The sequence below is a fragment of the Neofelis nebulosa genome, chromosome 12, assembly GCF_028018385.1.
Source record: "Neofelis nebulosa isolate mNeoNeb1 chromosome 12, mNeoNeb1.pri, whole genome shotgun sequence".
In the NCBI taxonomy this organism is placed as follows: Eukaryota; Metazoa; Chordata; class Mammalia; order Carnivora; family Felidae; genus Neofelis; species Neofelis nebulosa.
Window position 1 is genome coordinate 6,832,297 of NC_080793.1, and position 67,278 is coordinate 6,899,574.

General features: G+C 60.2%; 4 protein-coding genes and 1 long non-coding RNA gene across 9 annotated transcripts; 2 read left to right on the forward strand and 3 right to left on the reverse strand.

Annotated features, from left to right (window-relative positions):
- Positions 1–4,036: 4,036 nt before the first annotated feature.
- Positions 4,037–7,378, reverse strand: LOC131491219 (uncharacterized). Its single transcript, XR_009251362.1, has 2 exons — positions 5,664–7,378; positions 4,037–5,222 (listed from the first exon to the last, which is right to left on the reverse strand). It is a non-coding gene; the product is annotated as an uncharacterized LOC131491219 (long non-coding RNA).
- A 116-nt stretch (positions 7,379–7,494) lies between these two features.
- Positions 7,495–13,471, forward strand: ASB6 (ankyrin repeat and SOCS box containing 6). Of its 2 annotated transcripts, XM_058693844.1 has the most exons (6): positions 7,495–7,750; positions 9,187–9,368; positions 10,430–10,536; positions 10,643–10,751; positions 11,784–11,870; positions 11,978–13,471. In XM_058693844.1, exons 1-6 carry the CDS (start codon positions 7,638–7,640, stop codon positions 12,643–12,645), a joined length of 1,266 nt encoding a protein of 421 aa, XP_058549827.1. In that variant the 5' UTR covers positions 7,495–7,637; the 3' UTR covers positions 12,646–13,471. The 2 variants fall into 2 exon arrangements, with proteins under 2 accessions (XP_058549827.1, XP_058549828.1); XM_058693845.1 differs by lacking the exon at positions 10,643–10,751 and having other exon boundaries at positions 11,978–12,082.
- Positions 13,472–14,175: 704 nt separating this feature from the next.
- On the reverse strand, positions 14,176–25,109 carry NTMT1 (N-terminal Xaa-Pro-Lys N-methyltransferase 1). Of its 4 annotated transcripts, none has more exons than XM_058693848.1 (4): positions 25,007–25,109; positions 16,706–16,917; positions 15,612–15,864; positions 14,176–14,568 (listed from the first exon to the last, which is right to left on the reverse strand). In XM_058693848.1, the coding sequence occupies exons 2-4, from the start codon at positions 16,865–16,867 to the stop codon at positions 14,312–14,314; spliced, it is 672 nt and encodes a 223-aa protein (XP_058549831.1). In that variant the 5' UTR covers positions 16,868–16,917; positions 25,007–25,109; the 3' UTR covers positions 14,176–14,311. The 4 variants fall into 4 exon arrangements, with proteins under 4 accessions (XP_058549831.1, XP_058549829.1, XP_058549830.1 ...); XM_058693846.1 differs by lacking the exon at positions 25,007–25,109 and adding an exon at positions 22,669–22,836; XM_058693847.1 differs by lacking the exon at positions 25,007–25,109 and adding an exon at positions 22,194–22,496.
- An 888-nt stretch (positions 25,110–25,997) lies between these two features.
- On the forward strand, positions 25,998–32,253 carry C12H9orf50 (chromosome 12 C9orf50 homolog). The gene is given in 9 exon segments (XM_058693843.1): positions 25,998–26,678; positions 26,680–26,710; positions 26,952–26,981; positions 26,984–27,041; positions 27,143–27,259; positions 29,554–29,717; positions 31,233–31,398; positions 31,584–31,758; positions 32,039–32,253. Coding segments are annotated over 9 exon segments (1,314 nt in total). The 5' UTR covers positions 25,998–26,174; the 3' UTR covers positions 32,108–32,253.
- Positions 32,254–50,153: 17,900 nt separating this feature from the next.
- On the reverse strand, positions 50,154–60,561 carry LOC131490942 (small ribosomal subunit protein uS5-like). The gene is given in 5 exon segments (XM_058693342.1): positions 50,154–50,221; positions 50,355–50,426; positions 50,752–50,846; positions 59,854–60,258; positions 60,260–60,561. Coding segments are annotated over 5 exon segments (927 nt in total). The 5' UTR covers positions 60,547–60,561.
- Between the last annotated feature and the right edge of the window lie 6,717 nt (positions 60,562–67,278).

Sequence of the window (67,278 nt, forward strand, 5' to 3'; positions counted from 1 at the left end):
ATCGGAGCTGGCTCCCACCCTCCCGGCTCCCGGCCTGCAGAAGGAAAGGACGTGGGTGCTGGATATGAGCTGGACTTCGGCATCCCAGGGGCAGGGCGTGGTCAAGGGAGGCTATGCGGGCTGCAGGGCGGGAGCTGAGTTTTAGGGGAGGAAGGGAATTAACCCCAGAGTCTGTCTGCCTAGAGCAAAGACCATGTTCTCCCCCTACAGCCCTGGCTGGCAGGAGCGACTGGAGCCTTGTTTGGGCCCAAGGGCTCTGGGACCCGGGGGGGAAGAGGGGGGAAGCTTGGAGACCAGGGGCAGGATTGCTAATGTGCTAAGGTGGCCAAAAGAGGGGACTAGGCCGGTGGCGATGGCTCAGCCATGGGGTCAAGGCTGAGAAGCTGTCCACTCGTCCCCATTCCCACGAGCACCTACTTGACCCAGCTCAGGGCAAGACCCTGGGGCCCGGAGGGTCCTGCTCCTGCAACAGAGAGACCCCGATGCCTCCGTCCCCCCCACCTCCTCTCTTAGGCAGCAGGTCCCGCCCAGGCATAGGACCCACGTTAACCGCTGCCGACTGCCCAGGCGAGGTCCGCTTGCCCTGGCTCCTGCCCGCCGGACCCGCTGAGTTTCACGCTGCGGCCTCCCCAGAGCCTCGCCCGGTGCCTGGCACTGGGGAGCGCGACACGAATAGCCACCAAGTAATTACCAACACGGTGACCCACGCAGCATGTCTAGACAGCATCCAGACGGGCCTGAGATCGGACACCAGCGCTGCCCCGCGTGTGTTCTGTGACCTTAGCTGAGTCACCTCCTTCTCATCTGTAAATGGGAGGAGCCACACCCCGCGGTGTCTCAAGCGGGGCCGGGGCTTGATAAACGCTGGCTACCCGAGGGGACCCTGGCCAGGCATGTGGTGCTCTCTCGGGCTACACGGGGGCCCTCCACCTCTTCTCACTTTTGACACCTCTGCGGCCAAACCCCGAGGCGCAGCCCTGACCCCACAGCCCTTCCTGCCGCACCCCCCCCCCCGGACCCTCCCCCTACATCTTTGTCTCAGCCTGTTCTGTCCCTTTTGTCTTGGTCTCCGCCGGTTTCACTGCCTGTGGTTTCTCTCCGCGTCTGCCAGGAATCCTATCCCAGAGGAACCCATACTCTGGGGCTGTACTGGGTTCCTTTCACGCAGTGAGATGGGAAGAGAGAAGAGAGAGAGAGAGAGAGAGAGAGAGAGAGAGAGAGAGAGAGAGAAGAAGGAGGAGGAAAAAAATCAAAGCCCACATATTGGTTCCAGATGTGGCCTGCTCCCCCAGCCCTTCTCCAACTATTTAATTAAATTCCCCCAGACAGCCAGGAGGGTTTCTTAATGATCAAATTTCCCGGCTCCCCTCCACTCTGTCTCCCTGACGGATGGCCGGCCAGATTCTTCCTGCGTTCGCTTTGCCAAGCAGGGCCGGTGGGGGTGGCGTGGAGGGCTTTCTGGGGAGCACAAAGAACCCTGTGCCCGCCTCTTGCCCTCCCTCCTTCCCCAAGGGATCTGAGCCATCCCTTGGTGGAGCCTGATGGGGCCTGGCAACAGTGGCTGGAGGGGGGCCCCGCGGTCCCGTCCTTCGAGCTCTGCCTCTGGGCAGGCCTGCCAGGAACTGAGGCCGACTGGGCACCAGCAGGTTTCAGATGGGGGAGTCTCTGGGATCAGGACTCTGGGCTCACGGACCAGCCAGAGATGGGGCTCAGACCTCCCGGGGGCCCTCCCCACGCCCATTTGGCTCAGAGAGGGCAAAGCCTGTGCCAAGACCACGCGGACCTGCTTGCCAGGAGAGGCGGAGGCAGGGTGACCAGCATTTAGGAGGTGAGCATCTGCCAGGGAGAGGCCTGGGCACTATTTCTCAGGATGGTTCCCCCACGTGAAGCTAAGAGTGTCTCTCAGTAAGCCCCCCGACTTCTGGAGCGGGAGGACACGTGGGCAAGCCTCGAGACCACCAGCTCTTTCTTCTTGTTTTTTTTTGTTTTTTTTTTTTTAATGTTTATTCATTTTTGAGAGAAAGAGAGGGAGAGAGACAGAGTGTGAGCGGGGACCGGGCAGAGAGAGAGGGAGACGCAGAATCCAAACCAGGCTCCAGGCTACGAACTGTCAGCACAGAGCCTGACGCAGGGCCCGAACTCACAGAACTTTGAGATCACAACCTGAGCCGTAGTCGGACGCTCAACCGACTGACCGCCCCCAGGCGCCCCGAAACCACCGTCGTCTTGTGTAGACGGGGCAGTGAGGCTGGGAAAGGGCCAGGCCCGAGCCTGGGCCCCAGAAGCCTTCCTGTCTTGGGGCGAGGGGGCCTGAAGGGCTCTGTATGGACTGAACGTTTGTGCCCCCCAAGTTCATATGTTGAAGCCCTGACCTCCGAGCTGATGGTATTAGGAGGTGGGGCCGTTGGAAGGTAATTACCTAATTAGGTTGGATGAGGTCATGAGGGTGGAACCCCAGGATGGGAGTAGCGCCCTTACCGGGAGGACAAGAGTCGCCAGAATGCGTTCTTTGCACGCGCAGGAAGAAGTGAGCACAGAGTGAGAGTGGCCGCCCATGAGCCAAGAGGTGAGGCCTCAACATGAAGCCCACCTTACTGACACCTTGATCTTAGACTCCCCAGCCTCCGGAACCGGGAGGAATGAATGCTGTTTAAGCCCCCCAGTCTACGGTATTTTGCTACGGCAGCTTGAACAGCTAAGACAGGCTCGGAGCACCTTCACAGCCTGTCCGCCTGGGCTTATAAGGCCCTGAGGACCCACCTCATCTGGAAAAGCCAGACACCAGGACCTCCTGGTAGTGTCTGGGGGCGGGGGGGAGGGACCATGTCAGGGAGGAGGCTGCCCCCTTGGTCAGCAGGGGTGGGTTCCCCTCGGTGCTTCTTAGGAGAACAGAGGGAGGGAGGGGACAGGAAAGTCTTCCCCAGCCTGGCCAAGATCCCACCACCTGCTCCTCCTGGCTTCCTGGTCCCTCAGTTTCCCCCTGCGCCCACAGAGGATTGGGCCTCTGGGAGAGGAGAATCCAGGCCTTGTCCTTCCAAAGAGGGCCAAGCAGGTTCTGGTCTTGAGGGTCCGGCGTCAGGGTGGGGTCAGGGTGTGGGGGCGGGGAAGGAGGACAGGGGAGGGGGCGAGCCGGGGGGGGGCGGGCCAGGGGAGGAGAGCAGACTGGAGGAAGCCTGGTGTGTGTGCGGCGGGGAGGGGGGCGGTGAGGCGGGCCCATGACCGAGCTTCGGAAATATGCCCAGCCCTGGAGCTCTGTGCCTCGGTGCCCCTGTGCGTGTGTGTGTGTGTGTTGTGGACAACGATGTGTCTGAGAAAGTATGTGTGAGAGAGGGTGGGTGTGTGAGGCTATGTTGGGGAGAGTGTGACAGGGTGTGAGCACGTCTTGTGAGTGTGACTGGTGACGTGCACACACGTGTAAGCGTTTCTGAGAACGGGTGGGCACGTGAGGGCTGGGACAGGTTAAGAGCCAGGGTCTTAAGAGCCCCGGCTGGGCCCGCTGGCTGTGAGTCGCCCTGTCTCTCAGCCTCAGGCTACGACGAGGTAGGAACCCTGCCACCACTTCCTTTCGGGGGTGTCACGACTGGTCAATGAGCTCACACACGCGTCAGGCTTCTAATTCAATTCACAGGACACAGCGACGCACTCAACCAAAGTCTGCCGTTGTTAACAATTTATCCCTCACTGTCCCGCTGGGCCCTGTGATGCCCCAGAGGACGGGGGGGGGGGGGGGGGGGGGCGGGGGGGCGGGGAAGGAAACGAATCAGGTGCTAATTCCAGGCTGGGAGGGCCCAGAAGAAGGGGGCTCGGGGGGGTCTCCGGGGCAGGTGACCTGTGTGCTGGGCGGATGTCACTTGACAGCGTTGGGAGGAGAAAGATTTTGTGGACAGCGCGGGGCCCGGCCCTGGTGTTCATGGATAGATACCCGAGATACGGGAGGAGTGTGCAGGGCCTGATTCGCTGCCTGTGGCTGATTCGGCGTCCCGAGTCTCAGGCAAGAAAGACACTCATTGGTACAAAGGCAGGAAATACACAGAAACACAAAGAAGAAAAAACTTCCCGAGATCCCAGCGCCCGGAAGCCATCACCGCTGACATCTTGCCGTGGGGCCATGGCAATGACCCCTGCCTCCGTACACATGCATACGTGGGCACACATATACATGGCACTTTTTCCCAAGGGGGAATCGTACAGTACCTACTATTCTCGGACTCACTTTGTTGAAGCGCTCTGGGGCAGAGTCTCATATGAGGTAAATCCCATAGGGCAGCTCTTATCACTGTTGGCGTTGGATACCTGGAGAGGCTAGACTTCTCCCTTCATGCCTGTTAACAGTTTCTCATCCTTTGTGACTCACCGGGGTGTGTCCTCGGCCCATTTTTCTGTTAGAGCTTTTGCCTGCTTGTTGTTGATTTTCAACAGTTCTTTGTATATTAAGGCTATCCCTCTCTACACATTGCGCAGTCAGAGGGACTCCCAAGCTCCCTGGGGCAGGGACAGATCAGCCAGAGTCCGAGCACTCAGTGCCTGGCTCCAGGACACCCAGGCTGCCCAGGAATCCTGGAATTGGGTGGCCGGAGGTGGCTAGGCTGGCAGGGCAGCGAGGGGCAGTGGCAAGGAAAGAAGAGAGAAGGTTCAGCACTTGAAAATCAGAGGCTCTGAGTGACAGGGCCTTAATGGGAGGCAGATGGAGAAAACAAGGTTGCCCTTGCTGACAGGAGGGAGGGCAAGGGTCAAGGAACTTTCTAAAGATAGGGGCCTGGGCGACAGGCAGGCGGCAGGGCGGCTCCACAGTGTGATGCCCAGGGGCTGTGACAGAGCAGGGGTCAGCTCCTTACTCCTGCTTGTGCAGACCCTCTGAGGCCCACACCCAGAGGAGCCGCAAGGCAGAAGGCCAGATATTTGGAAGAGCACCCCCGCCCCCAGACCTGGGTTGGAGTCTCAACCCAGCTGTGCAACATTGGGCGAGCCTCTAAACCTCTCTGAACCTGTCTCCTCGTTTGAAAAATAGGCAGATACCATCATTCACTTAATGGGACTTGTTGAGATTGGCGAGTCAAGCATTTAGCACAGAGCTTGGCACATTAGAAGGGCTCAGGACACGAAAGTTAACTCGTTGTTACTTTACCGGTCACAGGACAATCCCAGTCTTCTTGTCGGCAGAGCCCCTCAGCGGGCAACAAGGACCTCTTCGTGGGCTCCAAGACCGTCAGAGCTTGAAGCGCCTTCAGGTTACAGGTAAGGAAACTGAGGCCCAGAGACCAGAAGGGCCATGCCTGGGGTCACCCATCAGAGCGGTCTCAACTGGGTCCTGCAAAGAGACATGTTCAAGCCCCGGCCTCTGGTACTTTTGACTGGGACCTTATTTGGAAGTAGAGGTTTGTTTATCTCTGGCAAATGCAATCAAGTTAAAATGAATTCATACCAGATCAGGATGGGCCCTCAATCCAAGGGCTGGGGTCGTTCAGAAAGGACAAGGTCACTTGGACAGGGACACGGATATAGGGAGGAAGGCCACTCGAACACAGAGGTAGGCAAAAATTGGAGTGAAGCGGCCATAAGCTAAGGAAAGCCGGGGGCCACCAGAAGCTGTCAGAGGCAAGAAAGGAACTCTCCCTTAGAGTCTTTGGAGGGAGTCTGTCCCTGCCGACGCTTTGATTTCGGACTTCTGGCTCCCGGGACCGCCCAGTTTGTGACGCTTTGCTACGCCAGCCTTAGGAAACCAGTGGAGGCAGGCAGAAGCTGGCCTCAGCTGAGGTGGTCGCCCCCGGTCTGCCCTGGACCCCAATCTCAACACGCCTCCTCTGGTTACTCACCACGTGCCCTGGGGTAAGTCAGGCCCCTCTGGGTGCCTCAGGCCCCTGACCTGTGCCACGGAGCAAGGGACCTTGAATCAAATAGGAAGGGCTACAGAGGCTCTGGGTTGCCTGTCGGCTGCTACACCATTCAGGACCTTGGAATCAATCGAGAGGCAGGCTGTGGACCCTTAAAATAGAGGCAGACATCCCTCCCCCCACCAGGGTAACACCTTGGGGGGACCGAGGCACACGGGGGCAAGTGCCCCATTCAGATGCTCATTGTGGCCAGATGGGAATTTGGGCCCAGGCGCCCAATCTTCTGATTTTATGAGATAGAAAGCGCCGTATCAACGTGAGCAAAATTTCCCAGTGTCACTCAAGACGACGCTTCTTTTCTGGGGTGAGGGCCAAGGCAGGCATGTGCTGGGAGCCACAGACCCCGTGGTCTGCATCCCTTCTGCCAAGCCCAAGCTGCCCACTCCCACCCCTCTTTCTTGCCCTGTTAGGCAATGATGGTGGAGGCAAAAAGGTGTTTTGAGCGCCCGATGAGGATTTTGACAGCTTTCCACTTGATCTGCACAACCACCTTGTAAACTTAGCAACAGTAACAGCCAGCAATGAACTGTGCAGCCCCTGCCGCCTACTAGTCGCTGCTGGGTCCCCAGGGAGCGACCTAGCAAGAGTGCTTGATTTTGTGTCTCCTGGGTCAATCTGTTCTGCTCTTGGAGGGGGTGGAGGGGAGCACACAGACAAATCACAGGCACATCGGATTGTCTTCAAACGCCTCTCTAGACCTTCTCTCCTTCGCTCAACAACTCTTGCCTCTGGCAGGTGCCAGATGGGAGGGATTTCCAAGGGCGCGCGGTGGGGGCAGGAGGCCGAGGCACCATGCCAGCGCCGGGACCCGCACACCTCCTCAGAAAGGGCTTTTCCAGAATCAGGAAGACATCAGGCCTCCAATATGCGACTCGGGGTTGTGGAGGTTCACATGTATGGCCTTACAGGAAGATGCCTAAGTGGCTCCAGGTTTGGGTTCCTTCCTGATAGATTCCACTTCCCTGATATTAACAGAGTTCTTGATCCAAGAATCTCAGGTGCGTGCGAGTATCCCCTCTTTAACGGATTAGAAAATTAAAGGTCACTGAGGCCATCCAGGCGGAAGCTGGAAGGAGCTGGCATGGCAGCCTGAAGAGCCAGGAGCTCCTGGGGACAGAGAATAAGGAATTGTCCCCACCACCCGTCGGGGCGTGTGGGCATCCACTCAGCGTTGGGGAGAGGCGAGAGCCAGGCCAAGCCGGAGGCAGCCCTGGTCCGATCCGAGTCCAGGGCGGCTGGGCGGCGCCCGGGGTCCGAGTCACCTCCACCGCCCGGTGCTAGCGCAGCGGCCAGCCAGGGCGCCCTATGGGCGGAGCTCGGACGGCGCCCAGCGGCCGCGGACGGGATCGCAGGGCGGAGCAGGGCCGGGCCGGGCCGGGCCGGGCCGGGCCGGACCGAGGCGGGCCCGCGGTGGGTGGCGATCAGGCTGGCCGGCAGGTCCTCGCCCTCCACCCCCCGGGGGCCGGTGTCCGGGACACCCCCGGCGCTCTCCCCGGGTCGCGCCGCGGTTCCTCCGAGCCCGCAGGGGGCGCTGTCGCCGCCGCTCGCTTTCCTGGGCGCCGCGGACCGGAAGTGCGGGGGTCACTTCCGGCGCGGAGCAGCGCGGTGGAAGGCGGGCCGGCCGGCGGGGCGCGGGGGCTGGACCTGCAGAAGCCGGGTCGAGCCCGCTGCCTCCGGAGCGCGCACAGTCGGCGTCTGGGCCTCGGCGGAAGGTGCGGCCGCCCTGCCGCGCCCGGGGCCGCCGCCATGCCGTTCCTGCACGGCTTCCGGAGGATCATCTTCGAGTACCAGCCGCTGGTGGATGCGATTCTGGGCTCCCTGGGGATCCAGGACCCTGAGCGGCAGGAGCCTCTGGACGGGTAACTAGCTTCCTTGCCGCCGACGCTGCCGCCCTTCGGTTGTCACTGCACGTGTGGCGGGGACGGGGGCGGCTGCGGCCCCGCTCCGCAGATGAAGTTGCGTTGCTTCGAGCGTGAGCTCCTGCACCTGGCTCGAATCTTGCCCTCGGCAGGATGGAGGGTGCTCGAGGCCGGCGGAGGGAGGCCTGCAGGGTGGAGTGGCGGCCGGGCCTCCGCCTCGGCGCCCCACCCTGTGCGCTGTCGGCCTGCTGCCGGTTGCAGGGGAGCAGGGTGGAGTCCGAGGGCCTCGGGTTTTACCCCAGAGCGGTGCGAACCTGAACTGTCTGTAAATGAGTTTGCATTTTACGTAGACAGGAGCGGGTGTATCCGTGAACTTGTGGGAACGGTGTCAGAGAGTGAGGCGTTCAGGGATACGTCAGCGAGCTAAACAAAACCCCCAGCCTTCCTGGTGCTTCTGCATCAGAGGAGAGAGACTGAGGATCACGAGTCAGATGTCTGCATATTCCGTGTAATAGAGAAGAGCGCAGAGGAAATGGGGAAGCCGGTGTGTGTTTCTGGGATCCTTTGGAATTTGAAACACAGCGGTTATCATGCGTCTCTCTAGGGACTTGGGTGGAAACACAGGCTTTTCTTCATCACCGCTCTGTTCACTTTGAGACTTGTTCTGAAAACACAGTGTAAGGTGTTTCCTTAACTCCAAGGAAGTTTGGGGGGGGGGGCGGCTTTTGTAGTCCCAGAATTTTTGCTTTGTATGCATGGTGCGCTCCCCCCTCCCCGGGGCTGGGGAACGAGACGGATTCCTGCCCAGGCAGTAAGGATGGAACCTTGATCTCGACGACTGAAGGGTGGCGGATGGATGACGCTAAGGGAGTGGGGAGCACCGGTGGGGAGGGGAAGCCTCACTCAGAGGAGCAGGTGGCGGCCAGGGAAAGAGAGCTGCGTGCAGGTTCACGGAGCTGTCCGCGGGCCTGCGCTTTGAAAGGCTCGGCGGGTCTCGGAGGCCCGCGCTGGCCGGGCAGGTGGCGTTGGGGCTGGGGTGTGAAGGGCCACCTTCTGGGGAGTGTGGGCGGGGAAGGAGGGCCTGGCTGCGGGGGTGTTGCCTGGGCTGCTCTGGCAACTTCTGCAGCTCAGGGATGGTCCGTGCCCGGGGAAGGAGTGGTCGCAGCAGCACGGCTGTGTGAGGCTTTGTTCCCAAGCCAGGGACCAGATTCTCTGGGCACCTTGGGAGGAGGCTGGAGAAAACCCCAGTTCTTTCTCAGCAAACCCGAGGGGCCGGCTGGGGTTAAAAGATCCAGCTCGCTCTGTCTCTACCGCAAACCTTTCCCGCAGAACCAGGCCCTGCCGTGGGCGGGGGGGGAAGACCACCCACCAGCCCGGGGCAGGCGGGTCCCACAGCCGTGCCCACCCTCACCCGGTCCGCCCCTCTCCTGCCCCAGGTCCAGTTATGTTGCCGGTGAGGAGAGCCGGATCCTGGTTCTCACTGAGCTGCTGGAGAGAAAGGCCCACTCCCCGTTTTACCAGGAAGGTGTGAGCAACGCCCTGCTGAAGATGGCCGAGCTGGGGCTGACCCGGGCGGCCGATGTTCTCCTGCGCAACGGGGCCAACCTCAACTTTGAAGGTCAGCTGGAGCCCAGGGGGGCCGGGGCGGGTAGGTGGCTTGAGTGTGGCTGGGCTTTGGGGTGGGCCAGGTCTTCAGGCGCTGCTTTTCTTGTCCTCTCGGGAGCTGCCTCCCTCCTTCCTTTCGCGGGGGACCACTGAGGCAGCCCGTCCCCCTGCTTCCCACCTCGGGTCCAAGAGCGAGTTTGTTGCTGCTTCCGCCGTGTGACTGATTCAGCAAACTCTCCCGGCTCCCAGCGAAATCCCTGCTTCCGTTATCGTGAAAACGCGGCTGGTGGCACCGTGCCCAGAGCGTGGGGACAGCAATTTCTGCTGCTCGTTCTGAGCCATCTCACATTTTGGCTCACGCCAGAGGGAAAGGGGCAAACACAGAAGCTACACTGGGTGTAAGTCATGGCAGGATCGGGTTGGCTTCTAGCTTCTAGCATCCCCGGCTGTGGAGATGGAACCGTTTTCCTCTCTGGCTTGCTCGCCGGGAGGGCGGGGTCAACCAGGAGACGTTCAGGGCTGACCTGGGACCAGATGGGGGTCTTTGAGCTGACCCATGCTGTGGCCAGGCGTGCCTTCTCCCCTCCCCCACATCTGATGACAGGCTTAGAGGGCGCTAGGGTCCTAGGCTCCCGGAGGGCCGGCCCAAGAGCTGAGGGGCGGGGGCTGTTACCAAGTCAGTTACCCGGACACTGGCTTTGAGAACGTGGCTGTCACTACTGGGGTTGAGGAGTTGTCACTCTGGGTGTTTCTCCCAGCCACCCGAGAAGGGGCGCCCTGTCTTATGGTTCCGTTTTACAGAAGAGGAGAGTAAAACCCAGACAGATTAGCTGCCCCCCCCTCCCCCCCCGCCGCTGGAATGGCGCCAGGACCCTGACCGAGCTCTGACTGCAGAGCTTGCGCTCTAGTGTCTGATGAGGACGGCCGTGTCCTGACCCTGACCCCTGGTGGTGCCGGGCCCCTGGGCCACCCCAGGGGGCGGGTGTGCTGGGGCTGAGCCCGAGGCCAGGTCCTGGGGTCCCGCGAGGAGGTGGCGATAGGCAGGACTGACATCGGCCGTGTCTGTGCCTTCAGACCCCGTCACCTACTACACGGCCCTGCACATCGCTGTCCTGCGAAACCAGCCCGACATGGTGGAGCTGCTGGTGCGCCACGGGGCCGACATTAACCGGAGGGACCGGGTAAGGGCGGGGCCCAGCCTGCTCTGAAGCAGGGACTGGGGGGGGGAGGGGGCACGAGCAACCTCCCAGGCCCCCAGGCCAACTCCACTGTGCTCTCTTGCCTCAGATCCACGAGAGCAGCCCCTTGGACCTGGCCAGCGAGGAGCCGGAGCGCCTGCCCTGCCTGCAGCGCCTCCTGGACCTCGGGGCAGACGTCAACGCGGCCGACAAGCACGGTAGGTGCCCCCGGTGGGAAAGCGGGACGGCCGTGCGCCAGGTGCCTCGTGAGGGACACCCACAGCAGCCCAGGACAGCGGCCAGGTGGGCGGGCGGGCTGGACGCAGCTCGTGCGATGACGCAGCGCAGCGGACGCACGGGTGCATCTTGCTGACCCGCCACAGGGGCTTTAGGGAAGGAGAAGTGGCACAGCCCTTGGCCCCGCGCCGGCCGCTTGAGGGCTCTCTGGGGGAGGAGGCGGGGCACGCGCGCGCTCAGATTCTGCCGGGAAAGCCTCGGCCCAGGCCTCAGGCAGCGTCTGAGTGTCCAGGAACCATTCTGTTCCTGGTTTTGTGCGGGTGGAAAGACAATGACCAGAAACCCGTCACCCTCAGCCCTGGCTCTGAGAGGTCAGTCCTTTCTGAAGCTGGCCTTCTGGGGGTGTCTGGCTGCAACTCTTGATCTCGGGGTTGTGAGTCCGAGCCCCACGTTAGGTGCAGAGATTACTTAAAAAATAAGATCTTTGGATGGGGTGCCTGGGCGGCTCAGCCGGGCACCCGACTCTTGATTTCAGCTCAGGTCACGATCTCAGGTTTGTGGGATTGAGTCCTGAGTAGGGCTCCTTGCGGACAGCACAGGGCCTGCTTGGGATTCTCTCCCTGCCCCTCCCCTGCTCACACACACATTTTCTCTCTCTCTCTCTCAAAATGAATAAACTTAGGGGCGCCTGCGTGGCTCAGTCAGTTAAGTATCCGACTTCGGCTCAGGTCACGATCTCACGGTTCGTGGGTTCGAGCCCCGCACCAGGTTCTGTGCTGACGGCTCGGGGCCTGGAGCCTGCTTCGGATTCTGTGTCTCCTTCTCTCTCTGCCCCTCCCCCTGCTCACGCTCTCTCTCTCTGTCGCTCTCTCTCAAAAACGAATAGACATTAAAAAAATCTAAAACGAAACAGAAAACAAAGTTCATTTTCTGATCCGTTTTCCCTGCACCTCAGGGGTTGCCCTGACCTTGGCTTCCTGGCCCAGACTCCTCCTCATTCTCTTTCTCTGTAGGAAAGACCGCGCTGCTGCACGCATTGGCCAGCAGTGACGGGGTGCAGATCTACAACACCGAGAACATCCGGCTCTTACTGGAAGGAGGTGAGGCGCGTCCGCAGTTCCCTGTCCTCTCACTGTGAAACGTTAAGCGTCACTTTGCAGGGGTTTGAGATCTTCTCCCACCTTGTTTTCTTGACCGGCCCTTGCAGGGGCAGACGTCAAGGCCACCACCAAGGACGGGGACACCGTGTTCACCTGCATCATCTTCCTGCTCGGGGAGACGGTGGGAGGGGACAAGGACGAGGCCCAGATGATCAGCCGCTTCTGCTTCCAAGTCACGAAGCTGCTGCTGGCCCACGGGGCCGACCCCAGCGAGTGCCCGGCCCACGAGTCCCTCACCCACATCTGCCTTAAGAGCTTCAAACTGCATTTCCCTCTCCTGCGCTTCCTGCTGGAGTCCGGAGCGGCCTATAACTGTTCCCTCCACGGCGCGTCCTGCTGGTCTGGCTTCCACATCATCTTCGAGAGGCTCTGTTCGCACCCGGGCTGCGCGGAAGACGAGAGCCACGTGGACCTCCTGCGCAAAGCCGAGACCGTCCTGGATCTCATGGTGACTAATTCCCAGAAACTCCAGCTGCCCGAAAACTTCGATATCCACCCCGTGGGCAGCCTGGCAGAGAAGATCCAGGCCCTTCACTTCTCCTTGAGGCAGCTGGAGAGCTATCCCCCGTCCCTCAAGCACCTGTGTCGCGTTTACATCCGCCTCTACCTTCAGCCCTGGCCTGTGGATGTGAAGGTCAAAGCCCTGCCTCTGCCCGACAGGCTCAAGTGGTACCTCCTTAGTGAGCACAGCGGTACCACGGAGGAGGACATCTGATCGCTCCCCGACTGAAGGCGGCGGCGGCGTCTGGGCAGCTCAGCCCGCTGGCGGATTTCGGTACCTGTGGCAGCCTTGGGGAGAACCTTCGGGCCTTCTGTCAGAAGGTATGGGTTGGGAGACGAGACTTCATCCGTACTGAGTACCAAGAAAACCAGGTGGGTCCTGGCAGCTAGTCATTCCAGTGGGAAAAGGCTCGGTCTTCCAGGGGGACCGCCCCCCAAGTCTCAACCACACTGGGAAAAGGGACAGGGTTTAGATTTGGGACAAGCATACACTCTGTTAATTTGAGGGGAGCACCGGGCAGGGTAGCTGTGAGGCCGGGTCCCGCTGAGAGCCGCAGGAGGCTGGTCTGTCCTGCGTGGGGCCCAGCGGATGCGAGGAAGCACGTGGGCCCGTCAGGGCACGGCACGGCCTAGACCACCCTTCTCCCCTCTCCTCCGTGAGATTACATCACCCACAGAAGTGCTTCTGGCGGACTAAGGAGAAGAGCGAGCCGAGCCCTGATGCCTCTGGCAGCTCTGGGGCCAGGTCACCCAACGGCCCCGGACCGGGCTCTGGTGGCAGCTCTGTGCCAAACCTGGGATCTAGGGGGACCGTGCCTTCTGCTACAAAGTAATCCTGCATGATCAGGGACAGCCCTTTCCAAGATGTCTCCATGTTGCGCGGGGTCCGTCTGGCGAAGAAAGCCACCAGTGCTGACGGCTGACTGTGCTGCTGTACACGCTGAGCCCCCAGCAAGCCCAATGCGAGTCGCGTGGGTCACTGAATTGTGTCACTGCCTAGGAAGGAAGCTGAGGCAAGTAAATGATTCACGCTAACGTGAGACTTTGTTCTTGGCTCTCAAGATCCTTGTGTAACGTTCCGGCCCCTCGGCGCCCCTCCCCAGTCTAGGATCAAGGCTCCCACTGCAGCCACTGTGTGGGCAGCACGAAGGGACGGCAGCACGTGGGGGGGGGGCACGGTTTTCAGGTAGCACGACACTGCTGCCCCGTAAAGACGACCTCCGCCCCAGACCGGCTAGGACCTTTCCAATACGGGATTCACCCTTTTATTTTGTGACTTTGGCGAACGTCCACCGAGAAGCCGCGAGGCACAGCCCAGAGTGAGGCTACGGACTCCCCTTGCCGTATGCTGTTGTGACGCTCATGTTAGGGACACCAGGGCTCAATCGCCAAACAGAACTTAGAACGTGAACGGCCCAGCGGCTGCAGGAGGCACCGCAAAGGCTCAGGCAGGGAGGGTACAGACGGCCAGCTGCGGCTCTGCTGCCTGGCCCCCCCCCCCCCCCCCCCCCGGGAGAAAGTCCTCAACAGCCAAGAGTTCTCTTAGGGCACCCAGGCCTGGGGCCGGAAGGCCAGGTGGTGGTAAGGGACATCCAGGGACTCGCCAGGGGCCCTGGAGTCACACGGGTCTGCACCGCGGTCCCTGCCTGCCAGGGCAGCAGAGCCGGGCTCCAGCCTCTCTGCTCCGTGTGGGCCACACCCTTCCCCGCTGGGTCCCCGTCAGGCCTTCTGAAAAAGAGTCCAGTGAGCGGCGGCAGACAGGTGTATTTCGAGGTCTTGCTCCGCGTCCCCGAGCCATTGTCATGGAGCCTCCGGGTCTTGCCCCACTGCCAGCCCCCCACCCTGCGCGGCGCTGGTCCCTTACTCCTGCCGGTGCCTGCTCATCTCAGGGCTAAGCTGTACACGTGATAGATCTCGTCGGGAAGGTTCTCCTGGCGCTCCTGGGCTAGCAGGCTGAGGCCCGCGCTGCGGATGATCCTGTGGACCACCTCGAGGCCCCGGCACACGCTGCTGTCCACGTCATCCAGGATCACGCCCTCCTGGGCCATGTTGTCTTTGATGACAATGATGCCGTTGGGGCGCAGGCCCTGCTTGCAGCGCCGCAGGAACTCGGCCAGGTGCTGATCAGTCAGGTGACCTGGGGACCGCAGAGGCTGGGGTCACTAGGGAGCGGCACAAGCGTGTACCTGCCACTGGCCGTTCCCTTCAGCTTCCCGACTCACTGAGCTCGCCCTCTGTGTGAACACCGCCTCCCTGGCTCTTGGCAGCCCCGAGACGTTTACCTACCCCCAGGTGACGTAAGAGAAAACCGGCTCAGAAGTCACCCACCCAGGGCAGTCACAAAGCATGCAGCTGGGATCTCACCCTCACTGGGCGACTTCTGGGCCCTGCCCGACCCCACGCTCCATCCACCCACGTCAGGCCTGGATTGCGGGAGCACACCGGAGTTCCTTCCCTTCCCTGCCCTTAAAACTCCAGACAGGCTTTTTAGAAGCCCAAAATACAGGGCCGGGCCCAGTGTGTCCCTGGCAGGTCTGGAGTCCACCGCGGAACGGGTGGCCAGCTGCTGGTACGGTGGCCTGCGGCCGGGTCAGCAGCCCGGGAAGAGCACGCGGGGTGTGCCGTTGGGCTAAGTGGGTGCGGGAGGGGGCGGCAGGGCGCGGCTCGCTCTCTGAGCAGCAGGGACAGCCACGGCTTCCGTGCTTCCTCTTACTAAACACTGGGGTGCCTGGGTGGCTCAGTCAGCTAAGCGGCCCGACTGGATTTTGGCTCAGATCATGGTCTCAGCGATTCGTGAGCTCAAGCCCCGCATCAGGCTCTGCGCCGACAGCTCGGGATTCTCTCTCTGCCCTTCCCCTGCACGCGTGTACGTGCTCTCTCAAAATAAACTTAAGAAGACTTACAAAAGCTCATTTCCACTTTCTTCAAGGCAGCTAAGCTCTTGCTCATTTACATTTTTTCAACACAAAACTGCCCCCAAATGGGTCCTATAACAGGTACTGACACGACACGGAAAGGGTACTTGCAGGGAATGTTTCCCACGGTCCTGGCGGACCCAGGGAGGACGGGAGAAATCCCCGCCGCCCCGCCTAATGCAGGGGCCCCCAAGGCCTGGGGGTGGGGGGGGGCCACCTCTGCCGCGGGAGGTGTGTGGGAGGTGGAGGGCCGCGAGAAGCTCACCTATCACCCACTGGATCCAGATGACGTCGTAGGAGTTAGGCTCGGGGCTGAAGTCCTGGAGGCCGCAGCAGAAGTAGTTCCTCACCCTCTTGCCCTCCTCCCCCAGGTAGGTCTTGGCTTTAATCAGAAAGTCTTCGGTCACGTCCACCATATCCACCACTCCAAAGAGCGGCAGGAGCAGCCGCTTGGTGATCCGGCCTATGCCGGCTCCGCAGTCCAAGGCACAGGAGGTCCCCGTCTTGTTTGGGCCTTCCTGAGAAGCAGGGAAGGCACAGACTCCGTGAGGACGGCTCGGAAAGCCAGCGGGACCCTGTCCCCGTGAGGGGGCGGTTCCTCCCGAGCTCCCAGAGTTACTCAAATCGGAGGACCGGGCACAGGCTGGGGGCTGGCGGGCGTGGGGTCGTCAGTGGGTAGGAGCGCGGCACATTCTCGTCCCGGGCCACACGTTTCTAAGCTGAGCGCCAACCTGAATGGGTGCGTTTAATCCCTCTTACTCCCAAGACCCCGTTAAAACAACGGAACGTGAAAAGAACCCAAGCAGCAAGAGAATGAAAGGGCGGTCAGGGATCCTCACCCGTTTTCACAGACCTGGAAAGATGGAACGTGGGCGGGGGAACAGCAAGTGGCATGGGGAGCGCGCGGCCTCTGACGCTCACGGGGGGGGGGAGGGAGGAGGAGGAGGAGGGGGAGGGCCAGGGAGATGCCAGCCTGGCACAGAGGAGGGCAGAGCGGGCGAGGGGGTGAGGAGCTGGGAGCCTGCCTTCAGCAGAACAGCCAACATCATGGCCCAGGGGCCCGCAAACTCGGCAAGACAGCAAAGGACTCGGCCTCGGCAGAACCGAACAGTTAAGGGGAGACTCCGTTCTGGTGTCCGGGAGCCCCGGCACGGCGGCCAGCGCCCGTCTGGCAGCCTCGAGACAGAGGCCCCGGTCCACGCGCCACCCCCGCCCCAGCCTTTGAGGCCTGGGTCACCGACGCCCACAGCTAACCAGAGGCCTTGCGGGGTACGCGTAAGAGGTGGCGCCCCGTGCAAACCAGGTGGGGCCGCCAGGGCCACATCCTCTGCTCCTGGAGAGCACACCAGACCTGCCTACCCTCAAAAACCTCTGCAGGAACTTCCGGGAGCTGCTGATGTCGATGCTGGAGATGTGGCCGTACCCCCCGAGCATGCCGTCCACGGTGGGTGGGACTTCCTTCCAGTACGTCTTAGCCTTCGAATAGAACTGTTTCTCATCTTCGATCACCTCACTCGTCATGCTGTCACCAACCGACTCAGCTCAGGCACCAAACTCAGCGGCAGTGCCTCCTGAACAAGAAAAAGAGCAAGTCAACTAGGCAGAGAGCCCCAGTCTCACCTCCACGCTTCAACGGTCACACAACCCTGCCTGCTGCAGGGAAATGTCCAGTGTCCCCAAAACCGCGTATAGGCGTTGGATGACAGGGCCTTGCCTCTTGTATTCAAGTCATTTTGCAAAGTCCCCTTTGTACCCGAGGAGGAGACCCAGAGTCCTGGGCTGCGAGTCCTTCCCTTACTGCACGTGACACCTGACCCGACGGCTTCTCACCCTCGGCTATAGAGAACCCCAATCTACACTTGAGGAAAGCAAAGCAAGGAACCCCAGCCTTCCACGGTGGACGTCCCGGCTGGTCCCGGGAGGGCCTGGGGGAGTCCACACACCTCCCTCCCTCTCTCTGCGGAGCACAGAATGAAGCTCGCTGTGGGGGCCGGTCCTTTGTTAACCATGAGCCGGACCCTGTGCCAGGCGCTGTGCTGGGAACTGAGGAGACAGCCCCACGGAAACCGCCCCCCGCACACAATGGCAACCGAGCGGGGCCGCAGACAAACACAAGGTGCGGGCGCGGCCCACCCCAGGGGAGGCACTGCCCCGGGGAGTCAAAGAAGGAATCCCCAGGGATGACAACACATCAGCTGAAAGGAAAGGTGAGGAAGAGCTCACTGAGCCAACGGGCAAGCCTGCTCCAGGGGGAGAGGTGCGAACGGCGCACGGAGAGCCGTCGCGACTGGAAACACAGGGTCCGGGGGGACATGACATTAGACTCCTCCCTAAAGAGCAGTGAGCCTGAGCTACTCTAGGTTAAGCAGGCGGACGTGTTCTGGAAGGCTGTGTTGGCAGCTGTGTGGAATCCGGGCAAGAGTGAAAGCAGACAGGACAAGAGGGTGTCGGGAGAACAGGGGAGGGGCAGCTACACAGCAAGAGCCGGGGCCGGGGGGCGGGGCCGGCCACTCAGGCCAGGGAGGGACAGAAGGGTCACACCTCCGCCGGGAGGCGCGGGCACGCTTCCGCCAGCTCACCACATACTTGCAAGTGCTGGTCTGGTTGCTCTGAGATAAAGCCCGACCCTCAGAGAGCTTCCGGTCCAGCGGGAGACAGAAGCAAGCGGAACACAAGGCAGAAACAGGCCGCTTGCTGAGCCACAAGTGCTTTGGGAACTCAGAGAGGGGCAGATGGGTGGGGGGCGGCCGGGTTGGCAACCCGAGCTCGGCCCTCAAAGACCAGGAATGCTAGGCGGCCGGGGAGGGCACAGGCAGAGGCAGAGACGGCCTGGGCGGCAGGAACGCAGACAGAGGAAGAGGGTGTCATGGGAGGGGGGCTCAGACAGGCAGACTGGGCCTGGATTGCAGGGGGGCCCCCCGAGGACAGGTGGGGGCCGTGGGTCTAGCCCGTTGGTAATGGGAAATCAACCAGCCGAGGGTTTCTGAAGCGCCCCAGGTGGGCGGCTGGGCCGGGAGCTGCGGCGGGACCACGGGCACACGGGGACCAGCAGGAGCCGGGCCAAGGGGCGGCAGCACAGAAGTGAGACCAGACAGGGGCGGGGGCCACAGTGCATGCTCCGCACGCGGGCGCTTCCCATCGGCCACTGGATCGTCACGACCGACCGTGAGCCCGGCACCACGATCACCCCGCCTCACCCCGGGTCAAGAGGCCACGCTCCTCCCCCGTGGGCAGCTCATCCTCGGCACAGGCTCTCAGCCTGAGTGTCACGTGCTCAGAGGCCCTCCCTGACCAGCCCCGCCAAGGAGGCTTCCTCCAGCCCCCTGATCCAGTCCGCTTGCTGCCTCCAGAACGTACTTGTATCTGCGATTACACTGTTGCCTCCGCCCGGATGGAAGCTCCGGAGGCGTGACCGCACCTTTTCACCACTGTGTCCCCGGCACCAAGCCCACACGAGTCCCTTAGCGCAGGGGTGAAGCCCCCCGACCCGCCACCTTTACATCACCCCACTGGGTGGCCGCTAAGTCGCTGACTCCTGGAACACAGGGCAACTGAGGAAAGCCTCGTGTGGAACCCGGGGAGAGTGCTCGAAAACAAGAGAAAACCCCCGGGATGGAGAACTACTTAAGGGTTCCGAGACAAGTAATCAGACTGGAAGCAGGAAAGTGCCCCCCCCGAGGACGGGCACGCAGCCCTCGGATCAGAATTTAGAGACCACAAGAGAAGGACGGGGAACAGAACACGAGAAAAGCTGAAGCATTTTCACCAGCCACGTTCATTACGAGCCTAGCCCCCGATGCACAACTGTACTCTGAACTTGTCCTACGAGACCAGGAATCTTCCAGAAGCAGCAGGCTCACCTCTGCCCAACAACTCAGGACTGCTCCTCGGTGATGCCTCGGTGAGCCCTTTCCGGGCAACCCAGCCAGCCAGCGGGGCCACCAGGGGAGGGCCCTCCTCCCCACCCCCCTGGCTCCTTCCCAGACTCGGACGTCCCCCACAGACGAGGCCACACGCCGGCCCTCTGAGGAACCAGAAGAGAACCGACAGCTTCCACGTGCCCTAGCGGGTCCAGTTCTCAGATCTGTGACTGTCACCGTGTCCACCCTCTCGAGTCCTTCTGCGGCGCAGGGAGAGTCCTCCAACCCCCCTCAGATCCTCCAATCAGCTCTCAGGCTGATGTTCCAGCTCCACTGTTCAGGTACGAGGGTCTGGGACCACAGTGAAGACAAGTTCCAACCACCGTGTCCATCGAAGAGCCCTCCGGGGGAGCAGGCTGGAGGGACCCTGGTTCTAAATACGGCGTCTCTCCACGCTGGCTCGCCACCACGTCCCACCCAGAAAGAGACAGCGGCACGTGGCCCGGCAAGAATGAACTCTCGCTGCGACCCTGAGATACACGGTAAGCAAAGGAACGCAGAGACCTCCCGACACCCAGGAACGCCAGCTGTGGTAGAGTGGGCGTCACTGCGGGCCCCGGGCGGGCCACTAGCCTGAACGTCACCAAGGAGCTGGGTTTGGGGGCCCACAGCCACCACCACCCAGGAAGGACGGCATCGGCCAGCGGCGCCCCCACGCAGCGCTCACACGGGGGCCTGGCAACGCCGACCCTTCCCCACCAGCCACCCCCACCAGTCTTGGCAAACCGCTGGTTTCGCCCTCGCAGCTGTCTCCCCACTGGCCCGGGAGCTCCTTGGAGAACACCCGCGACACCCTGAGATCGACCCCCGTATCGCTCTCGAACCACACGCAGCACACAGGCCTTCGACAGAAAGTTCACTCCCGCCAGCTGACCAGAATAAATGTGGGGCCCGACCCGACCCTGGCGGTGTCTGCCTTTCCTCCCAGGAGGTAAGCTTCCTGGAGGCAGGGACATGACCTCACACCCCCTTACGCAGCACCTGATAAAAGGTGGCTGTTTGCTAGTTGGTTGCTGAACGACCCAAAGAATGAGCCTTGTGTGGCCACAGTCATTTTCCACTTTTCAGAAAACCCTACAGAAATCCAACCGTTCCAAACTGGGAACACTGAAGGCCATTACCAACAACGTGAGTTTTTGCTTTACCGAAAGCCTTCCAACATGGTCTCTTTAAATGTCAAGGTCCTCTGAATAATCTAATTTACCAGAACTCCACTTACAGGCAGCTTCTAGGAACAGGCCAGGGGAGGGACGTCTGGGCTGAGACATGGCAAGCATAATTTTGACATTTGTTCCAACAGCTGATTCATTAGTAAACGTGACTCCATGGGGCCCTGTCTACACTTTGTCTCCCAGCGTCCCGACTGGAGTGGGCAGGAGGTCCCTAGGAGCCAGAGGGAACAGTCGTCAGTCAAATGGCAGGAAGTCCCCCTATACTCTGCCCGGCGGGGGTGAGGGGCTGCAGGGCTCCAGGGCTAGGGAAAGGGCAGTCTGGCTCTGTGCGCACGCCAGGCGAGCCGGAAGAGGAAGAGAGGCCCTTTGCTCATAGTGGGCTCTGTCACCTTCTCTTTCCCTCCAAGGTGTTTAGGGTGACAGGTGGGCAGTCGCCCCAGCTACCGCTTCTCCCAGGATCCCTGGAAAAGAATGGTGTCCGAGCCGTGCCGGTCAGTGCTCTGTGGAGGCATCACACCCTCTCTGCAAAAGCCTGGAGGCCACAGGAGGCAGGAGTCTGCCTGGAGTTACCTCCTCCCTCTTGCAGCCTGCTGGACAGGGCCTGCTCTCCCTGGATCGGTGACAGCAGCTGGACATAAGGGAATGGCAAGGTGCTCTATGATAAAGAAAGCAAAGGAAGGAGAAAGAAGACCAAAAAAAAAAAGGGGGGGGAGGAGCAGTGCAGAGAGATTTAAAAACAAACTAAGGCTCTGGGGCGCCCGGGTGGCTCAGTCGGTTGAGCGTCCGACTTCGGCTCAGGTCACGATCTCCCGGCTCGTGAGTTCGAGCCCCGCATCGGGTTCTGCGCGGACAGCTCGGAGCCCGGAGCCTGCTTCGGATTCCGTGTCTCCCTCTCTCTCTGCCCCTCCCCCACTTGTGCTGTCTCACCGTCTCTCTATCTCTGTCTCAAAAATAAATTCAAAACCATTTTAAAAAATTTTAAAAAAACAACCAAAAAACCCAAGTCTCTGGTGGAGTCAAATACACCAGGTCTGAATCCTAGCTTTGCTTCTCACTGGCTGTGTTGTGTAAGCTCACATAAGACACTTCACCTCGGTTAAGCACACTTCTTTATCTATAAAACAGGAACAGCAATGCTGACGTCACAGGAAGGCTGGGATGATTAAAGGTGGGTATAAAAGCATCAAGTGACCCATAGAGTGCCAGGCACGCATTATTTCTGCCAAATGAGATTCTCATCAATTCTCACTGGCAATCCCAGAGATCAAACGAGATAAATACCCTGAAATGCCCTATAAACTGTAGGGCGTTGGACACATCTAAGGCATTATTACTGTTATGCTGGGTGGTGGATTCGGGACAAACAGCTCTGCAGACCTGCAGGAGAGGGGAGTGGGACGCTATCTCTGTGACTCTGTAGCTTCTGGTCGCCACCAAAGCGTTCCAACCCTCCCCCCGGCTCCCCCCCCCCCTCCGTCTACCGCTAGAAAACCATTCCACTAAGGGAGTGATGTGCCTTCCCTGCACACAGGAAACCAGGAAGAGCACACGGAGGGAACCCAGACGTCTTACCACAGTCAAGGCCCCACCAGGGCAATGATTCTATACGTCCAGACCGTCTGCAATCCTGCCCCACCCCACCGTCAGGGCCTCTGACACCAGTTGTCTCGGTCCCAGAGACAACCCGCCGCGCTGATGGGCAGCAGAGCCCGGGCCTTTCGTTCGATCTGGCAGCCCCTCCGCAAACAGGCTGACCTTGGCTCCAAGGGCTCTTGGCTGGCGAGCTCTCTTCTGAGCGGCACCTGTGTCGACCGTAACTGGGGCTGGATCCAAGGTGAAATAAGATAGCAACTCCCATGCAGCGGGCACTGCTCTGTGCCCGGCTCTGACCTGAGCATTTTACTGAACCCTGACACCGACTCTCCGAGTGCCTGCTCTCCTTATCCCCGCTTCTCCAGGGGAAACTGAGGCTCAGGCAGGGAAAGGGACTAGCTGCGACCCCGGAAGGGCGTCGGGGGAGGGGCTGCCCCGTGCAGGCTCGGGGTGCCCCGGCCTTCCCCTTCCACCAGCCCCCAGCGGCCCCCTTGTCCGACCTCCCCGGGACGCGCACGTGGGGCCCCGGCAGCTCGCGCCGGGTCACGTGACGAGCCGGGACCTCAGGGCGCCGAGGCAGTTGGCGGCCGGGGCCACCTCTTCCCCGCCGGCCGCCGCTCCTCCTCGCGCTACTCACCCCGGGTGGGGGCTCCCGGGACCCGGGAGAAGAGGACGAGGAACAGGAAGCCGAAGGGAGGGCGGCGGCGGCGGCGGCGAACCCCCCACAAGCCCACCACCAGCTCCGTCAGACCACGGCCAGACGCGACACCTCGCGGCGCGCGCTGCCTTTGTCCGCACACGTCACTTCCGGGCGCCCGGGGGCGGGGCCGCGACTAGCTCCGCCCCACGGCCGGTTTGCCCCGCCCCGGTCGGCTTTCTGGTTCCTGGAAGCACCTCTCAGGCTTAAAAGAGCCTGGGCGCCGCCGAGCCCCTCCGGCCTCCAGCACGTGCACCGGTTCGTTTGGAGGCTGAAGGCTGGACTCTTAAAAACGAGCGTTCTGTGGGTTTTCCACTGGGGAGAAAGAGGGGAGGAGCCTCATTCCCCAAATCGTACCCATAACAATTTGCACCTTAAAATAATATGCAGAGCCAAGAAAGAGAGAGAGAAAGAAAAAAAGAAAAGAAGAAGAAAAACAACCCTTGATGGCGCCAAGGGGATGCTACCTCAATTAAGCAGAACAGATCCTTGAAGTTTCCATTCCAAAAAGCCTGCCCTCCCATAGGTTCCTCCCATGTGTAGAAATTCTGGAGGGATACCTGAAAGCAATCTTGATGGAAATATGATGGGTTTGCACGTGGTAGGCCTTGTGACCCTCTCCAAGGAGACCTCTTCTTCCAGACTGGCGTGCTTACTCACTTCCCAATGCTCTGAGTGTTAAATTTGTAGGATATTGCCGGTGGAGCCTTCAGCCCTGTGCCTGCAGTGTGCTGTCAGTAAATAGACAGTATTTATCATAAGTTCATTTTTCCTAGACTGATGTCCTGGTCTTAGGTGCCTTCCTCTGGGCTTTGCACACAGGAAATACTTCAGGTGTGTTTGCTCTAATGACATGAAAGCTGGGGAGGGGGACAGGCTGCAGCTGAGTCCCCCAAATCTGTTTATGTATATATATTATTTGGCATTCTTTCCAGAGTACTCCAAATCAGACTTGGTTCCCCTGGCCTGGGCCCCTCTCCCAAGCTTCATTTTCCGTGGTCTCTAAGGGAAGAGGATAAATCCTGAACAATCTCAATTGCTGGATGTGGATTCTTCCTTTGGGGGCAGCTCTGAGCCCAGCTTTTCCAGGGGTGCCTAAAAATCCACCCCTACCTTTTTTTTGGATGGCTCAGTCGGTGGAGCATCCAACTTCATCAGGTCATGATCTCATAGTTCATGAGTTCGAGCCCCGCGTCAGGCTCTGTGCTGACCGCTCAGAGCCAGGAACCTGCTGCAGATTCTGTGTCTCCCTCTCTTTCTGCCCCTCCCCGCTCATGCTCTGTCTTTCAAAAATAAGTAAACATTGAAAAAAAAAAAAAAGAAATCATGTAGTTAGTCTGGTGTTCCTCATCCATTTTTTTTAAAAATTCATGCACTCTTAGAATAAACGTAAAAAATGTTCACCTTTCCAGGGAATAGATATAAAAAGATTCACCTTCCTGGGGTGCCTGGGTGGCTCAGTCCGTTAAGCATCTGACTTTGGCTCAGGTCATGATCTCATAGTTCATGCGTTCGGGCCCCGCATTGGGCTCTGCGCTGGTGTGGAGTATGCTTGGGATTCGTGCTCTCTCCATTCTCTCTGCCCCTCCCCTGCTCATGCTTTCTCTTAAGATAAATAAACTTTAAAAAAAAAAAATGTTCACCTTCCCCACTCAATATTCCAACTTCCCAGGGAGGTACACCCTTCCATCCCTGGTTGAAGAGTATTTGCAGAAAATGGAAATACATCGGGGGCGCCTGGGTGGCGCAGTCGGTTGAGCGTCCGACTTCAGCCAGGTCACGATCTCGCGGTCCGTGAGTTCGAGCCCCGCGTCAGGCTCTGGGCCGATGGCTCGGAGCCTGGAGCCTGTTTCCGATTCTGTGTCTCCCTCTCTCTCTGCCCCTCCCCCGTTCATGCTCTGTCTCTCTCTGTCCCAAAAATAAATAAAAAACGTTGAAAAAAAAATTTAAAAAAAAAAAAAAAAGAAAATGGAAATACATCGGCTATGATACTTCCTCCAGGCCGACTTGTAAAATTGTCAAATTATACCATGCCAGTGAAATTGCTGGGCCGAACCATCCTTCTCCCCCAGTCCAATTTCACAACGCAAGCTTCTCCCCTGCCTCCTCCCAGCCAAGAGTCACGGATGGGGTCCTAGCAGCCCTGAGAAAGGACAGCTAGAAGCAGGGCCTGGACTGGAAATCAGTTCTCTTGGTTTCCAAGCCCACTGCCTTCTTACTGCCCAGCCTTCCAGTGGAAGCTGGGCTTCCAGACCTACCCAGCCCAAACTTGACCCACCTGGGCCTCCCAAATCCAGAGAGGATAGCAGAACCCTGGCGTTTCCACCACTGGCTTGGGCCCGGCTGCCCTGGTTAGGAGTCCCACCACCCCCTTGTGCGGGCAGCTTTGGCTTTCTGGGCACAAAGCCCCACCCTCTGTCTCCAGGCCTGAGAGACCACCCCTCCTCACATGGCCTTGGGTGAGGGGCGGATCACAATGACCCTGAAGAGGCCCAGGAGGGAGGCCTGGAGGGAGAGCAGGGAGGGTCCAGCAGATGGACCAGGCCGGGAAGATGGGCTCTCTCAAGGACCAACCCACCAGTTAGGGGGCTCCAAACTCAAGGGACCTCCTCAGGACTCACCCAGAAGCCCCACTAGGGTGAGTGTGATAGCAGGAGCCAGCTCAGAGCTGACAATAATCTGGGGGTGGGGTGTGATAGGGAGGAACCAGGCTCCAAGATCTCCCCCCCCCCCCCAACCCAGCGTCAAGATGCTGGGGGCAGGCGTGGAGCTCTGTCTCCCAAAGGGGAAGTTTGTTAAAAATAGGTGTCTTGGCCCCACCCCAGACCTACTGAGTTAGAACCTGGGGACATCCGCATTTTCAGCAAGCTCTCCACCCAAGGGGCCCTGGGGCCCCAGCAGGACCGCGCAACTGCTGGGAGGGTCTCTCCTTTCAAGCGGGTTCCAGGTTTCCTAATTCCCCGCGGAGCGCTAACAGCGTGAACAGGACAGCAGCACTCCCGTGTGCTGAGCCACAAAGGGGGCAGGTGCTCCGTCACCCCCATTCTACAGATAAAGGCACTAAGAAAAGGTAATCGATTGGCTTGTCCAAGGTTGCGAAGCTAGTAAGCAGCGGAACTGAGACTAAATCCTGAATTTCAAAAAGTTTAAAATGCTAACAACATCGATAATCGTAGCGCGCCCCCTCACCTAGACGTCACAGCAACTCAGAGAGGTGTGTGCTCTGACGTGACCATTTGGCAGGTGAGGAAACAGAGGCTAGGCGAGCTCTAGCCTGAAGCCGCTCACTGCCTGGCGAACCGGGGGCGTTACCCCCAAACCACACGACCCGGCTCTGGGCACTATGGCCTGGGGGCTGGTGTACACCCTCCTCTGCACTTCACACGGCAACCCCCCCCGCCCCCACTGAGGCGTGAGGACGCCCTGAGCTGAGCGCAGGGCCAGACATGACCCGGCGTCACCCCAACCCCTGGACGCAGCAGGTGGCGTCCCCCAACCCCCGGACCCAGCAGGTGGCGCCCAAGGGGCTCCCCGGCGACCGCGCTCGCCGAAGGAGGGACCCGCTGCTGCCCAGTTTGCCCCTGCCCCAAATCCGGGGAGTATCTGGCGCGGGGGCCACCCGGGGCTCGAGGGCCTCGGGGAGCGACGACGGGTGGTGGGGCGGGTCCTCGCTCCCAGAGCTGGGGGTGGGTGTCAGGAGCGCCCCGCTGAGCCTGCCCACCCTGCCCACTGGGGCCCAGCGGGCGGCGGAGAACCGGGCGAAGCTGAGGTCGCTCCTGCTGCCGCCCCTGCTCCGGGCCGGGGCGCCCCGGGACCCCGCGCCCCGGCGCCCCAGGCCTGGAGAGAGCGAGGACCCCTGCAGGGGCTCGGCCAGGGAGACCCCGGACTCCCTGCTCGCGCTCCAAGGAGAGCTCCTCCCCAGCAAGTTCCGGGAGTTCCTGCAGCGGACCGGGGGCAGAGTGCGTCCGGGCGACGCCACCGAGTGAGGCCCCGCCCAGGACCCCAGGGGGCGGGGCGGAGTCATTTCTGGAATGAATGAAGCGGCTGTTAGTTGAGGATGCCTGGCAGAGCCCGGACGACCGCCCCTTGAGGGCGGGTCTACCCTTGCCCCTGTAGTACAGATGAGGAAACTGAGGCCCAAGGCCGCGTAGCTAGGAAAAGCCTCGTGAGGACTGTCCCCAAGGGAAGGCTCATAGCTCTTTCCCCCTCCTCCTGGCTCCCAGCATCCTCAGCACGGCAATCAAAAAAGAGTGTTTAGAGCACTGCCAGCATCTTCCCCGGTGTCCCCACTGTTCCTTCCCTTCAGACCTGCGGTGAGTGTCGCTGACCTGCTTTTGGGGACAGGGTTGCCATCAGTGCTCCGAGGGTGGGGACCCTGGCCACTCACGCCAGGTGTGGCTTGTGTGTCTTCAAGGGGTCAGTCATCGTACTTCCAGAATAGTCTTAAGAAGATTTTGCTGCATCAGATACCTGCCCTGGGGACCCTGAAGAGAGATCGCTCACAATTCATCACCTTCAAAAAGGCCAACCAGTGAGTTACAAGAGGCTGGCGTTATGGGGGGTGGGAGAAAGCGTTTCTTCTGTTCTTTCCCCTGTCTTTCGCCTGTGAATCTATCCACCTGTCCACCGACACATCCATCTATGTGTCCATCCATGAGTCAGGTCTTCCGTCGATCCATCAGTCCATCCATTCGTCCATCTAGCCGGTCATCCCTCTATCCACAAACTCTGACAATTCTATGCACCATCCAGGAATCCGATGATCAGTCATCTACAAACCTTTCCACGCACTTGTAAATCCAGGATACTGTCCATCTGTAATCTCGTTATAAAGCCAGAGATGAGTCCACATGCCTGTCCGTCTAGGCATTCATCCACCCGTCCGTACATCTACGCCTCCTCCTAAGACCCAGTCCTTCTATTCAGACCTTTTCCTGAACTCATTCATCAGTCCGTCCGTCCATCCACCCGCCCAGTCGTTCATCCTTTTGCCCACCCCACCATTCATCGGTCCATTTCTTCCTCTAACTCTGATTAGGTTTTACTATATGTCAAATATGGGGGGAAATAAGACAAGGGATGGAGGCTGGAGAAGAGCCTGGGCATTAGAGCTTACCTGGACTCGGTGCCATAGCTCTAATGGAGAGGAAAAAGAATGCAGAAAAAATTCCCCCAGCATACACAGGCTTAGACAGAGGTGAAAGGTGAAAAACATCGCCCATGAGTTTAAAGACCAAAGAGTAAATACGTGACATCCATGCCGTTCCTTCTCGTTCTGGGCCCATGGCTGACAGTATCATCGGATCACAGCATTTTTCCCCACTGGGCCTCGAACCCGCCCTGACACAGCGCTCCAGGCCGGCGCCACCAACGGATCGGCGTGGGTGCCGGGAGCGAAACCCATTTGCCAACCCGGGAACTTTAAATCAGTGACGCCAAATAAACTCACTTCTCCCAAGATATAATAAGGAAAAGTATGGAACTCGTTATCCCCTCTATGACACACGGCAGAGAGAGACACATTCACAGCGTTTCGCATTGAAGACCGAATGCTTGCACACCTTATGGTGTGCGAGATTCCCTGGTAGGCCCTGCAGGGGACAGCGGGGTGCGTCGGATGAGGCTCCGGGAGCCTTTGACGGGAGAAGCTGAGATTCCAGTCCTAGGGGCAGGGCTGGGGTGCACCTGTATATGGCCCTGCGGCCAGCACAGAGCAGGCAGCTGGGGGATCGCTAGGTCCCAATGCCCATAGCCTGGCACTGTCCTGACATCTCCTGGCTTCCTGGCTCCTTAGTGGGCTGATGACAGGATCCCTTCCGGGGATCCACACAGACACAGAGATGCAGTCGGATAAATGGCTGCGGATACGTCAATCCGTGTGTAAAGTTGAACGTGGCGTTTCTGAGTAACAGATCCACGGACGGATCGAGCCGGCCCTTCTGCAGCCTTGCCCTTGAGGCTGAAATTAATAGCAATACGTGCAGCAATAACAGATGCCCTTTATTGAGCACAGGCCCCGGGCCAGGCCTGTACTGGATGCCTCAAGTAAGTTATCGGAGACCTAGCGCCCTCTTATAAGGGTGCTGTTATCATACCTACAATACACAATACGTAACCTAAAGGGGAAAACTGCAAAATGGACACGTGAGTGCGGGCTGCCCCGGGTCACGTGGCTGGGAAGGGCCGTATTCTCGCTGCTGAACTCCTTGATGTATAAGAGTGCCAGCTCTGGGGCGCCTGGGTGGCGCAGTCGGTTAAGCGTCCGACTTCAGCCAGGTCACGATCTCGCGGTCCGTGAGTTCGAGCCCCGCGTCAGGCTCTGGGCTGACGGCTCGGAGCCTGGAGCCTGTTTCCGATTCTGTGTCTCCCTCTCTCTCTCTCTCTGCCCCTCCCCCGTTCATGCTCTGTCTCTCTCTGTCCCAAAAATAAATAAAAAACGTTGAAAAAAAAAAATTAAAAAAAAAAAAAAAAAAAAAAAAAAAAAAAAAAAAAGAGTGCCAGCTCTGGAGCTAAGATTCGCATCTTGGCTCCACCCTTTACCGGCCGTAGGACCTTGGGCCGTTGCAGAACATCTCTGTGTGCCTCAGTTCTCCTCGTCTGTAAAATGGGAATAATAATCATGTTGCCCAGGGTGGTGTGGGTGTGACGGGTAGACGGATGCCCGTTACGTGCCTGAGCCCATCGCCCGGCCGGCGTGGGGTACTCAGGAGAGGCCGGCCGCTGGGGCTCTCAGCATACATGGCGAGCTCTGGTCCAGCGGGTGTGCGTGGCTCGGGTGGAGCGTGCGGCTGGGGACTCAGCCGGTCCCCTTGCCTCTCTCGCCAGGCCCCACGGTGTCCAGGCCCCCAAGCTCAAGACTGTGCTCACTCACAGCTCCTCGGGAGAAGGCTCGGGGAAGAAGCGTAGGCGTTTCTGCCCCTTCCGCGTGCGATTTGCTGATGAGACCCTGCGGGACAGCGCGCTCCGCTACTGGGAACGTAGCTTGGCAGGTAAGCAGACAGCAGGGGGAGCCCCAGGACTCCAGAAAGTTCCAGCCTGGAGCCCAGAGAGCAGAGGCCGCGGCCCTGGGTCCTGGGAGTGAGGGCCGGCCCGGAAAAGGCCAGGAATCCACTGACCCTACGGACAAGGTACCTGCACTGGCTTCTCCGGAGAGTGTCGGAGGCTCCTCGAGGGCCAAGGAGAGGGGCTGAGGTCCTGCAGAGGTGTCCCAACGTGGGAGGCACCAGGGGGCAGCCGCCATGCGAGGAAACAACGGGTGCCGGGCCCGGGCACCACAGGAGGACTTCTTCCTGCCAAGGGCTCGCACGTGTCATATCTGCCCACGTTGGGGACAGGCCCCCACAGCCTCCTGACCCCACGTCTGGTCCCCTCCATGGCCTACAGGGGCGGAAGAAGACGGGAAGCCACCGGAAGCATCTTCTCCCCGTATCCACGAAGGCCTGCCTGGCTGAGGAGATGCCCAGAAAGGTCCAGAAGATGAAACCGTCTCTCTGGGGGAGGCAGGCACTGCCTGGTCCAGCAAAGAAGCTGGCAGTCACCGGGCCTGGGTTCTGGGATGGAAGTTTGCTCTCAGCTCTTTGGCGGGGGTTGGATGTGGTAGTGTCTGCGTTGGCATAGTTTCCAGTGTTTTCTAAAGGTGTCAAGAGGCGGGTGGGAAGAATACCGTGTCCTTGCTCTGGTATAACCTTTATCACCTGCCCTGCCCGCGCCCCCCCCCCCCGCCCCCTTCTCCATCTGCCCGGCCTCTTCACTTCACAGGATCCAGTTGCCCCAGGGCCTCCAACAACTTGCATCCATTTATTGAGCACCGACTGTGTGCGGTTTGAGCAGAGGCTGCTCCAAAGCCTAGCTGTGGGTTAAAGCCCCCAAATCCCGGACCTTCGCTGAATAGGAAGGGACCCTCCCCAGGCCCCTTAAGGTCATAGGAATTTGCAAATAGAAGCTGCAGTTTCGCCCAATTTCTCATCGTTTGATGGGGAAGCCAAAGCCCCGAGAGCAGGTGACACACGGTGGCCGAGAAGAGAAGCCGGGGTTCCCCCAGGGAGACCCGGTTTCGCGCGAATGGCAGTTGGCTGGGAGAAGCTTCCTTGTCAGCCACGGGCCCCAGGAGCTGTGGCCACATCCCAGGGCACCAGAGTGGGGCTCGGCTGCTGACTTCCCAGCCCCCTCCATCCCTGCAGAAATCTCGGTATTGTCTCTGGATTTCGATGGGGGCGTGACTGGCCTTCCCACTACGGGAAAGAAGGCCCTTGTGGGGGCTGCCGCGGGAGTGGGTATGTGTGTGGTGGGGCACAGCGTGGGTAATAAAGGCAGAGACAGTCACGCGAGATAGTTTTAAAACCTGAGCCTTCTCTGGAGGCAGCCATAAGGCGCTGGGGAGCCTTGGGTTGCCATGGAGATGGGGTTCGGCCCGGCCTTGCCTGCCAGAGGGAGGAGGGGAGAGTGGGGGTGCCACCCGGTGCCCCCTCCAGGTAGAGTTCTCACTGCAGCTCTCTCTCCTCCAGTCCGACAGGGCCACGTCGAGAAGGGGATAGCCACCGGGTCAATGACGTCAGAACGGGTGTTCAGGAGTGTCGGGAGATGGCTGGAGAGTTTGCCCAAAGCCCTGTGCCCCAGGGCCCAGGAGGAGGCCACGGCCAGCATCTCGTTCGGCTGGGACTGCCCGGGCCTGTGAGGCTTCCAGGGGGAAGAGGCAGGACCCACACGCATCACCAGGGCGCCCCACCCCTCGCCCCGTAGACTTCCCCACCCCGCAGCCAGCAGGCTAAGGGTCTGGGCCTCTGAGGGCCCGGGGGAAGCCACGGGGGACTAGGGATTCGGGGGCCGTGAAGCTCACAGACCTCTGTTCCCCTCAGGGCCCCCCAGGAGCCACAGGGCCACCTCTCTGAGGATGCCTCCATGAAAAGCAGCCTGCCCTTCATCCCCAGGGCCACCACCCAGAGGCCGCAAAGTGGCCTCAAAACCTTCCTGGAAGCCCACAGCATCCTGGAGCAGGTGGACAGATCGCCCAGCTCCTGGAGCCAGAAGCTGGTAAGCCCCTGCTGGCAGCGTCTCCTAGAGCACCCCTGCCCAGCCGGTGGCCGGGCCCCCTGGGGCTAAGGGGTGGGACGGATCCGGATCCCAGCCCCCCAGCCCAGTACTTGCTAGCGCTGGGCTCTCTTTGCATTTCCGTCTCTTCCTCTGGAAAACGGGGCTGACCCCAGTTGCCTGCCCTCTTGGGCAGTGGCAGAGAATCCCCCTGGGCCCAGAGAGCCCCGTCTCCTGGCCAGAGGCCCCACAGCGCCCAGCTCTTCCCTCCCTGTCACTCCAGGAGTCCTTCCTGCCCAGCGTGGCGCTGGTCCTGAACCGAGGCCGCCCTAAGGGCTCCTGCCTTCCGTGACACCACAGCAGGCGCCCAGGTGAATGACCACTGGAGCCCAAGCCCACGTGTGGACACGGGGCTGAGAAGAGGCCCTTCCTGTCCCCCAAATAAACATACATTCCAGGTGGCTGGGACCTGCTGCCGGGTCTCACCCTACAAGGCTCTCTAGGTGCCAGACTGCTGCTCTCTGGGAGTCCTGGACCGAAGGGAGGGAGAGGACAAGGTCATGGCTGGGATGAGGCTGAGGGGTGGGGGCAAGGCACCCTCAAGGCCCAAGGCTTATTCCAAGTAAACCCCTCTCCTGGAAGATGGGAGGCCCTGCCACGCCCCAAGTCTGGGACCAAGCCTCTGTCGACCTAGATCAGCCCACACCTGCCCGGAGCCCCAGCCCCAGCGTCTATCTACCTGCTGACCTCCACCATGGAAGGAAGGGGGGCAGACTCCCACTGGGTGGACAAGCGTTTGCCTTCTGCGTTCCCCAGGCCAGGTTCACACCACCTGGTCCCGGGGGGACGGGGAGGGGGGCGAGCAGCAGCGTGGGTGGGGGCCAGATGTTTCTCCCCCCAGTGGTGGGTGGGGGGAGGAGCGGGCGGTGCTCGAAATCACATCAAGAGGCGGCAAAAGACGAGGCGGAGGTTATCTGATCCCTGCACCGACCCCCACGCCACCCCCGTACAGCCGTCTGCCAGGTTGGGCCCAATCTCCTGAGCGGAAGTTTAAGCCCCCTCCTCCCCCTTCCCTCTGTCGGCCAAGCTGCGCTGGGGCCCCAACCGGGTCTTTATCGCCACCTCCTGGCCAGTGAGGAAACAGCCACGGAATCCACACCCAGGCACCTGCAGAGTAGGGAAGGATGGGACGGGGCGGGGGTAGGGGAGTTGGGGGACGGGAGGGGCGGGGGGGGACAGAAGGACGGCTGGAGGGGATAGGCTGTGGAGATCTTAGGGCCAGGAGGGTAGTGGATGGGGAAGATTTGCTTTTCAGGGGTGCCCTGCTTCCAGAAGAAAGGCCACAGGTCTAGGCAGTTTGGAGAAACCCTGTGGGGAATGGGATGGGGACAAGGCTACACCTCCCCTTCCCAGGGCACCGGATGGGGTTTCGGTCCCTGATCCCCTTTTCTGCGCATCCACGACACCCCCACCCCGCCCTGCTATCTCCGTTTCCTGGAGAGCCCGCGGGTCTCAGAGGAGGCCTGGTTCTACCGCACCCCCTCCCCGCGACCTTGCGCCGCCCCCACCCCGCCCTCTCTGAACCTCAGTTTCTCCCGGAGGGCCGAGGCGCGCCCTCGCCCCGCCGCCCGCTGCAGCGCCGCGCCGCGCCCACCAGGGGGCAGTGTTGGCCTGGCTTTGGCGCCGCCCAGCGCGGCCGAAACTTCTCAGCCTCCGGCGAAGGGGTCGGAAACTTTTCCCCTCGCGCGGAGCTCGCTCGCGTCTCCCGCCCGCGCGCTCCTCCCGCCGCGGGCCCGCGCCGCCGCCTTCCACCTGCCCCGGGTTCGCGGCGGACCTCGGGGGGACGGCCCGCTCCCCACACCGCGGCTTCCCTTGCTGCTTTTTGTGGCGGTTAAGCCCCACACGGCCAAGCCGGCCGCAGCGCTGCCAGCAACGGGCCTGGAGATCGAGGCCCGCGTGGAGCACACGAGGGAGGGGGGAGGGAGTGGGGGCGGCCGGGACCATCCCGGTTGGCATCCGGGGCGGAGGGAGGGGGTACCCTGCACCCGGGGGGTCCCGCGCCTCCCCGCCTCCCCGCCTCCCTTCCTCCCCGCGGCCTCGCCCATCCCCTCCTGGCTCCCTCCCCGCCCCGGGTTTCTGCTTTTCCTCTCCGGCCAGGCTGCCTTCCTCCCTTCTCTCTCCCTCTCTGCCTCCTCGACAACAGGGATTCTGTGTCCAGAGGGCCCGCCCCGGTGCCGGCTGTCCTGGGGGCTCCTAGAGGTCCAACACGCCCCTGGGCGGGCAGGGCTTCCTTGAACTTGGGGTGAGCAGCAAGGTGGGCGGGGGGGGGGGGGGGGGGGGGAGCAAGGGACGGAGGCTGCAGGAGGATGGGTGCCTTTCCAGGTTCTGTCCAGCTGTCCCCGGGTTCTGGGTCTCTCCCTCCTCCTCCCTGATAGCACCCAGGGTCCTCTCCCCCAGGGGTCCCCATAGGTCCCTTTTTGCGGGTGCATTTCCCCTGAGAGCTGGCAGGTGGCCAGCCCCCTCCTGGGCTGCAGGCAGAAGCATATCTGGAAGGCCTGGAAAGTGGCCACGGAGGCTTCTGTTCCCCCGAACTTCACACCCACCTGAACGGACCCCCCCTTGGGGGGCGGGGTGCACGGCAGGTGCACTCTCCCCCACTCACCCCAGCTCTTCTGCCTCGCCCTGAGCTCTCATATCCCCGGGCCCCATTCCATCCCCGGCACCCCTGCCCCCCTGCCCCCCTGCCCCTGCCCTGGGCCACGTGGCAGAGCTGTGTCAGACCCAGGTGGGGGCCGTGGGGGCTGGTTCCGGCTGGTGGGTGGCCGAGAGGGAGGAGTGACCCCTGACCCAGGGCAGAAGGAAGTGATGGAGAGGCAGGACAATCGCTGCTCCTCTCCCCTGTCTCTCCCTACCTCGCCGGACCTCTCCACCCTGTGAGGGCGTCGCCCGAGCCCCATTTGCTCATAAGGACTCCAAGGTGCAGAGAGATTAGGGGTCTTGCCCAGGCTGGCACACACGTGGGAGCCGGAGCTGGGACTGGGTCCTAAGCCAGCGCCCGGCCTCCGGCTCTTCTCTCAGAAACTGCTCTCAGTACAACCGTTCATGTGGGACCGAGACCCAGAGAGGTTAAGCTCTTTCTCAAGGTCACACGGATTAAGTGGCGGAGTCAGGATTCAAATTAGGCAGATGACACGAACACACAACTGCGCCACTTAGCAGGTGCCCGTGTCCCCATGCGGTGTGGGCTCCCTCTCCCCCTGGGGCGAAGTGGAATGTTCTGGAAGACGCTTCCTGCCCGGGTCCACACTCCAGCACAAGGGCACTGGGGAGAAGCAGGGCACGATCAGGGAGAGAGGTTTTTTTGTTTAAAACAAATTTTTTTTAATGTTTATTTTTTAATTTTTTTTAATGTTTATTTTTGAATGAGAGAGAGGCAGAGTATGAGTAAGAGAGGGGCAGAGAGAGAGAGAGAGACAGAATCAGAAGCAGACTCCAGGCCCTGAGCTGTCAGCACAGAGCCGGACGCGGGGCTCCAACTCACGAACCGCGAGATCGTGACCTGAGCCGAAGTCGGCTGCTTAACCGACTGAGCCACCCGGGAGCCTCGATTAGGGGGAGAGGTTTATTTGGAGAGGTGGAAATTTGGGGAGGGCGTGGAGACAGGGAGTCGCAAGATTTCCCAGGGGGGATGAAGTGGGAAAGGCCGTCCTGGCTCCAGGCGGAGGGGCCAGCCGGAGACAGGCTTCTAAGTCCCTCTAGCAATGGGAACCCGAGTGAAGCCAGTCCCCAGTGGGGCTCTGGGGACATGAGCCGCCCTGGGGAACTCAGCCCCTTGCATTACGAAGGCCCTTTGTTGAGCACCTACTGTGTGCCACACACAGGTGGGGCCCTGGGCACGCAGCAGGCACCAGAATGATCAACTCAGCTCTCAGGAGGCCACAGTCCGGCAGGGGACATGGGCTCAAAGGGGCAATTCCGGGACAGAGTGTCAAGGCTATGGTGGGGGTCCCGTGGCTTTGGGAGCACAGAGGGGGACCCAAGCCACTTCACGGGGCATGGGGTGGACACCTGGGCCTTTCGGGGCCATGAGATGGGGGCGTGGTGAGACCTGGACAGAGCCACGGGGATCTCTGGGTAGGGAGGTGGCAGCCAAGGTGTCTGCCGTGAGGCTGGTGCCACAAGTCCCAACGTGGGCTGAGGGGGGAGGGCAAGGGGCCAGAGAGGACTATCGACTGGAAAGAAGCAAAGGCCGGTGTTCCACAAGCCATGAGGGGCTGTCCACTGCTCCTTCCAGTCCTTCTGCCTTTGTCTGCCGTTTATCTAAATCCCTCCCCCTGTGCCCTCCCTCTCCCCAACATTTCTGCCCCTCTGGGCCCCTTTGTCATTCTCTCCTAAATATGTCCTGAGTGACAGATGGTCTGCACCTTCCAGGGGCTCCCGTCGTCGAAGGCCATCTAAGCCCTGCTTGGAGACAACGCATGCTGCCTCCTCCAAGCAGCCCCGTGTAAGCCTCAACATTCTCCTATAAGCAGCCTCAGGAAGCAAGACGTGCTCATTGTGTCCCCGGGGCCCATCGGAACCAGTTTTGGGTGCTGGGCAGAGTCCAACCCAGAAGCAGGGATGGGACCCACCAGGATGGGCTCCGGAACTTTCCTGAAGGGTGCACTCGGACCCCAGGAGCGGGGCTTGCCTGCCATCTCCCATCGGGGGGCCTTGGGGACCACTAATGACTCACCCACCAGGGTTTGCCTGGTTTATTTTCTGCACCTGGCCGCTCTGGGGACTGTGGTGACACCCCCAAGCTTCCAGGGAGCCCCCCCCCCCCCCCCGCTGGGCTCTGGGCAGTCTTCCCGCTCCCCCGGCTGCAGGGCCCAGCAATCCCCTAAAAGGATCCTCCTACAAGTACCTGCTGGCTGACACTTTCCAGGCACCTTGAGGACCCGGACTGTGTTCTCCGGGGGAAGATGCCCCTGCCCACCCCCGCCCCCGCCCCCGGCCAGGTTGGCTCGCAAGTGACTTGTAACAGCCACAGCCATTCTGTAATATCAACGAGGGCGAGCAGGACAGACCCGGGCCCTGCCCTCACCGAGCTTAGAGCGCAGCCGGGAGTCAACGGAGGAATGATGACTGTGTGGCAGTTACTGAGCTGGTGACTGCTGGTGGCAGAAGGGGTCGAAAGACGGCCAGGTTTAAAGCTTACCTATCCGGGAAGGAGGGCACAACTCTGGGATGCAGTAGGCACTGCCCCGAGCCCAAAGTTACAGATGAAGAACAGGGCACAGAGAGGGTAAGTCACTTTCCTAGGGTCACACAGCTAAGCTCCAGAGAAGATAACAGTGGCTTATGCTGTGATGGGGGGGGGGGGGGGAGCACAGGTGGGTGTGTGGGGAGCGCAGCGCAGAAGCTCCGATTTCCTCCTGCCAAGAGGGCAGGGCTGCGGCCCCCGTAAGCAGGCTGGCTCTGGCTGCTGCTCCTTGCTCCTCGGTTCCACTGCTGCTCCTTCATTCATTCACAGAACACATTAATGGAGCACCTACTGTGTACCGGGCTCCGTCCTGGGCTCCAGGAACAGAAGAGATGGTGTTCCTAGCTCAGGGGGCCTTGGTGAGGGAGATCCAGAGGGGCCCAGCTTCACCGATGTGTGACTCCTGCGGGAGAAGGGCCCTGCACTGGGCTTAATGGTCTTCTGGAGTGATCTAGAAATTCTCAATCCATTTTATTTTTATTATTTACTTGGATCGATCTATCTATCTATCTACTTATTATTTTGAGATGGGGAAAGGGCAGAGAGAGAGAGAGGGAGAGAGAGAATCCCAAGCGGGCTCTGCACTGTCAGCCCAGAGCCCCACAGGGGGCCCGATCTCACGAACCTGCAAGATCATGACCTGACCTGAGCTGAAATCAGGAGTTGGACGCTTCACCGACTGAGCCAGCGAGGCGCCCCCGCGATGGATGGACTGTAAGCAAGGAGCCTTGCGTTTCCGTTCTGCCCTGGGGCCTTGCAAATTGTGCGGCTGGTCCTGGACACAGACGTTAAACTGGCGAGTGCTTTGCGGGGGCCACACAGACTGCCCAGGAAGAGGGTTCGAGCCACCCGCAGCTGCACTGGCCTGAAGCCTGGACCCCCGCCTGGCTGGTTGGAAGGCTTGTGGCGAGTTCCGGCTGGCTGGGCAGAGACGGAGAGGCCAGACAGAGGGAGGCTGGGCAGATGGGCAGACACAAGCCCCAAACACCAAACCCCTCCCAGCACCCCCCCCCCCAGCACCCAGTCCTGGCCCCTCCCACTAGGTAACCCTGTTTCCTGGGCACCTTCCAGAGATACTCCGCGCACAGACGAGGGAGTATGGACAGGCCTCTATTTTTATAGTGTAATGTCAATTCTCCATACGTTCTGTATCATACACACTCTTTTGCAGTTCGTGTTCTCACTTCACAGTCTGAGAAACCATAGAAGGCTCTTTCGGGGGTGGGGGTCGTTTAACTTTACTGATGGAGACGTCGGGACTGAGTGTCACCCAGCAAGGATGGGCGTTCTGGTCACCCATGCACAGTGCCTGCCTTGGTCAGACACCCAGGCCTCCCCTGCAGCCCCTCTCCTGTCCTCAACAGGTAAGAATTGGGCAAAAGACCCTTCCAGCCTGACAGAGGCACCAGAATGGAGCTGGTGGGGGTCCCAGCAAGGCCAGGAGGGTGGGGCTGGGCCAGGTGGCCTGCTGGGGGGGGGGGGGGGAGCGAGGCAACTGAGGATGCCTGTTCCCCCCCCCCCCTCCAGGCCCCAGCCCTAAGGCCCTGCGCCTATTGTCAGGGAGGGCTGGCCTGGGGCTGTGATTCAGCATTTGGGTTCCCAGAGTTATTTTTATTGTGTTTTGTTTATTCAAAGCTTGCCTTTGAAGTCTGTTTCTAAGCCTCCCCATCCCGAGAAAGGAGCCGGTTTGGATACAATGTGCAGTGTTGCTCGGCCTTAAAAATACTTCCCTTTGAGTTAGGGGCTCATTGTCCCTGCGCACACATTTCCCCCCCACCCCCACGTGTGGGTGCCGGTGGTGGGTCTAAAGGACAGCTTAGCACCCACCTGCAGGGGCCAAGCTGGGGGCGGGCAACACGCAGCCCCTCGAAAGTTCTATAAAGGTGGACCCTCCAGGCACAGGGGACGCCGTCGACGCTGGCTCCAGGATGCTCTACTTTTGGGGGGTCGTGAGACTTTGTGATGAAAGCTGAGGATCTTCTTTCTCAGTTCAGAAAAACGTACCTACGCCCAAAGCTTTGCAGTCAATTCCGGGAGCTTCTAGGACCTTCCGAGGACCATCCACAGACCCACTCCCTTCAGTTTGTGTGTTTATTTACTTATTTATTTAATGTTTATTTATTTATTGGGGGGAAGGAGCAGAGAGAGAGAGAAAAGAAGAAGAGAATCCCATGCAGGCTCCACGCTGTCGCAAGGGCTCGATTTCACAAACCTTGAGATCGTGACCTGAGCCGAAATCAAGAGTCGAACCCTTACCCAGGGGACTGAGCCACCCAGGCGCCACTCCCCTCCCTTCAGTGTGGAGCCTGTCCCTAAATGAATCTTCTTGTCAGCCTTTTAGTAGCTAAAAGTGAGCACTTACTCTGTTTCAGGGGCTGTGCTATGGGGTTTCTCAGATTAACTCATTACCTCCTCACAATTGAGGCACAGAGAGGTTGGGTCGCTCACCCAAGGTCACACAGCCCGCAAGTGGCTAAGCCAGGATCTAAGACCAACCAGTCTGGCCCAGTCTGCACTCCTAACCTAACATCTGCGCGTGTGCGCGCGCACACACACACACACACACACACACACACACACACGGTGCCAGACATCTGAGTAAACCTGTGGGTTAAGTCCGGAGAGACGTGGGGATGGAGAGCCCCAGGTTAAGCGGCCAGGCTTGGGGTCTGGCCAAGCAGGGTGACTGGGGTCCAGTCCTTTGTGAGGGTCAGATGAGACCCACCTGGAGGAGATTCCCTTGGCCTGGAGCCAGCACAGGGGCACCCCCACTGGCGGAGGTGATGTTACCATCGGGGAAGGAACCGGACAGCGGGGGTCCCCGTGGTGCAGCTGCCTCCTTGCGGTGACTGCTACCCGGCACGGCACGGCCTTCCCCTTCCCTCCCTTCTCTCTCCCTCCTCTCTGCCCCTCTTCCTCCTTTTCCCTTCTCCCTCCTCCCCATCCACGGAGGAGGATACGTCTTGCCCAACCCCCACAAGCAGCTGTGCGTCCTGTGGTCCAAACAGCCCAACTGGGTACACAGCACACTTCTGAGAAGCCCAAACCAAGTCCGGGTAGCCCTGGGCTCTCCCTGGGAGGCCTCCCCTTGGCCTCCTGCATCGACTGAGCCCACAGCACTGACTTGGCCGAGGCAGGCTCCCCCAAGACCCGGGTCCTGCCCCCTCTGTCTCCTCCTGGCTTCTCCGCCATGCACTGCCCCCCTTACTCTTGCCACAGGCTTCTGGTTTCTTTACTCTCCTGAGCCATGCGGCAGGACCTTTGCACATGTCTTCCCCGCCGCCTGAAATGTTCTTCTCACCAGCTTCACTGACTCCTCCTTAAGATCAGGTCTCAGCTTAGATGTCTCCTCCTCGAGGAAACCCTCCTGGGTCAGAAGCGAACAATGGTAAGATTACTGCCACATAGGGGACCATTCTCGGCAGGCCAGGAGCTCAAGGGCGTAGCCACAGAAGGGGGGTCGACAGAGTCCGCCACACAGGAGGCCCTCCATAAATGCTGGGCAAGGAGAAGGGATCCTCTCTGTGCGACTCTCCCTGCTATGTTCTGTGCCTCAGTTTCCCTGCCTGCAAAACGAGGCGGTGGGTCACCCGCCTGTACTTGCCACGCGATGATGTTCTGATGCTCCCTCTGGGTTTCTGGCAGGGATCATACTCATTTCACGGTATTTGACTTCCTTGATTATCTGATTTTCCAGGGAGGAATTTTAAATCTGTGGGTTGGGGTGGTATTTGCCTCATACCCGGGCACCCATCCCGTCCCACCAGCCTGAGTGCACCTGGCATCCTGGGGAGGCCCGTTAAAACTGCCCCCTGTTGGCAGCTAAGGCCCTGTGCAGAGAAACCCTTCAAGGGCTCTTTAACTGCGTTGCTTGGCCCATGGGGGTGGGCCGATGGCCATGGCAACAGCAGTCCTCTCTGCCACCAAAGCTATCAAGTGGAGCGCTGGGGCCCAGGAGCCAGACAGGCCGTGTGCAAAGTCGGCCTGTCACTTCCCGGCCACTGCGGCCCATCCTCCACTTCTCTGTGCCTCTGTCCCTCTGCTGAATAGCAGCCATAGACCAGCACGTCCCAGCTGGGGTTCAGGGGCTGACTCAGCTGGTTCCTGGCCTGGAAGTTGACATACGGTTAAGTGCTCTGGGGGTCAAGCGCTCCGGTTTTCTCACCCCCGCGGCAGCGGCTAAGCCTCAAGTCCCTGGAGCCAACAGAAACCTAGGTCAATACCCGACCTGGCTGCTTAGCTGGCCGTATGACCTCCCGGTGCCTCAGCTTACCCATCTGTAAAATGGGGGCGACGGAGACACCTTCCTCTTGAGCTGCTGCCGGCTGTCCGTGCCAAATCAGTCATCGACCCTCATTATTCCCATCCTGGCCTCAACCTACCCCTCGCCTGGGTCCTGATCAATACGGGGGCAGCGGGCCTGAACAGCGGAGCACAGAATCCACGGGAACCAAGGGCATCGTGTCCACACAGCGTGCGTCTGGCTCCGGTTTTTTTGGTTGTGCGACCTGGGGCAAGTCCAGTCCCCTCTCTGGGCCTCAAGCTGTTCACCTGAGGAAGGATGGCCCTAACCACACTGTGAGGCTTCGGTGGGACAGCGTGTGGCCATTATCGTCCTTACTGTTGTGACGTCAGAAAGTAGATTTCACAAGAAGGGGTGTGTTCAATCTCAACCGCGGGGGAAGGACGGGCAGCGTCGACTCCTTCAAGCTTCTGGGCACAGTGGGCGGGTAGGGTGGGAACGCTGCAGGGGCGGGGTGGGGGGGCTCGGAGACTTCCCTCCCGCGGACTGAAGGGCAGTGAGGGGCAGGTGCGCCACCGCGGGCCCCGGTTCCCTGCCCGATCTCGTCGGTCCAGACGTCCCCGGTGTCCCCCAACGTCCCTCCCAAGAAGGCCCCGCGCCGAGGCTTCCTGGGCACGGGGGTGGGGGTGGGGGTGGGGGGTGGGGTGGGGAGAGGTGCCCGAGGCCCGGAGAAGGGCAGGGACCGGCCCGAGGTCGCGCCGCCCCGCCCGGCCCGGCGGCGCTGCTCGCGGGCCATGCGCGGACTTGCCCGGCAGGGACGTGCGGGGCCTCCCGGAGGTCTGCGCCCGCCCAGCCGCGGGATGAAAGGGGAATCCGCCGAAACCTGCCTCCCACCCCGGCTCGCCCGCCCCTTCCGCAACCGGATCTGGCTGGGGGCGCCGGGCTTTGAAGTCGGCGCAGCGGCCCCCCCCCCCCGCGCCCGGCCGGCTCGGGAGCCTCCGGGAGGCCGACTTGAAAGGGCGGCCGCGGTCGTCCAGCCTTTCCCCGGGCCCCGCCCACGGAGGCGGGGGTGGCGGGGGTGGGGGTGGGGGAAGCCCCGCCCCAGGAGCGAGAGGGCGGGCTGTGCTCGGCGTTCAAAGCCCTGCGGGTGGGTGCGCCGCCTCCGCCACCCGTTGCCACGCTTCCCCTCGGCCCGCGGGCCGGACGGAACGACTGTGGTTCCCCGATATCGCCCCGTCCCGGGCCTTTGCTGTTCCTCCTGCCAGAAACGCCCTTCCCATCTTTGACTACCCGGCCTTAGGGTCGGCCCCTCGGTCTGGGCTTCATCTCTTTGCGTGGGCCTGCCCGGAAACCGCTCCCCCTACCCCCCTGCCAGGCCCCCACGGCCTCAGCGATCCCCCCCACCCCCACCGCCGCCCCCCGCACCGTCGCAGCACAAACTCTCCTAATCCTCCACCCGCTGCCCCCTAGCTGTGAGCTCCAGGAGGGCACCCTCGCAGCCCCCTGCCCGGCCCCGGGTGGGTGGGCGCCGGGAAAACAGAGAGGAGTCCTTCAGTCATACCAGTCATGATACTAAGAAGCCTTTGGGGCAAGCCAGCGTGAGGGGGGGGGGGGGGGTGCAGCGGAGAGAATTCCAGACTCCTAGGGTACATCACAGGTAGGCGTCCGCCATATCTTTGGATCACAAAGCTGGGTGACCTTTCTCCCCACCTCCAGCCGGGGCCTTGTCCTGACTGCACAGGGCCCCCAGCTGCTGCCCTTGGGATCAACCACTAGACGGCCCCAGAAAGCCCCAGCCTCTTGATTCCCTGCCCCGGGATCCCATGATGCTCTGCGGCATCATGGGCGCTGAACCCTCTTCTCAGTCTGCTGGTTTCCTGGGCCTCTCTCAGCGCAGTGCTAGGTAGGGCTCAGCAAAGAGACCCCCCCCCCCCCCCCCCCCCCCCGTCCCCTGTCCCACCCCAGGCTAGATTCCATCCTGGGACTCTGTTCAACCAAGGCGCCTCGGAGGGGGACAGGGCCCAGGTACCCTCCTCTGGGGGGAGTTTCCATAAGTTAAAAAACACAGGAGCAACTTGGCCAGGAGCCTCAAGTAGGTTCCAGTGTCTCAGGAACTGAGGTTTTAACACACACACACACACACACACACACACACACACACACACACACACCACCGTATAACTGGCTATGTACATGCACACAGACCCCAGGGCAGCTCTGAAAGGGGCCCTCCAGTGCCTCCCCAGGAGGAGGAGAATGGGGGGGGGGGGGTCAGGCAGGGTGTAGGGGGTGGTAGTGATGCAGGGATAAATGCCCTACCCGCAGGAGCGCCTGCCTGGGTGGGCAAAGCCAGATGTGAGCCTCAGCCTCCCCTCCCCGCCAGCTCCAGCTTTTCTAGAGACCTCAGAGCTCAGCTTTCCTCTCCCCAGGGCATTGGGCATTCTGTCTGCAGCTCCCTACTACCACCACTCCCGCTTTCCCCAGCCCAGCCCACCCCACTGTGCTGTCTGCTGGGTTCAGCAGAGGAGAGAGAGGACAGAAAACAGGGGGCTCCCGTTATGGCGGGCAGCAGGCAGGAGAGCTGACCCCCACCGCTGTCAAGCTTCTCAGCCTGTTTTCTCCTGTTTCCCGGAGGGCTGGACTAACCTCCTCCCCACCTTTAACAAATGCTTACTGAGCACCTACTGTGTGCCCTTGGGCAAGGGCAGATCTTGGGGAGGGCAGGGTGGTGTGGCACAGGCCAGGGGGACCGCGCAGGGTCTGGGTAGGTGGAGCAGGACCTCCCGCAGGACCTGGGCACCTACGGAACCCAGCCCAGGCTTGTCCCCACTCCTCCGGTGAGGGGACTCACTGGGTGGGACCCGCAGAAGCAGGAGGGATTAAGTTGGGCTAGAAGAAAAGCCCAGCCTGGATTTCAGACCACCTGGAACGGACTGGCCAGAGGTGGGAATGGAGAAACGGGAAGCGAGGCTCCGAGGAGGAGGCGTGCTGGCCGGGACTGGCCCCAACGTGGCCGGAAGTAGAAAGGGCCTGACCCGCTAGCCTAGAATACCCCTTCTTCCGACTACCTCTTATGGAAGCGATCCCTGGCAGACTGCCTCCGGTCCCGGCCTCCTGGCTTATAACAATAGGAGAATCATGGCCATTGCCACCATCATGGCAGCTAACGTGTATGTAGTATTGTCCTTTGAAGACATTCCTATAATCCTCACAACAATCCTTAAGTATTGGTCAAGTCAGCTGCCCCTGGCCACCCAGCCGGTAAGTAGCAGAGCTAGGATTTGAACCTAAGGCCCTCTGGCTCCAAAGCTGATTGTCTCTATGGTGTTTGACTTGACTGAATGTGCTGTTGTCTCCATGTGCCCCATTAATGGACTGGGTGCCCCTCGATATGGGTTCCTCCCCCTGCCCCTTGGGCTGGCTCGGGGCCCGGGCTGTGGCCTCCAGGACTGAGCCTGGCCTGATCCAAGGCGACTCGGAGAGGCCACCTCCTGAAGCTCCTTAGACACCGGTCACCCGTCTGCCAAGCCCCCTCCAGATTCCCCGCAGGCTCCAGCCTCAGCTTGTCCAAACATCCAAGGTCCCGAGCCTTTTCCCAGCAGTGTGTGTGTGTGTGTCTGTGTGTGTGTGTGTGTACATACGTAGGGCACGGGGTGGGTCATGACTTCTTCTGTGCCTGAAACACAGCTATCAAGATTTTTTTTTTTTTAATTTTTTTTTTCAACGTTTTTTATTTATTTCTGGGACAGAGAGAGACAGAGCATGAACGGGGGAGGGGCAGAGAGAGAGGGAGACACAGAATCGGAAGCAGGCTCCAGGCTCCGAGCCGTCAGCCCAGAGCCCGACGCGGGGCTCGAACTCACGGACCGCGAGATCGTGACCTGGCCGAAGTCGGACGCTTAACCGACTGCGCCACCCAGGCGCCCCTATCAAGATTTTTTAAAGACACGTTTGTGATGTAATAAGTGTGCTTCTTTATTAAGCATGAACGAGGTGCAGCAGCGGGTATAAAACACAGGAGTGAGGAAAGGCCCTGGTAAAAAAGAGGCAGGAAGATCAGCGCCAGAGAGAGAGAAATCCGAAGATGCTTTGCCGTTGGCTTTGAGGAAAGAGGAAGGGGCCGCAAGGCAAAGACAGTGGGCAGCCTCTAGAAGCTAGAGAAAGCAAGGAAACAGATTCTCCTCTAGAGCCCACGAAGGGAACACAGCCCTCCGACACCCTGGCCTTGGGTCTTCTGGCCTCCAGCCCGTAAGAGGATAAATGTGTGTCGTTAATGCCACTAAATTTGCGGGTCACGGGTCACAGCAGCCACGGAAAACTGATGCAGAAGGGCTGCACCACCTCACCTCCAGCTTAGCCAGGTCTTAGCCAGCTCTGATGTTCCAGAAAGAAAAGAAATAATCTGAGTGATCCTGCTTTGCAAACGATTAAAGGGCCAAGGGGCAGGGGTGGGAGCTTCATGAAGCCACCTTGTCATACGAGGGTCCTTCTCTGGGCCTTTCCATCTGTAGTTTCCCCAGGGAACAAGTACAGCCTGTTTGACCGGCTAGGCCTCTGGGCCGAACCTACAAGGTGAGCAGAGGGACACATTAGCACCTCCTTCAAAAGGAGAGCTGCCCTCTAACCCCCTGTCTGTCTTCACCAGGAGCCCTGTGGTCACAAGCACAAGCTGGAAACAAGTTGCCCAGGCTCGGAGTCTGAGCCATCACGGGCGTCTCTGGCCAAATCTCTCCATCTCTCTGGGCAAATCTCCCCATCTCTCCGAGCCTCGGTGCCCTCCTCCGTAAAATGCACAGATTAGATACACTGGATGCCGTGTTTGTGAAGAGCTATGCGCGGGGCCGGGCACGCAGGCGTATCCCTGTGTAGGTACTTGTGAACAGGGGCACACGCGCAGTTTTGCTTGCACAGGAACGCGTACACAGGTGTATATACTGCGTGGAAGAACATTCCGAAGTTCACCTTTGACCTGTCGCTCCCCTGCTCACAGCCCCTCCCTGCCCAAGGGAGAAGTTCAAATCTTCACCATGGCCTACCAGACCCCAGCCCCGTCTGGCTCCTGAGGCCCCTGTCCAGTCTTTGGGTCTTGGAAAGCTATCGCCTCCTCCAAGTAGCCTTCCCTGAATGCCACCCTTACTGGGGTGATCGTCCCTCCGGTCTCACTACGTGGTCCCTCCCTCCTGTGTGCTCCCCTGATCTCAGCACTACCTTGTTCAATAATGGCTCCTGAGCGTCCTTCTTTGAGGCCATGCGCCCCCAATGGCAGGAACCCAGAATGCTGTGTCCTCCCCTGTCACCAGCACCCAGCACAGGATCCGGCCCAGAGCAGGTGCTCAGAACACTACTGAATGAATGAATGAATGAATGAATGAATGAATTCACACATCTGGATGCATGAGCAAGGAGGCTGCAGTCACATGCATGTGACTCAAACCCACAAACCGTGAGATCATGACCTGAGCCGAAACCAAGAGTCGGACACTTAACTGTCTGAGCAACCCCCCCCCCCGCCCCCGCCCCGGCACCCCTGTTCCTGCAGTTAGTGATGGGGGGTGGAGAGGAGGACAGTGATTTGGCCCAGACTGTGCCTTGGAGGGGGCTGGAGCAGGGAGGGGCCACAGCGCATGGCTCCCCACCTTTGTCCCCTCCCCCCACCTCCCCACAGGCAGATTCACTGAGGCTCCTTTGTTGTTGGAGAGAGAGCAGAACACGGCTCCCCCCCCCCCCCCCAGGACACATTCTCCTTCCTTCCTCCCTGACCTCCCCGTGACCCCCAGCCAGCCTGGGCCCCTCCGCTGAATGGGGGGAAGGGGCTGGAACCTTCGGTGTGTCCAGGGGATGGTGCTTCTGGACCCCCCACCCCCACCCCCAAACCTCAGGTCTGGAACCTGGGGAGGACCTGGTCAGGCCCTGAGGCAGGAAAACCAGGCTCTGTGGGAAGGTGGGGGGGAGGGGCCCGGCCTGGCCACCTCTCTGACCCTTAATCCTGTCATCTGTACAATGGCCCAACAGGGCTCGCTCGCAGCCACGAAGCAATGAAGGAGATTGCGTTTGCAGAAGCCTGGACACAATGTCTGGTGATGGAAAATTCTCGGTAAGTGTAATTTCGTCGTTAGCATTAGCGTTTCTGTCTCTCCCTCCCCCTCTCCCTCCCTCCCAGCCTTCAGGACCCTGGAGGTCCAGCTGGGCTCCTCCTTCCACCCCCACCAGCTCCTCCCCCCCCCCCCCCCCCCCCCCCCGGCCCCCGCCCAGCACAGCAGGACAGATCTGTCTGGCTCGTCTCTGTATTATCCCCAGACCCTAGCTCGGGCCTGGTGCCTAGTAGGTACTCAGTAAACTCAGCTGAATGAATGAACCGGCAGAGTCACATGGGGGCAAGACGGTTCCTCTCTCTGGGCCTCTGCTTCCTTGCGCCTGTAAAACCCCTGTGTCCACACGCTGGGAATCTCGGAGGCCCCCTCCCGCTTTGAAATCAAGACTGGATGTTATTGCCCCGCTCCTGTGCGGAGTCTTGGGTCTTTTTTTTTTTTTTTTTTTTTTAATATTCGTGCCAGCTGTCACTTCCCCAGGCCCTCTCACCTGGACCCAAGCCAACCCCACGCTTTTCTACCTGCTTCTGTGCTTTGACCCTATTCTCCATCCCGGAGAGCTGGTTGCAGGGATCTCCAATACACAAATCTCTGCTGAATAGACGAGAACCTTTAATGTGGCTCACAGGGCCCTGCACAGCCCAGCCCAGCCCTTGGGAGCCCTTCCAGCCTCTTCCAGAAGCCTCCACCAGCTTCAGTGCACAGGCCTGCTCCTTTTGTCTGCCCCGTCTCCTCCCTCTGTCCCTCCCTGTACAGGCCCTTTGCACAGGCTGTCCCTTCCCCCTTCACCTGGCTAACTGCTCCTCGTTCTCCAGATCTGCCACTCCCATTAGTGACCGCCTTCATCCGTCCCAGCATCTGCTGAGTCTGAAAGTTACAGCTGCTGGTGGCATAATTGGGTGTGTTTTCTCCACTAGACCAAGTGCTCTGGGCGTCAGAGCCCAGGCTTGGTTCCCCCCCTTCCATTGCTATAAAATGACCAGAGGCTCGGCACGTCGGAGGTGCTGGCAAAAGGTTGGTCTTTGCCTACGTCCCGCCCCGCCACCCCCCCCACCCCACCCCCGCCAGAGTGGGATCTTTGCTGGTCTCTACACAACCCCCTTTTGCCTGAGGGTCAGGTGGCCACACAGGAATGAGCGCCGACTGGATGGAGGTTCATACTTGTCCTTCGGAGGATGGAACTCGCAAGGGCCAAGTGGTGGGGGAGGGAGCGACCTCTGGCTGTCCTGCTCAGTCCTTGCCCTCTGCCCCAAATTGCAGTCCGCTCTCAGGGAGAGTTCCGTGTTAGCCATGACATCTTGGAATACATTCCATCCTCTTGAGTTTGGCCAGGATGAATCCCAGCCCTACCGCTCACTGCTGTGAGTCCTTAGGCAGAGCCCTGTCCTTCTCCGGGCCCCAGTTGCTCCTGTATGAAATGGAGACAATACCAGTCTCTGCCACAGGGCGGGTGGGAGCCAGTGAAGCGATCTGAGCAGGATTCCCGGCGTGGTGCTCGGCACAGGGTGCCGCTGGGGCAGGAGGGGGCTCACTTGGGCACTGGGGACACAGGGAGGGACACGGTGTGGTCTTCGGAGGGGGGGGGCATCCCCAAAGCCACTCTGCAGCTAGTCTGCAGCAGGCCTTAGGGAGGGTGGTAGAGAGAGCCTCAGAGTGGCTGCCAAAAAGAGGTGAGCACTGAGTGCGTGCGCGTGTGCGTGCACACGCGTGTGCGCTGTGAGCGAGTTCGCTGGTGAGGAAGAGCCTTCAGAGGAGGGGAGGGAGGGAATGAGCTGGAAGAGCTCAGCACTGCAGCAGCAGCCGTGAAAACAGAGGCCCGGAGGAGGGGAGCCGGAGGGTCCTCCAAAGGCAGGGCAATCAAAGCGTGTGGATGGCTGGTGGGGGGGCAGGGGAAGAGGGGCCTCTGGATTTCTGGACCAGAGGGTCTCCCTTGGTTCCCTAACACCTCTAGTGTCAAGGGCTTGCCCTCCACCGCCCAAGGACCCCTGTTTGAATTTGGGCCCTGCCGCTTACCAGCTGTACCACCCGGGGTGGTGGGGGGGGGGAAGGGAGGGTCCTTTGCCATTTGAAGCCTCAGTTTCTCTGGTTGTAAAAACTGGGAGGCACACAGAACGGACCTGTGTATTAGTTCGCCAGGGCGCCTGTGACACAGCACCACGGACTGGGGGGGCTTAGGCTACAGAAATGTGTTTTCTCACAGTTCTGGAGGCTGGAAGGGCACGATCAAGGTCTGGGTAGGTTGGTTTCTCCTGAAGCGACCCTCCCTGGCTTGCACACAGCCATCGCCTCCCCGTGTCTTCGCATGGTCCTTCCTCTGTGCATGTCTATGTCCTAATTTCCTCTTCTTAAAGGACGCCAGCCATGTTAGATTGGGGCCCACCCTAATGACCTCATTTTACCTTAATTCCGTCTTTAAAGGCTCTATGTCCTAGTCCAGTCACATTCTGAGGTACTGGGGGCTAAGACTCCACCAGACGAGGGGTGCCTGGGTGGCTCCCTCTGTCAAGCCTTCAGCTCAGGCCATGATCTCGCGGTTTGTGAGTTTGAGCCCCGCGTCGGGCTCTCGGCTGTCAGCACGGGAGCCTGCTTCAGATCCTCTGTCCCCCTCTCTCTCTGCCCCTCCCCCCCCCAAATAAATAGACATTAAAAAAAAACTTAAGAAAAAAGACTTCGCCCTATGAATCGGGGGGGGGGGCATTTACACAATTCATTAAAAACAAACTTAAGAAAAAAGACTTTGCCTTATGAATCGGGGGGGGGGGAGCGTTTACACAATTCATTAAAAAAAAACTTAAGAAAAAAGAAGAGAAAAGACTTCACCCTATGACTCTGGCGGTGGTGGTGGGGGTGGGGGTACACAAGCCAGTCGATAACGCCTGTTTCGGGTCCCTGAAAGCAGGTGAAAAGAAGGGCCAGGGGGTTGGCTTGGAAGCGTAAGTGCCCCAGGGGCAAGAGTGAGGGGTGGAGAGGGGGGAGAGTGACACAGAAAAGAGCAGATACAAACACACGGTATTGAGCTCACCATTAGGGAAGTCTGGGTGGCCAGTCCCTCGGGCTTGTCGGAGATTCCTCATGATGTGCATCTCAGGACCACCTGCCGGAGGAAGAACGGAAGAACGGGGGGGGGGGGGGGGGGGGGGGGAGGTGGCTGCTGAGCGGGTTCCCTGGGCAGGGAGGCGTGTCCCCACCCCGGGCATCGGAGAAGCCTTAGGACAGGAAGTGAGACACAAGAAAGACACAGGCCGAAGCTTGGTGGGGGCTGTGGCTGCCTGGAGCTGGCCCCTGCAGCTGGCCTGGCTTAAGAGACTTGAAGTCCTGCACGAGAGCGGCTCATACAGTCCACCCCTTGCAGCACTCGACTCGGTCCCTGTCCTCCACGGGGTCCAGGCCATTAGAGCCCCCTTCGCGTCACCGGCTACCTGCAGGCCCTGCAGAGACTTTCTGCAGACAGTTGCTGCCTCCGGGGTGGACGACCCATGCCTGAACAGTTACTCCTGTCTTTGCCCGCTGATCTCTGGCGCGGGGACCCCAAAGTGGTCAGAGGGCAGTCAAAGCTCTGAGTTCAGTGACACCCCGAGAGTGCGGGTTGCAGTCCTCCCCAACTGTCCACAGCCCGGCCTCCTGGCTCCCCTCCCCTCCCCCTCCCCCAGCGCAGGTAACCGGGACCTCTTACCCGACAAACCTAAGGTGGCTGGCAGGAGAAGGGCAAATCCAATAGAGGAGGAGGGGGGACATTGGAAGGGACGGAGGGAGGCAATCCTATTTCCACAGCTTGATCCCGGACGGCAGGTGCCAGCTACTGGGGACGCAGCATCATTGGCTGGCCGTGGCTTCTGTGTACCGGGCAGCAGAACGCCAAGGTGCCAAGAGGCCAAGGAGCCTGCCTAGGCCACCAGGCGGACCTAAGTCCGGCCTTGACTCCCAATCCAGTGTTCCACACGACCACACTCCCCAGAGAAAATGTGGGGGTCATGGGGAGCGGGAGAGGATGGGCCAGCTCACTCCCCTCCATAGTGCCTCGCACACAGTAGGTGCTTCCTAAATGTGCCGAACGACTGATTGATCAGAGGTCTGGGTAGGTGGAAGGATGGACGGTCGGACAAAAGGGTGGGCGGGCTTCGCCCGGTCTTGTTCTAAGTCCCGGCCAGCCCGCTTCCCACTTCCGGCTTCCTGGGCTAGCCTCATTTGCTTGCTAGCAATCTGCCTTTCAATTCTGCGGAGTCACTGCTCTCTCTCAACCCGTCGCGGGGCTCCGTGTGCCAGGAATTTGGAGGGAAGAGAAACTGACAGAACCTCAGAGCCCCAACAACACCTCACCTTTCACAAGATGAGAAATCCGAGGCAGGGGGGAGAGTCCTGAGGTTTGCTCAGCCCTGGATTGCACACCCCCTCCACTCCCAGCAGCCTGCCCCCTCCCCCCCCACCCCCCCACTCCTGCCCGGCTCCCCTACCCCTGCAGAGAAGCCTTAGGACTTCTCTGTCAGAGTTTGGTAACTAGTTTGCCCAGATGGGGGCAGGGAAGGGTCTGGTCAGCAGATGGGATTCCCTGAGTCCCAACCAGTCATTCCGAATCCTCCGGAAGGTGTAGAAGTTGTACTGAGCCCCAGGGAAGCTCTGGCTGGCCTCTGAGAGGCACAGTTAAGGCTCCCCAGCGCCTCCTGACCCAGCCTATGGGCCGCCCCCCACACCACTCCCTCCCCTCCGTAATTCTCTCTTCTCTCCTTCCCCTGTGCCTCTCACCCTTCTCCAGGGTCTGGAGACAGTAGCCAGGGGCCCACTGCTGTCCCCCTCCTATATACTGTGGCATGGGACAGACTCCTGCCCCTCTCTGAGCCTCAGTGACCCGGCTAGGGCAAGTCAGCTACCCGAGTCCCTTCTGCCCCTGACCCTCCAGGACTCCTTGGCCATCAGAACTCTTGCCCTCCCTTCTCCCTCTGCCCGCACCCCCTTTCTCTCTGGACCCCCTCCTGGCGCCACTCTGGCCTCTGCCTTGCCCCCCTCTTTGACTCCTCCGATCCACGATCCACGTCGTGCCTCCTCCCTCCTCTTTCTCTCCCTCCTCCTGACCACCCTCCTCGAGAGAATGCCAAGTCTGCAGGTTTCCTGCGACCTTGAGCAGCCAGCAGGTTGAGAGCCGGCAGCGCAGAGCTTTGCCAAGGGGCCTCTCCCTCTCTCCCATCCCCTATCCCACTCGCCCTGCTCGTTTCCGATCTTCTCACTGTTTGCGTCGCTTACACATTATATCTATCGTGCATCTCCTCGCGAGAACACGAGGGCAGGGATTTTCGTCTGTCCCCAACGCCTCCAACGGGCCTGGCGCACAGTAGGTGCTTAGTAACCGCTGATTTCCTCCCCACTCGCTGGCTGAGAGCCACCATTGATGTGCACCGCCCCACTGCCTCTGATCAACAGCTCTGCGTGCCCCGGACTCTGTCGGGCCCCTTTGGGAAGACGGGGAAACTGAGGCTCAGAGAGGCAGCGCCCAGAGGGAAGACCGAGCCCAAGGTCACAGCTGTAAGCGCTGGAGGCCGGGTTCGAAGCCCAGCGTCCGGGTCCCGGCGGGCGCCCGGGGCGCTCAGCCCTTCCACGCAGCTGCCAGGGGTGGCTTCGCCCTCCCGCTCTGGAAACAGCGAAGGGGGCGGGGCCGGCCCTGCGTCGAGGCCTTCGGCCACGCCCCTAGGCGTAGAGTGGAGAAACTGAGGCACCCCCACGCCCTCTCCTCCGGCTTCCTCGGATTCCCCGGGAGCCGCCTTCCCGCCTGCGTCCCCCCGCGCCACCGCCACTCCACGCCCCGGGCCCTCCCCCTCGTGCCCCCCCGCCCCGCCCCTCCCCTCCCCTCCCCTCCCAGCCCCCGGCCCGAGGCGGGGCTTAGCCCGCGCCCACCGGGAGCCGGGGAGGGAGAGAAAAATGAGTTTTCCTGCCGCCCGGTGGCGATGTCAATTGATCGGGCGCGGGCGGGGGCCGCGCGCCGGGCCGGGGGCCTCGCTCGCAGCTGCCGGCGCACAATTATCGGGAAAAAACTGGGGCGGCCGCTGCGGTGAAATTAGTTATCGATCCCTCGGCGGGGCCGCGGGGCCGCGCTCGGCGCTGACGGCGGCACACCCGGGCCCGGCCCGCCGGGCGGGGGTGGGGGGCGGCCCTCCTGCTCCTCCTCTGCCCCCTCCCCCTCCCCCCTCCCTCCCCGCCGCCCGGCTCGCCTCTCCCATTCATCCCGCCGCAGTATCGACCCACGTCGGCCGGCGCGGGGCAGGCGCCCCCTCCCGCTGCCCGCGTCCCCGCTCACTCGGCCGCCCCGCCCGCGGGCCCTGCTTCGGGGGAGCCCTCGAGCTGGCCCCGAGGAAGGACCGACGCTGGGGGCGACGGGAGGGGAGGGGAGGGGAGGGCGGGGCGGGGCAGGGTGGCTCCCGCGGAGGGAGGGCGGCAGGTGCAGAGGGTGGGAGCCACTCCCGCCCCTGGAAGCTCGGCTTCGGGGGCCCTGCTGCCTGGGGAGGTGGCGTGACCTCTCTGAGCCTCAGTTTCCTCCTCTATAAACCAGGGTCGTTCCCACGTCTTGCTTACCGAGAGGCTACGAGAGGGTTCGTGAGAAGCGCCTGCGTTTGTGGCTGCCCGGGAGCGTGTTGGGGGGTTATTTTGAGTTTATACCACAGATTCTCCCCAGCGCCTCCAGGAGATGTGTCTTATCCCCATTTTGTAGATGAGAAAGCGGAACTCAGAGAGGGAGGACCCCTCATCTATGGCCACACAGGGAGCTAGTGGCCCCAGGACTCTACAAAGCCACAGCTCTCAGAGGGGAGACCCCAGGGGGGGTGGGCTCTTCTCAGCAGGGTGCTGACATATCCCAGAGCCTGGGCTAGGGGTGTGGTCAGGGAGGAAGGAGCCGCAGGTCAGGGACCTCCAACCCCCTGTCTTTTTAGGGCAGTTTGGCCCTGCATCCTCTAGGAAGGAGGGAGAGAGGAGAGAGAGAAGGGAAGGGGGGTGAGGAGGGAAGGGTCTCCCAACCCCGAACTGGGCTGGGGGCTGGGGAGGATCTGAGTTTTAATCCTGCCTGTCCACTCACCAGCTCGTGATCTTGGGCAAGTCCTTGTCCCAAGCCCAGACCTCCTACACAGAGGGTGCAGAGGGTGGGAGCCACTCCTGCCTTGGCCACTTAGTCCCATCCTATCCTCATCCAGTCACAGGAGACTCCTGGCCAGTCCTCAGAAGTCTCCTGCCTCTGAGCCTTTGCCGAGGCTGTTCCCCGATGTTCCACCTAGCAAATCCCTCTGCATCAGGCCCCTGTTTGTGCTTACCAGCCTTCCCTCTGCTGACCTTCCCCTGCCTGCCAGCCTGCCACAGGCTCATTCATCCCTCCACTGAGCGCCTACTGTGTGCCAGGAAGCGTGCTGCGCACAGTGGGCGCAGCTGAAAGGAGACAGCGCCTGTCCGTCCTCTCCTGGGGCAAGACGAGTACCGAGCCCCATGGCAGCTGCATATCGATACCTGGAGTCCAAAAGGCACTGGGGTCATCGATCTGGGAAGGACCAGTGTGCTAGTGGGCAGGAGAGGCGGGTGAGGTTGGCAGGGTCAGGCCAGGGAGGGCTCGGGACCTGTGAAGGAGGTTTGTCCCGAGTGAATGGGGAGGGCTTTGAGCAGGGGAATGCCGGGGTCAAGTTCAGCCCCACAACCGGAAGCCTGGCGTTCAAAACTCCTGCATGGGAGTCTTGGTTCTGTTCTTGGCCTCTCTGAGCCTCAGTTTCCTCATCTGTAAAATAATGGTCGTGATCTCCGCTGCTGAAGGGGCTATGGGGTTTGGAGTGGGTCGGCCCTGAGTTCGAGTCTTTCCTTAAAGTCATGGGCCTTGGGCCGTGTCAACAAGAGGCTCAAAGGGGTGGGCCAGCATAGACACTCAAGGGCTCTGTGCTCTTTCCCCCCAGCTTTCCTGGCTTCCAAAATGGGGGCCCCAGAGGTGCTGCTCAAGATCTGGAACAAGGTCTCTCCCCCGATAGGGGAGATGGTGACCCCTCGGCTGGCCACAGGAGCCTGGGCCTGATGCAGAGGAGAGGCAGGACCACAGGGTGGGGGCTGACGAACTGTCCCTGCCTCTCACCCATGGGGGCTGCTGGGACCCTGGCTAACGGGAGAAGATGAGGGTGTGGTGGCCCGGGGCAAAGGGGTCCTGAGCTGAGTGTCCCCTTGCTGGCTACAAGGGAAGACAAAGCTCACAGTCCGCGCGTGCGTTCGAGCCCCCTGAGTTCAAGCCCCGCGTTGGGCTCTGTACTGACGGCTCAGAGCCTGGAGCCTGCTTCGGATTCCGTGCCTCCCCCCTCTCTGTCTCTCTGCCCCTCCCCTGCTCATGCTCTGTCCCTCTGTCTCTCAAAAATAAACATTAAAAAAAAAAAAAAAAGACCCTCCCTGCCTTCTAGAGAGTGGGATATGTTGTATGTATGTATGTATTTATTTATTTAGATAGATGCTGGTTATACAAGTGGATTCACTTTGTAAAGATCCATATAGCGGATCGCCTAGAATGTGCTTCTGGGGGCTCCCAGGAGAATCAAGTCCTCACCCTGTGACCTGCCTGTGGGTCCAGGACCTGCCTACCTGGCCTCAAGGCCATGTGTTTCCTGGGACCCCTCTCCCTCCTCCCCTATGTTTTGCCCCCCTGCCAGTATCTGACTGCACCTGCTGTCAGTACAATGTGAGGGGGCGTGGGGGGAGTGTGAGTGGAGATGGAGGGGAGGCGGGGTGCGGGGAGGGAGGTGAAGCCCAGGAGGGACCTGGGCCTGAACACCCCGTCCCCAGTTGACCACTGGAAGCCTTGGCCACCCAGTCCCATCCTATCCCCACCCAGTCCCATGAGACTCCTGGCCAGTCCTCAGGAATCTCCTGCCTCTGAGCCTTTGCCAAGGCTGTTCCCCGATGTTCCGCTTAGCAAATCCCTGTGTACCAGGCCCTGTGCTGGGCATCAGGGATGTAGCTGTGAACCAGAGGGGCGCTCTGCCCTGTCACCAGCTCGTGAAGGTTTCCGCGGAGCGTGCAGATATCTGTGTATGTCTCCAAGAATGTGCGCGAGCGCTTCCGTTCGTAAGCGTGCAGGAATTTATGGAGACACATACATCCTCGCAAGTACATCTTTGTGTACGAGTCTATGCACGGTGTACGTGGGCGCGTGTGTATTATTGCTACGTATGAGCGTGAGTCACTCCGTGTCTGCGTGAATAACCAGGCACCTGCCCACATGCCCGCATGCGCTTACGTAGATGTGCGCCTTTGCACATGTTTGTATGTGCATCTTGTATGTGCCCTGTGTGTATCTGTTTGCACCTGGTTTTCGGTGCCCATCTGCGCGCGTGGGCGCACCTCTCTGGGAACGCTTGGAAGCACACGGGGCGCGTGGAGTTGCGTGAATGTGTACGGAATGCGTGTGTGCCTGTACTTTTGAGGTGCATTGGCGTTGTGGGTGCACGGTGCGTCCACCCTGGCGCACACGGGGATGCACGTACCCATGTTTCGCACACCCACCTTTGTGGTTTCATTTCCCCCCCCCCCCCCACTCCGTGCTTGCGTGTGAACGTCGGCGCAGGGGACGCTCCCCAGCGCGCGCGCACGTTTCTGAGGCTGCTTCTGTTTGTGCCTGTGTCTGTGTTGGTCCCCGCGCACGTTCCAGGCCTACGCGCGGGGGGTGTGCAATCCCACCCTCGCTAGGGAGCACAGCACACTGCCATGGGGAGGTGGGTGCTTTGGATATGGCGGCAGAGCCCTGGGGAACAGAGAGAACAGGACAGCGCTTGGCTGCGGCTTGCCTGCTAGGGGATGCTGAAGAGGAAGGCAGAAGGCGGCCAGGACCGCCCAGCTGCCCCCCTGCGCCCAGCTGGGGTCCAGGAAATGGCCTCCAGGGCTGATGGGGGGGGGGGGGCCGGCAGGGAGACAGCAGGTGGCCTTGATGAGCAAGCGGAGGGCTCACCCCTACAGGGTCCCCTGCCAGGGGAGGCTCTCAGGAGCTTCTGATCTTTCGGAGGCCAGCCTCCGCCGCCCTGCACCTGCACCCCAGCCTCCGCTCAAGCCGTGGGGTCTGGCTCCTCTTGGCTTTCTCGCCATCCTGCGGCCCCGGCTTCAAGGCCCAGGCTGGGGCTGGGCCGGGGGTCCCCTCCTAGGCAACCAGAGCTGCCTACCAAGGCGAGACGCGCAAATCACCTTCCTCAGGTGGCAGAAACGGAGCCCGCGTGCAGGAAACCAGCCCGCGCGCGCCCTCGCTCTCCCTCCCTCTCTCTCACTGTGATCCCTCACCTAAGTCCGGGATGCCCCTCCGCCCACCACCGCGTGCCTCCTTGTGCACCGCTCCCCCCGCCCCCGCAACTTACTCACCCCCCCCCCCACCCTTGTGGCTCCTAAACCCCCGTCCCTGGGGTCACTATTCACCCCAGGTAGGGCTACTCGTCTCTGGAAGTCTTTGGGGGCCTCCTCTCTCCGCTCAGAGGAACCCTCCGGGGCACCACGAGGACCCGCGGGCCCACACGCCGGCCTTTCCTTCCGTCCACGCTGTCATCGCGGGGGTCCACCGGTTGCCCTGCACTGCGGTCCTCTCCACCTGTGGTCACGGCTTGCGGGCTGTGCCTCTGAAGCTGGAAACGCAGTCACCCCCGCCTCCACCCCACCTGCTGCCCAGAGAGCCCTCTCGCTCCTGAGAAGTAGCTTGCGCTGGCCAGCCCCCCACCCCGTCCCTTCCAGAAAGCCCTGTCCTATAGGTCCTGCTCCTGCCCGGGACCCCTCATGTCTGTCACTTTCTGTACAATATTGTGGGCCAGTCCTGCCCTAGGGCCAGCCCAGGGCCCAGAGGAACCCAAGCCAGCCTCACCAGGCTTCACCTCTTAGTGACGTCATTGCCAGTCTTGCTCTCCTCAAGACGGCTTCCCCCCCCCCCCCCCGCCCCGACGCCACACCCTTTGGATTTCCTGTGCCCTCTCTGCGTGTCCCATCTCCCCTGCTGGCTCTTCTGGCTTTGCCTTTTGATGAACTGAGGGTGGGCCAGGGCGGGTGCCCTCCCTGGAAGTGCCTACCCCGTCCACGGGCTCCTGGACTCCCACCTCCAGGTCATTGCCTTCTCAACGGCAGACCCGTCATGTCTGCCGTCACCGTGTCCCCACGGCCCCCCTCGGGTCCATCCCACCCCACGTGTCTCCCGCTCAGCGGGTGGTACCCCAGCCCTCGGCTCCCGGGCAGGAAGCTGGGACCTCACCCTTGCCTGGTTCTCCTTCCTTACCCTCCACATCCAATCAGTCACCAAGTGTCTGCACTTGGGGTTCACTGAGCTTCTTGGACATACATTTTTTTCAGTCTGGAAACACAGCAGCCACTATTTCCTCCAGTGTTTTTTTTTTCTGTTCTTTTCCCCCCTTCCTCTTGGACTCCTAATACCAATACATCAGGCTGTTTGGAAATGTCCTACAGCTCACTGATGCTCTTTCCACTAGAAAATGTGTGTGTGTGCGGCACCTGGGTGGCTCAGTCGGTTGAGTGTCCAGCTTTTGATTTCGACTCCGGTCTTGATCCCAGGGTCGTGGGCTGGAGCCCTGCATTGGGCTCTGCATTGAGTGCGGAGTCTGCTTAAGATTCTCTCTCTCTCTCTCTCTCTTTCTCTCTCTCTCTCTCCCTCTCCCTCTGCCCCTCTCCCCGGCTTCTGCTTTCTCTCGCTCTCTTTTTAATTTTTCGAGGTTTATTTATTTTTGAGACAGCATGAGTAGGGGAGAGGCAGAGAGAAAGGGGGAGGAAAGATCCAAAGCAGGCTTTGCTCTGACGGCAATGAGCTTGATGTGGGCTTGAACTCACGGACCGTGAGATCATGACCTGAGCCGAAGTCAGACGCTCAATCCATGGAGCCACCCAGGTACCCCCTCTCTCTCTTTTTAAAATTGAAAAAAAAAATTTTTTTTCTGTTTCATTTTGGATACTTTTTTCCTGCTATGCTTTCAATCTCCCTAATCTTTTTTTTTTTTTAAACATGTTTATTTAGTTTTGAGAGAGACAGAGAGAGAAGAAGAAGAAGAAGCAGGGAGGGGCAGAAAGAGAGGGGGACAGAGGATCTGAACGGGGCTCTGCACTGACAGCAGTCAGCCTGATGCGGGGCTTGAACTCATGAACCTAGAGATCATGACCTGCGCTGAAGTCGGAAGTTCAACCGACCTGAACCACCCAGGCGCCTCAACTCACTAATCTTTTCTTCTGTTTTGTCTAATCTGCCATTAATCCCATTCAGTATACCTTTCATCTCAGACATTGTATGTTTCAACTCTTCTAAGTTCAATTGGGATCTTTTTTGATATCTTAATGTCTCTACTTCACATTTTGAAAATATAAAATACAGTTATAAAAACTGTTTTAGAATCCTTCTCTGCTAACTCTAACATCTGTGTCAGTGCTGGGTCAGTTTCAATTGCTTAATTATTCTTTTCTTTATAGATCATTGTTTCGTGCTTCTTTGTATGTCTGGTAATTTTCTCTCTCTCTTTCTTTCTTTCTTTCTTTCTTAATGGGCTTTAACTCACTTTATTTTTCTTGTGTAAAACCATGTGGTGGCCACAGCTGGAGCCTGGGTCTTCTGCACAGAGACTCTGGTGTGGGTCTTCGCAAGCTGGTCAGTGAATTCCTGGTAGGGAGACTTGGTGAATACCGTCTCTTTCCAGAGGTCAGGGGCACAGTAGCTGTAGGTCTTGGGAATAGCATCAAAAGTGGCCTTGGTGAAGTGGCCCGGGGTGGCAGTGTAGCCCCTGGTGGAGAGGTAGCAGTCGTCAATACCTGCCATCATCAGTATCGTCTTGGGCACAGGGGCCGAGATAATGCCCCTGCCCCTGGTGTAGGGGGATAAGGCGTTCAGCACAGAGTTACAGGGTCTGGTCACCTTGCATGGGACAGTGTGGGCCTCGCCAAGCTTATTCCCCCAGTAGCTTCGCCACATGAGATGGTGGAAAGTTGTCCAGGACGATGGCCTCATGGAAGGCAGTGGCTACCTCCTTAGAGAACTGAACACCCAGACCTACGTGTCCTTTGTACTCTCCAATGGCAACAAATGCCTTGCACCTGGTCCTCTGGCCAGCCTGGGTCTGCTTTTGCACTGGCATAATTTTCAAAACTTCAAACCTCATCACTTCCTGGGATGCCTCCAGGAAGAAGTCAATGATCTCAGATTCCTTGATGGGCAGGGAGGAGAGAGAGATCTCTTTCAGGGCCTTGATCTTCATGATGTCGACCAGTTGGCTCAGCTTGTTGATGGAGATCCACTCCTTGTCCTTGGTGTTTCCTCTGTGAGTTCCGTGGTCCTGGCCCAGCCCTGACCATGGCCATGTTGCTGCCGAAGCCTCTGTGGAAGCCACAGGCCTGGGCTCTCCAGGCCCTTCCGTGGCACCAGCATCGTTCTCCATTTGGTGTTCTGTCAAAGAAGATGTCTGGTAACTTTCTTTCTTTCTTTCTTATTTTTTTGACGTTTATTTATTTTTGAGAGGCAGAGACAGAGCGCGAGCAGAGGAGGGGCAGAGAGAGAGGGAGACACAGAATTGGAAGCAGGCTCCAGGCTCTGAGCTATCAGCACAGAGCCCGACGTGGGGATTGAACTCACGGACCGTGAGATGGTGACCTGAGCCGAAGTAGGCTGCTTAACCGACTGAGCCACTCAGGCGCCCAAATGTCTGGTAATTTTCTGTTGGATACCAGACATTGTGAATGTTGGATATTTTTGTATTCTTATCAATCTTCTTGAGTGTTGTTCTGGAAAGCAGTAAATTGCTTGGGAACCAATTGATCCGTTTGGGTCTTGCTTGATGATTTGTTCGGTGGGTTTTAGCAGTGCTCGGTCTGAGACTAATTCTTCCCATCTCTGAAGCAACACCCTCCTGGGTGCTCTACCCCCTGCCCCGTGAATGTTGAGTTTACCAGTCTGGCTGTTGGGAACGGGCACTATTCCCACCCCTGTGACGGCACCAGACTATTGTTCTCTCATGGTTCCTTCTTCATTTTTTTTTTATTTTTTTAATTTTTTTTAACGTTTTATTTATTTTTGAGACAGGGAGAGACAGAGCATGAACAGGGGAGAGTCAGACAGAAAGAGACACAGAATCTGAAACAGGCTCCGGGCTCTGAGCTGTCAGCACAGAGCCCGACGCGAGGCTCGAACTCACGGACCGAGAGATCATGACCTGAGCCCAAGTTGGCCGCTTAACCGACTGAGCCACCCAGGCTCCCCTACTTCCTAATAATTCTTAAATCTATTGGCTTCTCTCCCGGCCCCTGTCGTGGCTCCCCAGACCCCATTACCTCCTGCCTGGGATGACCGAGTCCCCTAGGTGGGGCATCCCCGAGGGCGAGACCTTGGCCCCTCATGCTGAGCCCAGCCCAACATATCTGCTGAATGAACGAATACGTGAATGAGTGAATGGATGAATAGAATGGAATCGTGGACAAGGCTCAATAAGGAGGGAGGCCGGGACCGCAGCTCAGGAGACTAGTAGCCACCTCCCAGCCCTGCCCCAACTTGCTGCGTGATTTCACGCCATCACTGGACACAACCCAGTGGTCCCCGAGGTCTCGTCGGGATCTGTCATGACACCGACACGTGTCCACGGCGTCATGGAACGTAGACGTCATGTAGAGGACTGCCACTCTGTAGTCCTGCCGAAACCATCCTCCTTGCTTGACTGGCGGGGAATCCGAGGCCCGGTGGAGGGGGGTGGGGGGACAGCTGGGCCCCAGAGGGCTCAGTGCATCAGGGACGGAGCCCAGCTGGAGGCCCGTGTGCCGGTGCTCAGTTCTGCCCCTTCTGGGCTTTGGCACAGAGTGTGGAGGTAAGGGAGTCCCTGGGGAGGGGGTGGCCTCACGAGCAGGGTGGAGGGCCCCAGGGGCAGGGCCACGACTTCTCTGCGCCTGGCACTTCCCCGTGATGCCGATGCCCAACACAGCAGCAGGGAGGAAGGGAAGGGTCACTCAGAATCGGTCACATATCCAGACTGGGGGGTGGGGGTGGGGGAGGGCGGGGATGACCTGTGGGGAGGCTCAAGGTCAGCCTGAGGTCAGATCCTGTCCAGCTTAATTATTCATTAACCAGGCAGGTCCAGGCACTGAGTTAATGACCAGCACAAGGCTGGGGAGGGAGCAAATTCCTCCCCGGAGGGTGGGCGTGACCTGCAAGGATAGGGGAACCTGTAATGAGCAGTTGGTGGAAAGGCTCTTCATTCATTCATTCGTTCGTTCATTCATTCGTTCGTTCCATCATTCACTCCTTTTTCTCCCTGCACCTGTCAATGAGCAGAACCCTAGAGTGCTGGCTGGTATGAGGACAGAGCAGTGGAGACAAGGACAGCCCAGAGTGGTCAGCGCAGGGGCCTGGGGGAGCACAGAGGAGACCCCCAACTCAGCCAGGTAAAATGGGCTAAGCTGCCTGGAGAAGGTGAGGCCGCAGAGGACCCCTGCAGATCTCCTGTGGCTGGACCACATCTGGCGGGTCCTGTGCCCTGCGGAGGGTCCCTCAGCCCCTTGGCCCCACCCCATCCCAGCTCAACTTCTGGAACATTCCCGGCTGTCAGGATGGCACCATCTGAGCTCACCTCTGCCTTTGCTTTCCTTTCACCGAGAGACCAGGTTGGGGATTTCCTCCAACGGGCTGGCTGTCCCGCCGCCCCCAGCCCCAGCCCCTGACCCTCGGCAGGGCAGTGCTGGTGGACTGTTGGGTGAGGAGAGGCTGAGGGAGGCCTCAAGGGCAGGCTGAGAAGGGAGCGAGGGGTCCCCACGTGGGGTCCAGTGGGTGCGCGCCTCTGAGGCCGAGGTCCCGTCCAAGGGCAGCAGGCTCCGTGGATGGAAAGGTTCCAAGGGCCATTTGGCGGTCTTGTCCGTGGCCTTGGCGGAGTCTTGCGTGCTAGGACTGGGTGCAGATGGGAATTGGGGGGGGGCGAGGGGGGGGTTCAGCCATAGGAGGGCAAGAAGGGAGGTAGGAGGGGGAGGAGGGGGCTGGAAGGAGGTGGGTTCTCAGGACAGGGAGGAGGGACAGGAAGACGGGAGGGAGGCCGAGCTGGGGACCTCAGCAGTGGGGCGGTGGGTGGGCCAGGGCGTCTCCTGGGAAAGTGGCCGAAGCCACCACAGGGCTGGGCTTTCCAGAGGACACTCGGGGGGCTTCAACTGTTGGCAGCACTGACCGACCTGGGAGCTCTGTGGGAGGCAGGTCCGTGTGGCCCACGGGTGCCTGTCTGTCATCACGGGCGTAGGTCATCGTGTGTGGACTGCAAGTCAAGACTCTCAAGCCTCCGGCGTGGCTGGCTCCTCCCCAAAGGCCCTGTCTTCACCCTGGGAGAAGTCTGAAGGAGGAGAGGGGCCTGCGGTCACCAATGCCCCTCTGCTCCCCAGTTTTCTTGCTTGGGAGTGGGACCAGCCTGGGGCAATCTGCAGACAGGGCCCCCCACAGAGGCCACAGCCTCGTTCCAGCCCCATGGCACTCTGGGAGCTGCAGGAAAGCCCTGGATGAAAGTAGCTCTTCTTCCTGAAATGAAACAAAACCCACACTGGGGCCGGTTCACAGCCACCCCCCCCCCCCCCCCGCCCCACCCCGGCTCGGCCTGTCAGGGCTTGAACACAGAATCCTGGCTCTGGAGCCACGCAAGCCGCAGCCTCAGTGGGGTGCGCAAGAGGAGGTGTGAGCAGGCGGCAGGTCCCCCCCCAGGGTGGCAGGTAATGGCATCCCATGACCTCAGTCGCTGCCTCCTCCCCCCAGGGCCCTGACGGGTGGGCCGGACATTAGGGTCCCCATCAGGTGGCAGAAGAGCCCCCCTGGGTCTCCTGCTCTGGCCCCAGGGGAGCCGGGGGTGAGCTTGGGGTGATGGCCAGCGGGAGCAGGACGGCCCAGAGGATGGGTGCGGGGTGGGGGGTCAGGATGTAGGTCGGTGCCCCTCCAGCCCAGTCTGGGGCTGCCCCGGCAGCTTGGGGCCGGCCCCCTCCACTCCCAACAAAGACTGGCCGGGAGGAGAGAGCCTGTTTGTTCAGTGCTGGGGCTGGGGCTGGGCGGGGGGGGGGGGGGGGGGGGGGGGGGGGGGCGGGTATGGGGAAGGGGGGGGCAGGAAGCAGAATTTCAAAGCGGCTTCACCCTTTGTTACCCCTTCCCGGCCCCGCCCCCCACACCCCAGGCTGCACATTCCAGAACCGGAGGGGGTCCTGCCCCGGGAGAAATCCGCTTAACCGAAGGCTCTCGGGTTACAGCCTAGCTGCTCCGGGAGGTGCCAGAATGCCCAGCCCGACATTCCGGATGGCGGGTGTCCACCCCGTCCCCACCCTTGGAACCTCTCCAGGCCTCAGGCCCCAGGAGGGAGGGGAAGGAGCTGGAAAGAGGGGCGGGTGGTGGGGGGGGGTGGGGGCTGCAGGCTCACGTAGATGATGGAGAGATGGGGTCTGGGTTGTGTTTCCAGTACGGTCAGGCCTGGATCTGACCTCAGACGAGGCTCGCAAGATGCCTCCTGATGTGGACGAGGTGGGCTGGGCTGAGGTGGGCTTTTTTCCTTTCCAAATAGGGTCAACCGCGCTCTATCTTACTGCCCGTACTTCCTTGAGGTGTACTTTACACGGGTTGAAATTTTCCAGTTTTGCGTGTACGGCTCCACACTGTCTCACATCGCTGTCACCGCGTGACCGCCACCTTGAACGAGATATTGGACGTTCCCAGCCCTCCAGAGGGTTCCCTCGCGCCCCCTCCCCAGGCGGGAACCGGGAGTCTGACCTCCATGACCATAGACACTCTTGCCCGTCTACACAAACGCACTGAGAGTGTGCGCTCCGGTCCCTCAGCGTGGTATCTCCGAGATCCTTTGCTTCGCTCCAGCTTGTCCTTTTCTCATTGCTCAGTTTATTTCATTGTTTGTCCCTTCTGTCCCTGGCTGTCCAGTTCGTTTCTGGTCCCAGGCTCTGAGGAAGCTGCTCTGAACATCCACGGGCCTGTCTTCTTGTGGAGGGACTCGATGGGACGCTTTTCTTTATTCCTCCATTCTGGCCTTGGAGCACACAATGCCCCAGGGCCTTTGCACCTCCATTCTGGCCTAGGAGCACACAGAGCCCCAGGGCCTTTGCACTTGCTGTTCCCGCTTCTGAAACTCTTTGTTCTCTGTCCTTGGTGTCACAGCATTCCTTCTCATCCTTCAAGTCTCGGCTTCATTGTCACCTTCCCAGAGAGGCCCTGGCCTACCCCCTGGTCTACTAATGTCCCCCGGTCCTTCCTTCTCTGGTTTTGTGGCACTTGTTGCCATGGGCAACCATCTTAACCTTGTACTCGCTTCCTGGGTGCCAGGCCCCTCCTGGAAGCTTCCTGCTTTCTGAAGGTGGGCACTTCTGCCTTGTGTATCCCAGGGGACAGCATGGCTTCGAGTAGCGATCAATCAGACACGTGCAGGTGCCTCTGTAGGGAGGTAGGGACTCCCCTGGGGAGTAGGTTCCCCTGCGGAGGTTCCTTGTAGCCATGACCCTTGACCCAGGAGGCCTGCCAAGGAAGGGGTGGGAACCAAGGAGGGGTGGGAGATGTGTGGGCCACCTCCATACCTTTCTTATCTTTTGGCTCATGGTTTGCCAGCGGTGTGCTGTGCTGTTGTGCTCGGAGAAGAGGGGAGGAGGGGAGGGTGCGGCAGGAGGCCAGCCTTGCCCCTCACCCCTGCCTCCACCTGAGCTGCTCAGCATTCGACCGTTTTGCAATCACAGGTGCAGGAGGAAAGTCTCTCTGCTAAAATGGGAGGTTTGGAAACCACTGCCGGAGGCAACGGGGAGCCATCGAGGGTGTGTGAGGAGGGGAGTGATACCGAAGGAGCCACCGGTTGAGCCTGGGTTGGTAGAAAGAAGGGCTGGACTTCGCCCCGTGTGCCAGCAGCCTACCAGGGGCTGGGCTGGGCAACCGCAACCCCTATTTGCAAGGTTGCTTTATGCCTGGGAACGGAGCGGGGGAAGACCCACAAGTCCTCGGAGCTGGGCCAGTTCAGCCAGTTGGGGTCGACAGCAGGGAGTCGCAGAGCCTGCTCCGAACTTGGGGGGGGGGTCCGCATCCCCACAAAAGCCATTAGTGCTAAAAGCAAACGCGTGGACGTGGCGCCTTCCAACAGGATATGGGGGCCCTGCTCCTGAGCTCTGTCCTGTGGGCTAAAGGGATGGAAGGGGAAAGGCAGGTGCTCACGGCCAGTGGCCAGCTGGTTAGAGGCAAGGACAGGCGAGAAGCAGGTGTCCCAAATGCAAGACAGAGCTGGCTCCCCTCGCACCGCCCTTCCCCAAACCTGCCCCTTCCAGCCCGTAAGAACCAGGCTGGTATAGGGTCCGCTCTCCACGAGTGAGTTCCTCCTTTCTTTCCCTACTGGGGGGCCACCCGGGGGGGGGTGCAGACAAACCAAGATAACCTCTCCCTCTGAAGACCCTTCATGTAATCACATCTTTGATGTCCCTGGTGCCTTGTAAGGTAACATTCACAGATTCCAGGCATTATGACCTGGATGTCTTTAGGGGAGATCATTCAGGCCACCCCCATTGCCCTGGAGATTCCAGATAGTCTCCTGAGAAACCCTGGTCTGTAGGTTTGTTTATTTAACTGATGGCTGCTCTCTCATGATTCTCTGAGCTTACAGAAATGGGGCACCATTCAGCATTTATTTAACAAGCCCTCATGAAGTTCCCGCGCGGTGCCGAGCCCTGTTCTGGATGCTGTGGACATTAAGGTGAGGTGGACCCAGCCCTCACGCTCTGAGTCTGGGAGAGAGAGAGGGAGAGAGGGAGAGAGAGATCAGGCTCCTGCCTGCTCTCCCCCATCCACCCCACCCTCCCCAGTTCTGGGGCCACCCCAGCTCCAGGGTGGGCCTTGTTTTCTGTAAGCCAGCTCCTTACCAGTTGTTTGGTTCAGGAGTTCTGTTCTAAGCCAACCAGTGCCCAGCATCTCCGGAGACCTGGGCTGCCGCGTTCAGAAGGGAGGGACTTTG

What these genes read in the sequence shown, in the direction of transcription:
- NTMT1 (XM_058693848.1), bottom strand. Translation starts at nt 16,867, where the DNA reads ATGACGAGTGAGGTGATCGAAGATGAGAAACAGTTCTATTCGAAGGCT. An exon ending in TCCTGCAGAGGTTTTTGAGG is followed by an intron (nt 15,865 to 16,705) that starts GTAGGCAGGTCT and finishes CCTGCTTCTCAG; the next exon opens with GAAGGCCCAAACAAGACGGG. An exon ending in CTGGATCCAGTGGGTGATAG is followed by an intron (nt 14,569 to 15,611) that starts GTGAGCTTCTCG and finishes TGCGGTCCCCAG; the next exon opens with GTCACCTGACTGATCAGCAC.
- ASB6 (XM_058693844.1), top strand. Translation starts at nt 7,638, where the DNA reads ATGCCGTTCCTGCACGGCTTCCGGAGGATCATCTTCGAGTACCAGCCG. An exon ending in CGGCAGGAGCCTCTGGACGG is followed by an intron (nt 7,751 to 9,186) that starts GTAACTAGCTTC and finishes CTCCTGCCCCAG; the next exon opens with GTCCAGTTATGTTGCCGGTG. An exon ending in CAACGCGGCCGACAAGCACG is followed by an intron (nt 10,752 to 11,783) that starts GTAGGTGCCCCC and finishes CTTTCTCTGTAG; the next exon opens with GAAAGACCGCGCTGCTGCAC.